This window comes from Triticum aestivum, chromosome 5B (assembly GCF_018294505.1).
Source record: "Triticum aestivum cultivar Chinese Spring chromosome 5B, IWGSC CS RefSeq v2.1, whole genome shotgun sequence".
Classification (NCBI taxonomy): Eukaryota; Viridiplantae; Streptophyta; class Magnoliopsida; order Poales; family Poaceae; genus Triticum; species Triticum aestivum.
This window is the reverse complement of record NC_057807.1, coordinates 365,866,378-365,938,466: the sequence shown is the minus strand read 5'-3', so window position 1 is coordinate 365,938,466 and position 72,089 is coordinate 365,866,378. Positions and strand designations below refer to the sequence as shown.

Sequence of the window (72,089 nt, the reverse complement as noted above, 5' to 3'; positions counted from 1 at the left end):
TGCCTGTCCCTGTAAGTTAGTGCCACTTTGGGTTTACGACTAGCCATGTCAGCCCGGGCTCCTTATCATATGGATGCTAGCGACACTATCATATACGTGTGCCAAAAGGCGCAAACGGTCCCGGGCAAAGGTAAGGCGACACCCGTGGGAATACCGTGCGTGAGGCCGCAAAGTGATATGAGGTGTTACATGCTAGATCGATGTGGCATTGAGTCGGGGTCCTGACAGGACGTCCCCCTTCCGGACCATATTCAGATGGGCCTTCCTGAGTTTGCTAATGCTCCACTGAAGAAATGCCACAGCTGGCACCCCCGGAGCCCCCAGGAGGAAGATAACAGAGAGGTCCTTTACCTGATGGGCAGGATAAAAACACTGGCCAAATCAGGGATGACAATAATCGAGGTTATATTAATATGCATAATGCGAGGGGTGTAGCCACTTCAGTATCGGGGGAAACCCATGTGGCACTTCAACGGAGAAGACGATGCCACCCGCTGCGGTCGTAAAGGTCCGGACTATGGCATCGCTCTGGCGAAAATAATGTCCGATTTATACAAAGGAGAAGAAGAGGAGTTCATCCATATTAAGCCACGGGATGGATTCTCCATGTACAACCCCCGTATCTGGGTGAGCTACCATCTTTTACTCTAGTCCTTCCCGCATTCTTCATCATAAATATTTACCTTGCTAATTCATAGCAGGAACTGCGAAAAGCTGTGAGGGAGATCCACAGCCCGTCTCCACAGCCAGAGGACCCTGACCAGGCCCTCGACCCTGGACTCGAAGAAGATCCGGACGTATTTGTGGAGCTCGTAGACAGGATGTTATATCAGTTAAGCTATGACGGTGCCTTGGTGGCCATCATAGCTGATTATCCTAGCCTACTCCCTGCATCACATGTAAGTAAGACCGGAGTCCCAACTTACGAGAAGGATCCCTTCTTTGCGCTTTACCCACCGCACATGTATTGCATTTTACAGGGAAGGCCATCGAGGCGCCGTGTCGAACCTGCGGTGGCTCGCCAACAAGGGGCACCGAAGCCGAGTAAGCTCAAAAGGAAGGCAGTCAAGACCGAGACGCCGTCGCAGAGGTATGATTAAAAACCTGCTCCGTGATTATCATTTTTAAAATATAACAATGTCCGTGGTCCCTGGCAGAAAAACCGCTCGCCAGACAGTGTCTGGAGAGCCTGCCGGCCATGCCTCCACCAGCCGGATTCCGGAACCGGACTCAGGGCCGGAAGCTAACGCAGGGACAACGCCGAACGGTCCTCCTACAAAAGATGCAGATAGAGTGTCCGCTACGAAGTCCAGAGTGGAGAGCACCATGAATCACAGGCGTCGGCCATACTCTGCGACCCTAATTTCTCTGAAGAGGCATTCAACGCCTTCAACTCAGGAGACGCGTACATCCGAGCTGCGCAAGGTGGGCTTGCTAGAGCCACAGGCCAGTATATAAAGGATATACGGGTAAGAAAATCTGATAATTATGTATATCAGTAGCCCCTAAGACTTGAAACAGTTGGCACAACTAATTTAAGGATCATTGTATGCATAGGTTCTTACGGAGAAGAATACCCAGTTGTCTAAAGAGCTGGAGGAGTGCAAAGCCCAGCTAAGGGCCGTAGTTGCCAAAATAGAGAAATCCAAGAAGGTCTCATCTGGTAATACTTGTCTCGAAAATGTAATTACATATACCAGTGAGTATTCGGCATGCTTGCAAATCTAACAATAGATTATGCAGAAAATCCCGGAGCAAATCCGGAGATATTACAAGAGGATGAGCAATATGCTAAACGACAGCTAGAGGCTGGCGAGCGCATGCTTACACGGGTTATTCGAGAGAAAAATGAGCTCTAGGATGCCCATACCCGGCTGGGCGTTGAACTGGGAGATGTTCGGGCCCAGCTTGCAGACTCCGTGAAGGAGAATAAGAAGCTTCGACGCGGTATTTTTAGTAAGTGCTCGAACAAACCTTTATACAGTTCGGCGAAGAAGCAGGCTAACAGAGTTATGTTTGTAGGTATGCTGATAGGTCGCCCCGAAGAGGAGATGCCCGGGTCCGCAGGTGATCTACTGCCGGAGCTCTCGCAACTACACGAACAAGTTCAGCAAGTGATGCGGGGTATTGCCCAGGCCTTGTGGCCCTCCGCCTCCCTGCCCGGAGGCATGGGGGAGCTTGTAGAGATACTCAAGGGAGCGCGGTGGCGCTTCCGATTATGGAAGATATTAGCCTGCCGACAAGGTGCAAGGGAAGCCTGGGCCATGGTGAAGACGCGGTACACCAAGGTTGACCCGAATCACATAGCCGAGGTTGGACCTGTAGGGTCAAATGGGAAAGAGATCCGCGTTAGTCTGGTATATGACCAGGTAGGATTAGCCGCAAAGTATTCCCAACAGGATTGTAGGCTAGACGGCCTGTTGGGTGGTATAGAAGAAGAATTTAGTCAGTCTAAGTGACTGTGTACTTCAGAGGACATATTTTGTCCCTAGCCGGATTGTAAATCATTTGTCATGGCGAACCTTTCCGCTTCAGCCTCCAGACCTGATAGTCCGTAGTGTTTCCGAATACCCGCTCAGTTATGTAAACCGGGGTACGCGCGGAAACCAGGCGTAGGGGTCATAAGTGCTTAAACAGACAAGTACCCAACTAGCTATGTTATATTACATGGATAGTAAGAAACATCTTCCAGGGAGAATAGTTCCGTTAGGGGTTCCTTTCCCTGGGTACGCATGCATTAATGTGCATGTCTGGGCTGCGGACAGAGACGCAAGATATAAAACATCTGGGGATTTATATTGTACTAGGTAAAAAACATCTTTTGTTCACCGACCGAATATTCCCTTAAGAATGCTAGCTTTCGGCTTCACCCAGTCTGAGGTACACATCCGGCTGACCCAGCAGTAACAATCGCAAAGGTGCTCCCCTTATGCCCTAGCCGAACTAACGGGAACGTAGGGCATAAATACAGGAGCCAGGCAACCCAGCTTCGCCAAACCTTAAGTCATATCGATGCATATAATGGCAAAAAAAGGTACATATGGAAGAATGACACATATGTGGTGGGCATAAAGCCCGGAAGATAATTATATTAAGCTTCTGTATAAGAAGCCCCCAGGTATAATGAGCGCGCATAGCGCGTCAAAATCGTGTAGTCAAGACACACTTGAAGCCTTTGGGGCCATAAAAAGAAAGAAAAAGGAAAAGAGGATATAACGTGAAAAAGGAAGGCGGAGGTAAGGAGACAAACACTTAATTCGGCACTAGGCGTAGAATCTTCGGAGTCTGGCCGCGTTCCATGGGTTTGGCTCGAGTCTATTATCAGATGCATCACGCAGATGGTACACCCCTCCGGTGAGAACTTTATCAATGATGAAGGGACCCTCCCACTTGGGCTTGAGCTTGTCCTTTTTCTTCTCCGGTAGGCTTAGAACAAGTTCGCCAACGTTATAGGTTTTGGCCCGTACTTCTCTGCTTTGATACCTGCGAGCCTGTTGCTGATAGAATGCGAAACGGGCCTTCGCAACATCGCGTTCCTCCTCTAGGGCATCTAAACGGTCCTGCCGATCAAGCTCGGCTTCTTTCTCTTCGTACATGCGCACTCAAGGTGAGTCATGAATGATATCGCAGGGCAATACCGCCTCTGCGCCGTACACCATAAAAAACGATGTGTATCCGGTAGTGCGATTCGGCGTGGTCTGCAGCCCCCATAGTACGGAGTTGAGCTCCTCGACCCAGTGCGTATCTGATTCCTTCAGGGATCGCACTGTTCTAGGTTTGATGCCGCTCATAATAAGACCGTTCGCTCGTTCGACTTGACCATTCGTTTGGGGGTGATAGACGGAGGCGTAATCAAGCTTAATGCCCATGTTGCCGCACCAAGTTTTCACTTTGTCGGCTGTGAAGTTGGAGCCGTTATCAGTGATGATGCTGTGGGGGACACCGTAACGGTGTACAACCCCTGATATGAAGTCTATCATTGGTCCGAATTTGGCCGTTTTAACTGGTTTGGCTTCTATCCATTTGGTGAATTTATCCACCATGACCAACAAGTGTTTTTTTTCTTATGGCTTCCTCCTTTAAGGGGTCCAACCATATCGAGCCCCCAGACCGCAAAGGGCCAAGTTATGGGGATTGTTTGAAGAGCGGTAGGTGGCATATGGCTTTGATTTGCAAAAAGCTGGCAACCGACGCAATGTTGGACTAGGTCTTGTGCGTCTGCTCGGGTTGTCGGCTAGTAGAAACCTGTACGGAAGGCCTTGCTTACAAGAGCCCGAGCTGCGGCGTGGTGGCCGCCAAGTCCAGCATGAATTTCTGCCAAGAGCTGCCGCCCTTCCTCTTCGGAGATGCATCTTTGGAGCACTCCGGTCGCGCTTTTCTTATAGAGCTCTCCCTCGTGGACCTTGTAGGCTTTAGAGCGCCGCACAATGCAACGTGCCTCGTTTTGGTCCTCAGGGAGTTCTTGCCTATTTAGGTAGGCTAAGAAGGATTCTGTCCACGGGGCGATGACAGCCATCATCACGTGGGCCGAAGGTGTTATTTCGGTGGCGAAGCCTCCGATTACGTTAGAGTGTTCGGGATCGGGGGTTGTGTTCGGACCCGGACTGGTATTGCCGGTCTCCCCGTCCCACACCATGGATGGCTTGAACAGCCTTTCCAATAAGATATTAGGTGGGACAGGGTCACGCTTAGCGCCGATGCGGGCGAGGATATCCGCCGCTTGGTTGTTTTCTTGAACCACATGGTGGAATTAGAGCCCCTCGAACCGGGCTGACATTTTGAGGACGACATTACGGTAAGCTGCCATTTTTGCGTCCTTGGCGTCAAAGTCTCCATTTATTTGAGATATTGCGAGGTTTGAATCCCCCCGCACTTCTAGGCGTTGAATGCCCATGGAGACTGCCATCCAAAGACCGTGCAACAGAGCCTCATATTCGGCTGCATTGTTGGAGTCTGTATATAATATTTGGAGTACATATTGGACTGTATCTCCAGTGGGGGATGTCAGGACAATGCCTGCCCCTAGACCAGCCAGCATCTTTGAGCCGTCAAAGTGCATAATCCAATTAGAGTACGCGTCGTACTCTTTAGGAAGATCGGCTTTGGTCCATTCAGCGAAGAAATCAGCCAGTACATGCGACTTAATGGCTCGCCGTGGTTTGTATATTATGTCGAACGGGAGGAGCTCGATAGCCCATTTAGCAATCCGGCCCGTGGCATCGCAGTTATTTATTATGTCATTGAGTGGTACTTCAGAGGCCACCGTGATTGAACACTCTTGAAAGTAGTGTCGTAGTTTTCGGGATGCCATGACGACTGCGTATGCTATATTTTGATAATGTGGGTACCATGACTAGCATGGAGTGAGGACGGTGGATATGTAGTATACCGGCTTTTCAAGCGGAAACTTATGTCCGTTTGTCTCTCATTCGACGACGAGCATTGCGCTTACAACCTGGTGTGTTGCAGCTATATATAACAGCATGGGTTCGCTGATATTTGGTGCGGCCAGGATTGGGTTACTGGCCAAGAGGGCCTTTATTTCTTACAATCCGACCGTGGCCGTATCCGTCCACTTGAAGTGTTCGGTGCGTCGAAGAAGGCGATAAAGAGGTAGTGCCTTTTCTCCAAATCGGGAGATAAAGCGGCTTAGGGCAGCCACGCATCCAGTTAATTTCTGGATTTGCTTGAGGTCTGTTGGGGTAGCCAACTATGACAGAGCTCGGATTTTAGCCGGATTTGCTTCAATTCCTCTATTGGAAACGATGAAGCCCAGCAGCTTTCCGGCAGGCGCGCCAAAAACGCATTTTTCTGGATTGAGCCTGATGTCATATGTTCGGAGATTGTCGAACGTAAGCCTCAAGTCATCTATTAAAGTTTCGACGTGTCCGATTCTGATGACCACGTCGTCTACGTACGCCTCCACTGTTTTGCCGATTTGTTTTTCCAGGCATGTTTGAATCATGCGTTGATAGGTTGCATCGGCATTTTTGAGCCTGAAAGGCATGGTGTTAAAACAGAAGGGGCCGTATGGTGTGATGAATGCCGTTGCGGCTTGATCGGACTCCGCCATCTTGATTTGATGGTATCCAGAGTATGCGTCGAGGAAGCACAATGAGTCGTGTCATGCGGTAGCATTGATGATTTGAACAATGCGGGGGATAGGGAAGGGATCCTTGGGGCAAGCCTTATTGAGGTCCTTGAAATCGACGCATAGGCGCCAGGATTTGTCCTTCTTTGGTACCATCACCAGGTTTGCTAGCCAGTCCGGATGTTTTATTTCTCTGATGAATCCGGCCTCGAGTAACTTGGCTAGCTCCTCTCCCATGGCTTGTCGCTTAGGTTCTGAAAAGCGCCGAAGAGTCTGCTTGACCAGCTTGTATCCCTTCAGTATGCTTAGGCTATGTTCGGCCAGCCTGCGTGGGATACCTGGCATGTCTGAAGGATGCCAGGCGAAGATGTCCCAGTTCTCACGCAAAAACTCTCGCAGTGCAGCGTCTATTGTGGGTTTCAGCTGTGCCCTGATGGATGTTGTTTTTGTGGGGTCCGTTGGATGGACCTGGAATTTGATTATTCTGTCCGCTGGTTTGAAAGAGGTGGACTTGGATCGTTTGTCGAGTATCACGTCGTCCCTGTCCACTGTGGAGCGCAGCGCAGTTAGTTCTTCGGCCGCCAAGGCTTCGGATAATGCATCAAGTGGCCAGTGCGGCGGTTTTATTTTCAGCGCGGAGTGCTACGTCCGGATCACTAGCTAGAGTGATGATTCCATTGGGCCCGGGCATCTTGAGCTTCATGTACCCATAATGGGGTATAGCTTGGAAGCTCGTGAATGCGTCTCGCCCTAAAAGAGCGTGGTAGCCGCTACTGAACGGGGCCACTTGGAATGTGATTTCTTCGGACCTATAATTCTCCAGCATGCCGAATACCACGTCTAGTGTGATTTTTCCCGCACATCGTGCCTCCCGACTAGGGATGATTCCTCTGAAGGTCGTGCTGCTTTGCTCAATGCGGCTCTTGTCTATTTCCATTTTGTGAAGAGTTTCCTCGTAGATGAGGTTTAATCCGCTGCCGCCGTCCATGAGCACTTTAGTAAGCCGGAAGCCATCCACAATTGGACTAAGGACCAAAGCGGCTGGTGCTCGGACTGTTCGGAATTGAGGTTCGTCACTGGCATTGAAGGTTATGGCCGTGTCGTTCCATGGATTTATTTCTGCAATGTGGCAGACTTCGGCGAGGCTGCGGAGTGCTCGCTTGCGCCTATTATTTGAGGTGAAAGTCTCGAAGACTATCAATATTGTATTGTTATTTTCGGTGAGATGATGCTCTACAGTATTGTTGATGAGGAGATCCTCGCCGCTCTTGGCCACCTGCCGGAGTATCGAACATGCTCGGGAATCTGGACATAGTTCGTCCTCAAAATAGAGGGAGAATTGTTGCATTGCTCCTCCACCACCGCTATCTGATGGGTGACCGACGGAGAGTTAATCTCCCTTTGGTTGGGTTTAAGCCCGATCCGATCATAGTCCGTAGTGACTCCCAGGGTAGCGATGCAATCCAAGAGCTCGTTCAGGGAGGAGAGCTCCATTGGATCCATCTACTCGGTGAATTCCGACCTGACATGGAGGGTGTTTTTTATGACCTGAGAAGTCATCATCGGCGCGGCGGCCGAACAGGAGGTCATGACGAAGCCGCCTAGTCGGAGAGTTTGTCCTACAGCCAGGGCTCCCCCGGAGGTGACGTTGTCCTTGACAACAAGGCGAGCCATCAAGCCTTACCGCGATGGCACAGTGGAACTCTCAACGAGAGCACCAATGTCGGTGTCAAAACCAGCGGATCTCGAGTAGGGGGTCCCGAACTGTGCGTCTAAGGCTAATGGTAACAGGAGGCGGGGGGCACAATGTTTACCCAGGTTCGGGCCCCCTCGATGGAGGTAATACCCTACTTCCTGCTTGATTGATCTTGATGATATGAGTATTACAAGAGTTGATCTACCACGAGATCGTAGAGGCTAAACCCTAGAAGCTAGCCTATGATTATGATTGTTCTTTTTTTGTCCTACGGACTAAACCCTTCGGTTTATATAGACACCAGAGGGGTCTAGGGTTACACAGAGTCGGTTACAGAGAAGGAGATCTACACATCCGAATTGCCAAGCTTGCCTTCCATGCAAAGGAGAGTCTCACCCGGACACGGGACGAAGTCTTCAATCTTGTATCTTCATAGTCCAACAGTCCGGCCAAAGTATATAGTCCGGCTGTCCGAGGACCCCCTAATCCAGGACTCCCTCACTCACTCTGTCGTACTGTCCTTTGCTCAGATGGCCACATATGATATTCTTCTCTTGAGAGTCGAGTTTCTTGAATCTCTTCACATCAGCAGCATTCACGAAAGGAGTGACGAAGGGAACACCATTTTCCACAATGTACCAGAGATCGTTGTCAATTGCCTCAAGATGCATGCGCATCTTATTCTTCCGATAGGGGTAGGTCGTCCCATCGAATGTAGGACACCCAGCCAAGACCTTGATCATGCATGCAGTCGACATAACTAAAACTCCAGGTGGTTAAACCAAAATCACAGAGAACAAGGGAGTACCTTGCTCTGATACCAATTGAAAGTGTGTTATATCGACTAGAGGGGGGTTAATAGGTGATTTTCACAAATTTGTCACTTAGGAAATACAACTTGATGAATTTGCTAAGTGATGAACTACAAGCAGCGGAATAAGTACTCAAGTGCATGCATAACAAGACAGTAGCATAGTCATCATGATGAAATGAAACATACACAAAGCACATGTATCGTGTAAATAGGATAAGCAGGCAGAAGACAAAGTGACTGAAGAAATAGGGTTGAGGAAATTGAGAAAGTCTTCAGTCAAAGTCTTCAAATAGTAACGATCAATTTCACCAACACATGAGCGAGGAAATGAAAGGGTTGAGGAAATAGAACCAGTAGCTCGGTGAAGACAGTGATTTGGTAGACCAGTTCCAACTGTTGTGACGGTTGTATGTCTGGTTGGAGTGGCTAGGTATTTAAACCTAAGGAGACACAGTCCTCACTGTATTCTCCTTGAGCTAAGGTCACACAGACCTCGCCCAATTACTCGTGGTAAGTCTTCACGGGTGACTTCCAAACCTTCATAGACTTGGTCACTCAGCGATCCACAATTCCTCTTGGATGCTCTAGACCATGACGCCTAACCGTCTGGAAGATGCATAGTCTTCAAAGGTAACAACATCGGTTCCACACAGGAATAATCTCTTCAGTGATGCTCAATCACTTTGGGTTTTAAGTGTTTGGGTTTGGGTTTTTCCTCACTTGATGATTTTCGCTCAAAGTCCTTGGAGGATGGGATGCTCTCAATGACAAGTGTCAGTTTCTCTCGGAGCAGCCAACCAACTAGTTGTAGGGGGCGGCTATTTATAGACGGGGAGCAGCTCGACATGATAAGACATAAATGCCCTTCAATGATATGACCGTAGGTGGATAAAATATTTTGGGAAAGTTTGCGCGTAGCACAGCAACGGTCAGAAATTTGAGCTCTCAAATTCCTTAGGGCTATCATGTTCCTCACTTGTAGGAAATCCACACTGGCAAATTCCTAACTCCTCAGTCAGTACAAATTCCTCAGAGAACAGAAGATCTCCATCTCTGTTCACTAAAGAAATTGACTGAACTTTATGAGATTTCCAATGGCTTCACTTGAAAGGATTGGGTATGTGTAGGCTTTGAGATGAGCATCACTTGGAAACTTTTTCTTAGTTTTACCTCGACCCCCTTTAACAGTACGGTGTTTCGTATGGCACAAGAAAGAGAAAATGAAACTACAAAAACAAAAGTCTTCGCGCTTCATAATCCTCGCATTAATATCAAAGTCTTCAGGTCACACCAATTTCCTCATTTTCAAAGTCTTCAAGAAAACCAAAGTCTTCAACTGAAGACATTCATTTTTAGGGGTTGACTTTCTTCGTAAATATCTAACTCCTCATAGACTTATAGAGCATGTGTACACTCACAAACACATTAGTCCCTTAACCTATAAGTCTTCAATACACCAAAATGGCTAAGGGGCACTAGATGCACTTGCACAACGTTCTATACTAGTTTCCCCACTAACAGGTTTCGCCCATTCTCTTGCTACTAGGGCGATGAAGTTCTCTTTTTTGAACCAGCTTAGTTCGAAAGAGAAAGCATTTTTGTTGCCAATATGTGTTGCGTCTCCCAAGTCTACCAATAGCGGGGTGTGGTCTGAGATGGCCCTCTGCATCGCATGCACCAAAACTAATGGATATTTCTATTCCCACTCCACACTAGAGAGTACTCTATCCAACTTCTCATAAGTTGGAGTAGGCAACGTGTTAGACCATGTGAACTGTCTACCCACGAGTTCAATCTCTCTTAGACTAAGACTCTCAATAATCATGTTGAACATCATGGACCGATGCCCATCAAAATTTTCATTGTTTTTCTCGTCTCTCCTCCTGATTATATTAAAATCTCCTCCAACTAGGATTGGCAGTCTTTCATCCCCGCAGATGCTAACCAGATCTACTAGGAAGTCAGGCTTAAGCTCGGGTTGGGATGCTCCATATACAACCACGAGAGACCAGCGGAATCCATCCACTTTTTACCTCACTTGAAATTTAAACGCAAAATCACCTCTAACCGCATTGATCACCTATAGAGTTTCACACTTAACCCCCAACAAAATCCCGCCGGATCTTCCTCTAGGAGGTAAGCGGTGCCAATCAAAATCAATTCCACCAGACAAAGTTCCCAGGAACTATGAGGTGAAATTATCTCTCCCTATTTCGAGAAGTGCTATAAAATCTAGTTTCTGATCTATCGATGTTTCTGCAAGGAACCTTCTTTTAGCCAAGTCTGTTGGACCTCTACTATTCCAAAAAATTCCTTTCATAAATCATCATGATTTTTTTTCTTAAGCTTAACTCTAGCACTTCTCCTAATTGCCTATGTAGGGTAAACCTTCCGTTTCCATGGACGCTTCGGTTTATCCACCTGTGCCACTACATCCTCAAAACCAGATTGCCCCTGGCTATTACCTTCTATCGGTAAAGACTTTGTATTTCCCTCAGGCTCCGACCCTTCTACCTCAATTTCAGCTTCTAAAGTAGGCATGAGGTCATTACAAAAACTCTCCATAGCCGAAATCCCTAAGTTGTTAATGTCAGGCTCATTCATAGGTTTTACGGCCGCAATGTTATGTATAATCTCAGCTGCCCGCTCAGCTTCTAAGTCTAATAAATCATTAACCAATTTAGCATTTTCTTTCCTATTAGAACCAAGTGAAACTCCTAAGTCATTTCCCTTACCAATAATCTCATGTTCAGGAAAATGCTAAATGGAACAACTCTTATTAAACGACATACCTGTAGTTGCCTCCACATCTCGAAGCTTGGCTGCCCTCATGGCACGCCCTAACTGCAAGTAGTCCGGATCTGGTTGCTCCTGGATCCGGCTGGTGACCCGGCTGCCAGCCGATACCGAGTCCATGATACCGCCAAATGCAATAACCTCCTATGTAGTCCTCTCCCATGGCTGCTGGTCTAGGAGAACACACTCGCCCGCCCGGGCGGAAGCAGGCGCGACTGACGTGGCGCCTCGAGTCGGTGTGATCGTCGCCTCCGTTGCCGGCGCAACCATGCGCCCAGCAGGTAGCGTAGTCATATCTTGTCTAGGCACTGAATGGTGCAAATGCGCCGGCAGAACACGGGCCTTCCGCCCGCCACTCCCCCTCAATGCCCCTACCACGGGATGGTGTCGTGAAGACCTCCGGGATCCGGCCGTCTGCCGGGGCGGTGACCATCTCCAAGACCTCCTGCCTCATTGCGGTGTCCATCCTTGTAGTGTCGGGCGACACCACAGTAGCGGCTGCCCCCAGCGACTGTTGCTCCATAGCAACAACCGTCGAAGAAGGACACTCGGCCGTCGAAAGCATAGGCAACATCATCTTGGACGGATCCTCTGACTCAACCCTGCGGCTCCATAAGCGGCTAGGGGCGGAAGATGCTCCAAAAGACCCAAATAGTAGTGTGTTCATAGGCATCGATGCTTTGCCACCCTTAGCCGACTCATCTGCCTTCCCGGACTGTGGTGCAGCCCCTTAGGCGCCTCCCGAGAACCATGCTTTGTATCTTTGTCCTTACCACCAGTTGTATCATCCCCCTCCGTTGTGTCCATGTCCTGATGACCATCTTCCTCCTGGAACAGAGGTGTGTCCTCAAACTCCACATCAAGGTCGTAAGTGACCCCCGCATGAGTGCACTTGACCACGTCTGGGACAAACTCAATGTTAACCACACCAACAAGAAGTCTCGCCACACCATTAGCGCGAGTGGAAGGCATATCAACCTTCTCTGTCTTGCCAATGAGAGACCCCCAGACTCCAAGTCACAAGGAATTGCAATGCATGCATGTTTGGCCAATAAATAACAAAGAAGCTTTGCATGCATTGGTGTGTTTATCATTGCATGCAAAGAGTTAATGCACATTGAATGAACATGTGATGGGAAGTAGTAGATATGAGACTTATAAAACGAAAAAACTGAAATTTTGAGACGAGCCCTATAAACTGGAAGGGAGGTAGTATAACCTTATGATCCATGATCTTTAACTAAATTTTGTTGGTACCGAAATGGTTCCTTGACAAGCGGCTTTCTTCATATTTAATGATATTTGCATAACAGCACTCGCCTCTGTGTGCGCGCCCATATATATATATGAGAGAAGAGGGAGAGAGAGAGAGGTGATGAACATTTATAAGATTATGAGTTTCCAACACGAGTGTACTATTTCTTTTATCATATTTGGATAAATCTTCATTGTTTTACATATTGTGTGGCATGGCATTCTTCAGAACTCGCAAGAATATTGATGCAAAATAAAAACATATAAATTGTAGATGAGAATTTAGGCACAATGGCACTCATTTTGCGGATAAGTCTGCTAGTTATTTTTATTTGAAATGACATATCCGCGTACAAAATAATGATCATAGTTTCGCCTTGAAAACATGTCGAGCCCTAAAACGGCATACATCTATATGAAGCATTTCTTTGGTTCACTTCATCCATACGGTTGAGGCAGTTGGCCGGGATGTGGAGTTCTGCTCCCGGGCTCAAATGCCCCCTAATGAACAGTAAAATTTAAAAGTAGTAAACAAGTTTAAAAAATCTGAATTTTTTATGGTAAACTTTGACAAATTTTTTGTATGTTTGTAAAATTTCAGCACAACATGACATTCGTGGAAGTGGTGGCAAAAAAACAAAATTGATGCTCCAAAGATGCTAGTTTTGAAAACATTTTGGAGTGCCCTTTTTTTTGCCACAATTTCCATGAATGTCATTTCGTGCTGAAATTTGGTATGCATATAGACATTTGTCAAAGTTTACCACACACAAAAAACAGATTTTTTTTTAATTTGTTTTTTCTTTTTTTTTACTGTTTACAGGGTGCATTTAAGCTCGGTACGGTAGCAGAATAGAGCTTTCGAATTATATTCAGGCACTCCTGCAACCTCTGAGAATGGACCCTTTGTTATTTATTAGAACCTGCTGCAACTTAAACCTCTGAGGATGTACCTTTGCTATTTATCAAAATCAATTTCGTATATGCTTATTGCTGTAGAGTTAAAAATATTATTCACGGTACAAATCATGAACACAATAGGAAATAAAGATTTTGGCCATGCTCTTAATGATCTCCGGACGCATAACCTCGAAAAGAAAGCCCTAGCCTCTGAGTGTATGTTTTTTGGTCAGAGAACAAATGGAAGATAATGCACGCCATGCAACATTTGAGAATACATGGAGGATTTTATTTCAGGGGCATACATTTCATGAAGCCAAGATCATCATCAACAACTTTTCAAGCTATGGTTTGAAAGTTCTATCTATGCGAGCAAATCCTCTATCCAGGTTCACATTGGAAGCCTGGGTTCAGAAACTGCTACGCTAACTGGCAGAAAACTATGCACTGCCTTTTTGCTAACCCGTGGATACTGCTATCTGTACCAAACATCTATATACAGCGTAGTTTGTTTATACTGTACATAATTTAAGCACCGGAAACATAGGCAGTCTGCCAATGTACGCCGTCTCATGTCAGCAGCGAGATGGTCGCTTGTACGTCGGGGGTAAGGATGGGCAGTTCTCATTCATTTTTGCGTACGGCTCTATCGTGTTGTACTCTGGTAGCTCCATTCTGTACTCCCCAAGTATCTGGCAGAAGGGAGGCTTGTCTGCCTCGGTATGACACCAGTTTGGGAGCCTGGTCCGGTCGTCTTCAAATATCTTGAGCATATATGCGTCCCGTATCTGAGGCAGAGGGTAATTTAGTAACACACTCGACACAGGATCAATCAACCGAAAGAAAGCCCTTTCAGAAATTAACATACGCTACTTTTCAAGCCCTTTTATCCTTTCACATAATATATCTTATGTTCAGTTTGTAAGTTCGAAATCGTCTCAGATGTAGAAATGCATGAACAGAGAAGAATAACACTTTCAGTTGCAATTATGACAGGCAAGGGACTTGGGCACTTACAGTGAACTCGGTGACCTGAATTGATTCTGTGAAAGGAGCAAACACCCCAGCTTCCTTGTACATCGCAAGAATGAAAGAAACACAAGTAGTTGATTTACCATCACTGTATACCCATTCATCTTGTTCAGGGATGGTGAGCAACTGATCGAAAGACATGCCACGCTTTTCAGTCTCAAGAATGACACCCTGAAGGTCCAAACCCTACATAAAATAGACACCATGAAATTGATAAAAAGGGCAACCTGGTGCATGTAGCTCCCGCTTGCGCAGGGTCCAGGGAAGGGTCCGACCACTTTGGGTCTATAGTACGCAGCCTTTCCCTACATTTCTTAAAGAGGCTGTTTCCAGGACTTGAACCCATGACCTCATGGTCACAAGGCAGCAGCTTTACCACTGCGCCAAGGCTCCCCTTCACACCATGAAATGATAACCGGGTATAATTTTTGGGTAGATAGACGCAGGAGCACTATTTTACCTATCTTGTAGAAAATAATAATAATAAAAGCTTATTTGAGCAAAACAATATTTCAAGGCCAACTAAGCCTCATAGAACTCCCTACCAGAGCACCAACAAAGGGCCCCACATTAGTGCATCTAAAGGTTAGCTGCAGTAGAGGGCCAGAGGCATGCGTACAGCCAGAGAACCCAACTCGGGTGTGAGAAATGAAATTTAACAGAAACCATCACATTGCTTAACCTTGCGTCAGCTGTAATCACTACAAACTTATAGGACCCTACACACCCCGGCACTACCCATCAAAGGAAGCCACAATACAGACTAGTTTACAAACCTCAGTCCCAAGCCGTTTGTTAAGGGCTTCATTCCACATGTTCGCAGCATAAAGTGGTTGTAATCTAGTCCACATTGACATAACAGCCATTACCTGAAAACAATAAATAACAGAAGTTGGTAATTCAAACATTACTGATGATAAACTTTTCAATGCATGGAATAAATTTAAATCAGCTATACAACCAATTTACAGGTATCTTGAGTTTGAAAGACTAAAAGTGCTTAATAGTTTCAGGACATCAACATTACCAATTCAGTATCTTTTTTCCACCTAACTTCAGGCGAACTTCAGGAGATCAAGTGCTTTCTTCTACATTGATACAGATTTCCCAGTATGTTTGCTAAGATTTTAACAAGATAATATTATCTAGCTTTTCCACTTTTAACTAGGAACGTACGTTCACTACATGAAACCACGTGGTTTATCAAGGTTTCAAGAAAGAGTGGTATGGGTGTATGGAGTAGGTAAGTTCATGGGATGAGTCCCGTGCATAGGCCATAGTTTGGTTAGCATTACCACAAAATTTATTTCCGATCTGCACAATAAACTTACATAGGCACCAAAAAAATCAAAGAGAATGTGTATGAACACTGAGAATGCCAAAACTAAATATGGAACTTGATTCAGGTCCAAACAATTGAAATCAAAACTTTGCAAAGGCCAGAGAGATTACCAGATTAGCATCAAGAGGAGGTGGATAATTATCTCCTATTGTATCAATCCAGCTAAATATCATATTATGATAGCCATACGGCTTTCCGACCATGCTCCGTGCAAAGTCCCATGCGGCACTTTCATTGAATCTAGAGCGTATATCAGGGTGTAATGGCAGAAGGGCTATCTGAGGATTTGATCCATCCTTCAGTGCCATTTCCCACCATTCATCCCAAGGAACTATAGCAATAATTTCCTCTCCCTGTTATTGAAATTCAGTATAGTCAAGATAAAACAAAACTGCACTTTTTTGTACAGGAGTAAACATACATGAAACACTGTATGCCAGTTTTTGGCAGCGAAAAGTTCTGCTGGCTTTAGTGTTGCAGATACTAAGACGATCAGGTGGCTAAAGCCCAAAAGGACATAAAATTATCCTTGTAATAAGAGCAAAGTAAGTGTAAGGCTAATCTAGCAACTAAAGGTTGGCCACCAAAATCATAATTTCACACACTAAAGTTGGTCCAGCACGTATTTAAATCAAAAGGATAAGTTTATTGGTGAGAAAACACAAGAAGTACATCACCTACATTAACCTTTACCCTTTTGAGTATATATTCAGAAGGTGAGAAGGATCATAAGCATCAGTAATTATGTAGATACTGGGCATGATTAGGGTCAGCATATTATCAAGTATAACCAAGCAGTATAAATAATGTTGATACTAGACCTGATTAGGGTGAATATAAGAAATTAAATGACAGCAGCCACAACATGTTATCAACTGATAGCATATATTACATGGAGAAAATGAAATGAACAACAAAGATTCCATTCATACTATATAGAAAGCTATATTACCTTTTCATTTTCAAAGCCTGATTCTGCAACCCAGAGATCACCCTTCTCATCTTTCAAACACACAGCAGTATGCCCAGCAAATGCACCAGTTACCCATTTCTCTAATGTCTCAAACCCGCCCCATCGTCCTCGAATCTTTGATAGAGCCAAAAAGTCACCAGATTGTATGTCCTCCTTCATAATATTAGCAACCCAAGGTTGAGAACGTTTCTCAAATGTAGCTCCCATGTGCTTCTCTAAAAAGGCCAAGTTGGAATTTTGACCCCATCCAGTATTCGAAAACAAGGGCAGGACATCAATCAAAGATAACAAAGTTCCAAGCATCCCAGAAGGCATGAGAAAAACAGACACACCATGCTGCTTAACCTGATTAAGAACATGGTAATTGAACAGTTTAGAACTTGAAATTTGTTTCATGGGCTACTGAATTGTTTAAGATATCTTGTAGAAAGAGAACACACATATTCGAGCTCTGCTTCTTCCTCCCATGACGTTATCTCCAAAGTGTGTTCTCGAGCCGCAAAATAGTAATCCCATGTTATCCTATATGGTGTTGCAAACACATAAAGATCCATGCACGTCCAGCTTTGAGCAGAACCAGTCTGCATAACAAGATATGCTATTGTTAAAGTCAGGACCCATAATTAGTGAGACAGTCAGACCATTAAAAACAGCCAATGTTTACAATCACAAGCTGTCCAGTCAATGCAAATATTATGGCTCAAAAATTACAACTGCAGGAAGGTTAAAGTAAAGTATTGCATTGATACACGAAAGTTGGTATACAATACTATTCAGCACCTCCTGCATGATAGTTGTGCATTACAACAATCAGCAAGTCGGGGTGAGACAATGGAGTAAAACAAAGTTGTGAATTTGAATAGAGTAGAAAGTAAGATCTCTATATATCACCAAACAACATTACCATCAGGAACCATCTTCTTCAAATGCATTTCAGTTCAAATTACAAAAGTAAATTCTACAATAATGTTCACAGCCTCACAGGCGACATGCATGAGGTAGAGTCTGTCAACAGCAAAGCCTTTCAGTCCCAAACAAGTTGGGGTAGGCTAGAGTTGAAACACATAAGATCTCCAAAACAAGAGTCTATCAGAAATAAAAATAAAAATCAGAAATGTGTATGATGTTGTGATTCTATTTTGGAACAGACCTCCTACCATACATGACGATGTTACCATTTCAAGTCGGTTGATTTACAGTCGGCGCCTGAGCAAATTTTAGCTCAAATAAATAAAGCCTACTCTGGGAAGTTCAGCGGTAGCTGAGAGATCTTGATCTCAACAAGAAAAGTAAAGCATCGAAGCTAATGCGCATCCATGGAAACAAATGCGCGCATCCATGGAAACAAATGCGCGCATCCATGGAAACAAATGCTAGTTCGGTCAACAAATTAATCAATACTTTTCAGAAAGGTTCACCACGAGGAACCCATTATCCCCTACACAATTAGCAAGCTATCATCAGTCATCGGTTCACGTTCATCACTCCCCGTTCTTAATTATAACTAAGCAGCAAGGATGCACTAGAGCAACTCTTCCTAATTTGCACCGAAGCTTGAATGATCACCTATATATGGATATACGGATATACCCCTCAAACGAGTAGTTCCCAGAGGTAACTACTCCTATACGGAATGAATTAGCAACTACACACCCAAGCAGCCGGGTCGGGCGACATAATTTAAGAAGATTTTCAGGTCTGAGGTGAGGACCTTGAGGCGGAGGACGGCGCCGCCGATCTCGGTCCCGTTGCGGTCGCCGGGGGTGAGCTCAAGGGCCGCCTCATTCACGGCGAAGCAGGAGCCGTTCCACACGGCGGGGGAGGGTGCGGCTGGGGCCACGGCGGCGACGAAGGAGGGCAGGAGGTCGACGGCGCTGTGGAGGGTGTTCATCACGGGCCACGCCACCTGCCGCGGCAGGATCGGGAGGACGTCCCCGGGGCTGAACGGCAGCTTCAGCCCCACCGCCCCGCCCCGGGGCAGCCCCGTGGCCAGCACGAGCAGGAGGAGGAGCCAGAGGCGAGGTAGGGGGCGGGCGCCCCTACGGGCACGGGATGCCATCGCCACCGGCCGGCCGGGGAGACGTGTGAGCCGGCAGTTGGTTCCCTCCCTCCCTTCCCCGCCGATTTTGCGATTTTTTCTTTTGTCTGACCTCGTCGAGGAGGCTTGCGCGGTCGGGGAAGGTGCCGTGGAGTGGAGGAGTCGTTGGTCGCGGCGAGGGCTTCCAACTTCCAAGTTCCAAGACGTCTTCGGAGTTCGGTCTTCCCGTCGCTTTTGGATTTTGAGTTCTTTTTCTTTTTCTTTTTTTGAGCTTAGGTGGATCTAGTTGGGCACGAGTCCGGGTCCCACTCGGGGACGATATTGTTTTCCGTTGGATTGCTTTTTCTTGGTTAAAAAAAGGACGGCCCAGATCAGGTGTTTGTTTTTTCGAATTTATTAATTCTCATCTGCTACCTCCTTCTAACATATCCCTCTGTAAAGAAATTAGTGATCTATAAACGCTTTTATATTTCTTTACGAAGAGAGTACAAGACATTTTGATAGGCTAGTTTAGCCAAAGTATCTTATATTCTAGAATGAAGATAGCACATGTGAACTAATAAAGTCTCGTCTAACTTTCTTATGTTATTGATTTTATCTGGAGATTCATGCTGATGTTTTCTTCTTTTTCTGTTTGATTCAGTCAGTTAGATATAACTTAATTAATTCTCATATAGATGAGAGCTAACCATACTTTTATCCAAATGATAAGTGTCACACGTGTGGCACGATGCACTCCGGTCTGACTTTTTTTATAACTAAAGTTGTCATCCGAAAAGAAAAAGTAAATAAAAAGACTGAAACTTGCCATCTAAAATGAAAATTATCATGCTCGACAACTAAAGTTCTCATCCTCACGTCACTAAATTTGCTATAAAAAATGTTTGGAGTTGTTATGTGTTCATGTAACGCGTGTAGCATTTATTAGGTCTTACTTTTACTTTTAACTGGACACATGCTTTCAGTGAGATCACTAGCCACTAGGACAAAAACATCATTTGATACGTTCTCCAACCACATATTAGGCGTTTGCTCTCCCATGTTATGACTTCGTTTTGGATCCCGATGTTCTTTAGGAAACAAGCCCCGGCCTCTGCATCGAGCAATGCACACAACATATTATTAATTATTCAATAAAGGTTTGACAAAAACATACAACAACCCGAAGTCATCATCCACACCTACAAACTTGACAATGGGGAATGCCCTCACGCATCACCATCTACATTCGGGGTCACCGTCGATCCGCCCGCATGACATACCAGCAGCAAACACCACGTGGAGCAGAGCTAAAGCATACACCGTATGCACACGCTTAAAAACCGCCATCACCATCATATTGCTGACCCATCTTTAGGAAAAATATCTGCATCATCCTTGCCAGGCCGGTCAGCCATCGATGCTGCCACGGTGCCAAATAGCACCACTGCCATGCACTCGTCCATCAAAACGCATCCATGATAACCCACAAGTATAGGAGATCGCAACAGTTTTCGAGGGTAGAGTATTCAACCCAAATTTATTTATTCGATACAAGGGGAGCCAAAGAATATTCTCAAGTATTAACAGCTGAGTTGTCAATTCAATTCCACCTGAAAAACTTAATATCTGTAGCAAAATATTCAGTAGCAAAGTAGGATGGAAGTAACGATAACAGTGGCAATAGTAATAGTAGCAGTTTTATAGTAATTGTAACAGTGGTAACGAAGCAAAGATCAATATGAAATGAGCTCGTAGGCAATGGATCAATGATGAATAATTATGTCGGATGGCATTCATCATGCAACGGTTATAACACAGGGTGACACAGAACTAGCTCCAGTTCATCAATATAATGTAGACATGTATTCCGAATATAGTCATACGTGCTTATGGAAAAGAACTTGCATGACATCTTTTGTCCTACCCTCCCGTGGCAACGGGGTCCTATTGGAAACTAAGGGATACTAAGGCCTCCTTTTAATAGAGTACCAGACCAAAGCATTAGCACTTAGTGAATGCATGAACTCCTCGAACTACGGTCATCACTGGGAGTGGTCCCGACTATTGTCACTCCGGGGTTGCCGGATCATAACACGTAGTAGGTGACTATAACTTGCAAGATAGGATCAAGAACACGAATATACTCATGAAAACATAATAGGTTCAGATCTGGAATCATGGCACTCGGGTCCTAGTGACAAGCATTAAGCATAGCAAAGTCATAGCAACATCAGTCTTAGAACATAGTGGATACTAGGGACCAAACCCCAACAAAACTAACTCGATTACATGGTAAATCTCATCCAACCCATCACCGTCCAACAAGCCTACGATGGGATTACTCACGCACGGTGGTGAGCATCATGAAATTGGTGATGGAGGATGGTTGATGACGACGATGGTGACGGATTCCCCTCTCCGGAGCCCCGAACGGCCTCCAGGTCTGCCCTCCCGGGGAAGAACTGGGCTTGGCGGCGACTCTGTATCGTAAAACGCGATGAATCCTTCTCTCTGATTTCCCCCGAACATGAATATATGGAGTTGGAGTTGAGGTCGGTGGAGGTCCAGGGGGCCCACAAGGAAGGAGGGCGCCCCTCACCCTTGTGACCATGGTGTGGCCCCCCTTCACTTGATTCTTTTGCTGATATTTTTTATTAATTCCAAAAATCATCTTCGTGAAGTTTCAGGTCATTCCGAGAACTTTTATTTCTACACAAAAATAACACCATGGCAATTCTGCTAAAACAGCGTCAGTCCGGGTCAGTTCCTATTCAAATCATGCAAGTTAGAGTCCAAAACAAGGGCAGAAGAGTTTGGAAAAGTAGATACGATGGAGACGTATCAACTCCCCCAAGCTTAACCCATTGCTTGTCCTCAATCAATTCAATTGACAAACTGAAAGTGATAAAGAAAAACTTTTACAAACTATGTTTGATCTTGTTGTTGCAAATATGTAAAGCCATTCAAGTTTTCAGCAAAGATTGTGAACTAACCATATTCACAATAACATTTAGGTCTCATATTCGATCATATCAATGGCATAATCAACTAGCGAGCAATAATATTAAATCTCGAATGACAACACTTTTTCAAAACAATCATGATATGATATAACAAGATGGTATCTCGCTAGCCCTTTCTGAGACCGCAAAACATAAATACAGAGAACCCCTGAAGATCAAGGACTGACTAGACATTGTAATTCATGGAAAAATAGATCTAGTCATAGTCATACTCAATATAAATTAATAACAACGCATACAAATGACAGTGGTGCTCTCTAACTGGTGCTTTTTATAAGAGGATGATGACTCAGCAATGAAAGTAAATAGATAGGCCCTTCGCAGAGGGAAGCAGGGATTTGCAGAGGTGCCAGAGCTCGAGTTTTGAAAACAAAGGTAAATAATATTTTGAGCGGTATGCTTTCATTGTCAACATACAACTAAGAGATTTTGGTATCTTCCATGCTACATACATTATAGGTGGTTCCCAAACAGAATGGTAAAGTTTATACTCCCCCACCACCAACAAGCACACTCCGCGGCTGATCCAAAACAATGGGTACCGTCCAACTAACAACAATGCCTGGGGAGTTTTGTTTGCATTATTTTGATTTGATTTGAGCATGGGGCTGGGCATCTCGGTTACTAGGCATTTTCTCCTGAATGATGAGCGGAGTCCACTCATCATGAGAATAACCCACCTAGCATGGAAGATACTGACAGCCCCCAGTCACCACATGAGTGATTCGGACATACAAAACAGAATTTCATTTGAAGGTTTAGAGTTTGCCACATGCAAAATTACTTGGAACGGTAGGTAAATACCGCATATAGGTAGGTATAGTGGACTTACATGGAACAACTTTGGGTTTATGGAAGTGAATGCACAAGCAGTATTCCCGCTTAGTATAAGTGAAGGCTAAAAAAGGAATGTGAAGCGACCAACAAGAGAGCGACAACAGTCATAAACATGCATTAAGATTAACCAACATTGAGTGCAGTCATGGGTAGGATATAAATCACCATGAAAATAAATATCGTAGAGGCTGAAACGTCTCCAACGTATCTACTTTTCCAAACACTTTTTCCCTTGTTTTGGACTCTAGCTTGCATGATTTGAATGAAACTAAACCGGACTGACGCTGTTTTCAGCAGAACTGCCATGGTGTTATTTATTGTGCAGAAAACAAAAGTTCTCGGAGTGACCTGAAAATCCATGGAGATAACTTTTGGAAAATATAAAAAAATACTGGCGAAAGAATCAAGGCCAGGGGGCCCACACCCTGTCCACGGGGGTGGGGGCGCGCCCTCTCCCCCTGGGCGCGCCCCCTGTCTCATGGGCCCCCTGATGCTCCATCGACCTCAACTCCAACTCCATATATTCCGTTTCACGGAGAAAAAAATCAGAGAGAAAGTTTCATCACCTTTTACGATACGGAGCCGCCGCCAAGCCCTAATCTCTCTCGGGAGGGCTGATCTGGAGTCCGTTCGGGGCTCCGAAGAGGGGGATTCATCGTCGTCGTCATCATAAACCATCCTCCATCACCAATTTTATGATGCTCACCGCCGTGCGTGAGTAGTTCCATCGTAGGCTTGCTGGACGGTGATGGGTTAGATGAGATTTATCATGTAATCAAGTTAGTTTTGTTAGGGTTTGATCCCTAGTATCCACTATGTTCTGAGATTGATGTTGCTATGACTTTTCTATGCTTAATGCTTGTCACTAGGGCCCGAGTGCCATGATTTCAGATCTGAACCTATTATGTTTTCATGAATATATGTGAGTTCTTGATCCTATCTTGCAAGTCTATAGTCACCTATTATGTGTTATGATCCGACAACCCCGAAGTGACAATAATCGGGATACTTCTCGGTGATGACCGTAGTTTGAGGAGTTCATGTATTCACTATGTGTTAATGCTTTGGTCCGATACTCTATTAAAAGGAGGCCTTAATATCCCTTAGTTTCCACTAGGACCCCGCTGCCATAGGAGGGTAGGACAAAAGATGTCATGCAAGTTCTTTTCCATAAGCACGTATGACTATATTCGGAATACATGCCTACATTACATTGATGAACTGGAGCTAGCTCTGTGTCACCCTATGTTATAGCTATTACATGAGGAATCGCATCCGACATAATTATCCATCACTGATCCAATGCCTACGAGCTTTTCACATATTGTGCTTCGCTTATTTACTTTTCCGTTGCTACTGTTACAATTACCACAAAACTGCTATCTTTACTTTTGCCACTGTTACCATTACTATCATACTACTTTGCTACTAAATACTTTGCTGCAGATACTAAGTTATCCAGGTGTGGTTGAATTGACAACTCAACTGCTAGTGCTTAAGAATATTCTTTGGCTCCCCTTGTGTCGAATCAATAAATTTGGGTTGAATACTCTACCCTCGAAAGCTGTTGTGATCCCCTACACTTGTAGGTTATCAGAGGCTATGTTGATTTTGTTTCAACTACATGCGTGAACATGTGCCAAGTCAAGCCACTCGAATCATTCAAAGGAGGATACCATCCTATCATACTACATCACAACCATTTTAATTTTCATGTTGGCATGCAAGATAAACCATTATAAACTCCTAGCTAGTTAAGCATGGCATGAGTAACTATAATCTCTAATTGTCATTACAAACATGTTTAATTCTTAATAGGCTGAATCAGGAACGAGGAACTAATCATATTTACAAAAACAAGATAGGTCGAGTTCATACCATCTTTTCCTCATCTCAATCATTTCATAAAATATCGTCATTATTGCCTTTCAGTTGCACGACCGAACTGTGTGGATAATAATAATAGTGCACATGCATTGGACTAAGCTAGAATCTGCAAACATTTATTCAAAGGAGAAGACAAGGTAATATGGGCTCTTTGTTAGATCAACAATAATGCATATGAGAGTCACTCAACATTTTCATCGAGGTCCTCTCCTCTCGACCCCCAAAGAAAGAATTTCAAAGAAACACACTGAAATGTTTTTGGAGTTTTTGTTTTTCTGAAAAAAGGTAAAACAAGAACGAGAAAAACTATTTACACGGGAAAGCTCCCAACAAGCAAAAGAAGAACGAGAAATCTTCTTGGGTTCTCTTTTAATACTACAGCTAAACATGCATAGAAAGTAAACTAACTACAACTTTTTTTGTTTTTCTTAAGGTTTATCAAACACCCAAGAAGAAAGCGAGAAAAAGAAATAAACTAGCATGGATAATACAATGAAAAAGTATGAACACTGACAACTAAAATGAGTGTGTGAACATGAATGTAATGACGGTGAGAAATACGTACTCCCCCAAGCTTAGGCTTTTGGCCTAAGTTGGTCTAAGCCCATGGATCAAAGTAGCCTTCTCAGGTGTACTAAGGAGGATCCTGGGGGTTCCACTGGTTAGCGGGCTCCTATGGATCCCATTGATAAATAGACTCCTGATATGGATCAGCTGATGGTTCTGGCTCAGGAGGCGGGGATCGTGTCCCCTCCCAGTATGCATGAATGTCCGCGGGCAAAATAAAGTACCTGCCTGAATGAATATCGAACAAAGTAGGTGCAGGCAAGGTAATAATCTGAATAGAATCCTCGCTATATCAAGTTATAAATGAGTCTCTTTTCCTCATCATGGCTAATAAACTTATGTGCTACCATGCTGTCATAATCTAAATATATAGTGGGTAGCAATTTCTCCTCTTTCTCATAATGTCTAATGGGTATCTCAAAGCATCTAGCAAGGCTGGAGGCGAAGATACCTCCAAAAATAGGCCCCTTTGTACGGTTTAAACTCAATCGTTTAGCAACCATAGCGCCTAAACTGAAAGTTTTATCATGAAGTAAAGCATGGCGCAAAATGGCAAGGTCAGGAGCACTAAGGCCTCCACTCTCCCCGCGACCAATTAAACATCTCCCGGCAAATAATGAGTAGTAGCGTAAAATAGGAAAATTTAAACTAGCCACCCTCGCTTCAGACACCCTTCTCCTTTCCCCTAAGGTGACTTCATAAATAAAATCTTCCACATCACTAGGACGTGGTTCCTCGACGCTACCCTCATAAGGTAATTTACAAACCTCACAAGTCATAAAGCGTCATTTCCTTGTACTCATCATATAAGTAAAAGTCTACCTTGGGTGGTGATCTCCTAGCATGAAAATGAACATTTTGCACGAAAGTATTAGTGAGTAGGAGATACTGATCACACTGGTCGAGGAGGAAGTCGGTGATGCCTGCATTCTCAGCCAAATAATAGAAATCATCATAAATTTCGGTCGCTTGTAAGAATGCATCACATGGCCATTCACACGGTCGAATCTCCACGGCGCGGGGAAGATTATACTTGGGCTTCTCCTTCTCCTCATTTCCTTTTTCCTTCGAACCCCGGCTTGAGGAGCCTCTCAACAATCTCCTCATCCTTTTCTTCCTCCGAAAATTTCTGGAATTTTTAGTGACTCAAAACAAAAGTGAAACAAACTTAAAAAAATTGATAGCAACTACTCCTACAAGTGCCTAGAGGCAAAATCATGCATCAAAACCACTTTGGCCCATATAAATTTGACATGCAAGCTCAAGAGCAAGGTCACCACAACAGCTAAAATTTGCAATAAATAAAGCACTAGAACAAAAACTAATTGGACCATTGGAGGAGTCACATACCGAAGATCAATCCCCCAAAGCAGTTTTGTGAATGGAGCTTTGAGCAAGGAGATAAAAATGGCAGCAAAATGAGCAAGAACACGAGTTTGAGCTATATAGTGATTTTTTCTGGAGGAAGGAGAGGATGGGTGCTGGAATAAGTGGAGGGGCCACATGGGGCCCACAAGGACAGGGGGCGCGCCCTCCACCCTTGTGGCCAGCTGGTGCGGCCCCCTAGTGTGTTCTAAGTGCCAGAAATTCTAAAATATTATATAAAAAATCATACTGGATTTTCAGGGCATTTGGAGAACTTCTATTTTCGGGACATTTTTTATTGCACGGATAATTTAGAAAACAGACAGAAAATACTAATTTTGCTTTATTTAATCTAATTAACAGAAAGTCAAAAGTGGGTAGAGAGAGTTGTGCTTTCTAAATTCATCCATCTCATGCTCATCAAAAGGAACCCATTAACAAGGTTGATCAAGTCTTATTAACAAACTTCTTCTGAATGAAATGAAACCGGAGAATTTTCGAATAATACTAGGTTACCTCAACGGGGATATGCATGTACCCAACAATAAGAATATCATATTTCTTTTTGATAGTAGGAAGAGGAAATTCAAAACCTCCAATAGTAATAGTTGATTTTTTTTCCAATAGAGTTGATACTATGAACTTGAGGTTATTTCTTCAGAAAGTGCACCGTATGCTCATTACCATTAACATGAAAAGTGACATTGCCTTTGTTGCAATCAATAACAGCTCCTGCAGTATTCAAAAAGGGTCTACCAAGGATGATCGACATACTGCCGTCCTCGGGAATATCAAGGATAACAAAGTCCGTTAAGATAGTAATGTTTGCAACCACCACAGGCACATCCTCATAAATACCAATGGATATAGCAGTTGATTTATCAGCCATTTGCAAAGAGATTTCAGTAGGTGTCAACTTATTCAATTCAAGTCTACGATACAAAGAGGAAGGCATAACACTAACACCAGCTCCAAGATCACATAAAGCAGTTTAACATAGTTTCTTTTAGTGGAGCATGGTATAGTTGGTACCCCTGGATCTCCAAGTTTCATTGGTATTCCACCCCTAAAGGTATAATTAGCAAGCATGGTGGAAATTTCAGCTTCCGTTATATTTCTTTTATTTGTAACAATATCTTTCATATACTTAGCATAGGGAGGCATTTTAAGCATGTCAGTCAAACGCATATGCAAAAAGATAGGTCTAATCATTTCAGCAAAGCGCTCAAAATCCTCATCATCCTTTTTCTTGGATGGTTTAGGAGGAAAGGGCATGGGTTTATGAACCCATGGTTCTCTTTCTTTACCATGCTTCCTAGCAACAAAGTCTCTCTTATCATAATGTTGATTCTTTGATTGTGGGTTATCAAGATCAACAATAGATTCAATCTCTACATCATTATCATTACTAGGTTGAGCATAAACATGAACATCATTATTTACATTATAACTAGGTTTATGTTCATCACCTGATTGTGTCTCAACATCAGAAATAGAAATATCATTGGGATTCTCAGGCGTGTCTATATCAGGTTCACTAGCATGCAAAGTCCTATCAGTTTTATTTTTCTTTTTATTACTAGGACTAGGTGCATCAGCATTAATTATCTGAGAATCTTGCTCAACTCTCTTAGGATGGCCCTCGGGATACAAAGGTTCCCGAGTCATCTTACCACCTCTAGTCATAACCCTAACAGCATTATCATTATTCTTACTATTCAACTCATTAAGCAAATCATCTTGGGCTTTAAGTACTTGTTCTACTTGAGTTGTAACCATGGAAGCATGTTTACTAATAAGTTTAAGATGACTAATCATTACATTTATAATCACCCAAGTGGTCAAGCATGTAAGCATTACATTTCAGTTGTCTACTAACATAAGCATTGAAGTTTTCTTGTTTAACAATAAAATTATCAAACTCATCCAAGCATTGACTAGCAGACTTATTATGAGGAATATCACCTTCATCAAATATATGGAGAGAGTTTACCTCTACTACCTGTGTTGGGTTATCAAGACCATGTATTTCTTCAATAGGTGGTAGATTCTTAACATCTTCAGCTTTAATACATTTTTCTTTCATAGATTTCTTTGCCTCTTGCATATCTTCAGGGCTGAGAAATAGAATACCCCTTTTTTTTGGAGTTGGCTTAGGAGTTGGTTCAGGAAGTGTCCAATCATTATCATTACTCAATATATTATTCAATAGCAATTCAGCTTGCTCAACAGTTCTTTCCCTAATAACACAACCAGCACAACTATCCAGGAAGTCTCTGGAAGCACCGATTAGTCCATTGTAAAAGATACCGAGTATTTCATTTTTCTTGAGAGGATGATCAGGCAAAGCATTAAGTAATTGGAGAAACCTCCCCAAGCTTGTGGGAGACTCTCTTCTTCAATTTGCACAAAATTAAGTATTTCCCTTAGGGCAGCTTGCTTTTATGAGCAGGAAAATATTTTGCAGAGAAGTAGTAAATCATATCCTGGGGACAACGCACACAACCAGGAGCAAGAGAATTAAACCATAACTTAGCATCACCCTTTAATGAGAAAGGAAATAATTTTAGAATACAGTAATAGCAAATTGTTTCCTCATTAGCAAATAGGGTGGCTGAAGGATATATGCCCTAGAGGCAATAATAAAGTTATTATTTATTTCCTCATATCATGATAAATGTTTATTATTCATGCTAGAATTGTATTAACCGGAAACATGATACATGTGTGAATACATAGACAAACATATAGTCACTAGTATGCCTCTACTTGACTAGCTCATTAATCAAAGATGGTTATGTTTCCTAACCATGGACATGTGTTGTCATTTGATTAATGGGATCACATCATTAGGAGAATGATGTGATTGACATGACCCATTCCGTTAGCCTAGCACTTGATTGTTTAGTATATTGCTATTGCTTTCTTCATGACTTATACATGTTCCTGTAACTATGAGAATTATGAAACTCCCGTTTACCGGAGGAACACTTTGGGTACTACCAAACGTCACAACGTAACTGGGTGATTATAAAGGAGTACTACAGGTGTCTCCGAAGGTACATGTTGAGTTGGCGTATTTTGAGATTAGGTTTTGTCACTCCGATTGTCGGAGAGGTATCTCTGGGCCCTCTCGGTAATGCACATCATTATAAGCCTTGCAAGCAATGTGACCAAATGAGTTGGTTATGGTATGATGCATTACGGAACGAGTAAAGAGACTTGCCGATAACGAGATTGAACTAGGTATTGGATACCGACGATCAAATCTTGGGCAAGTAACATACCGATAACAAAGGGAACAACGTATGTTGTTATGCGGTTTGACCGATAAAGATCTTCGTAGAATATGTAGGAACCAATATGGGCATCTAGGTTCCGCTATTGGTTATTGACCGAGAATAGTTCTAGGTCATGTCTACATAGTTCTCGAACCTGTAGGGTCCGCACGCTTAACGTTACGATGACAGTTTTATTATGAGTTTATAAGTTTTGATGTACCGAAGTTTGTTCGGAGTCCCGGATGTGATCACGGACGTAACGAGGAGTCTCGAAATGGTCGAGACATAAAGATAGATATATTGGAAGCCTATATTTGGACATCGGAATCGTTCCGGGTGAAATCGGCATTTTACCGGAGTACCGGGAGGTTACCGGAACCCCCCCGGGGGGTTATTGGGCCTACATGGGCCTCGAGGGAGAAGAGGGAAGGAGGCAGGAGGGGGCCGCGCGCCCCTCCCTTTCCTAGTCCGAATAGGACAAGGGAAGGGGGGCGGCGCCCCCCCTTTCCTTCCCCTCTTCCTCCTCTTTCCCCCCTTCTCCTATTCCAACTAGGAAAGAAGGGAGTCCTACTCCCGGTGGGAGTAGGACTCCCCCCTTGGTGCGCCCTCCTTGGCCGGCCGCCTCCTCCCCCTGGCTCCTTTATATACGGGGGCGGGGGGCACCCCATAGATACACAAGTTGATCTACGGATCATTCCTTAGCCGTGTGCGGTGCCCCCTTCCACCATATTCCACCTCGGTCATATCGTCGCGGAGTTTAGGCGAAGCCCTGCGCCGGTAGAGCATCATCATCGTCACCACGCCGTCGTGCTGGCGGAACTCATCCCCGAAGCTTTGCTGGATCGGAGCCCGGGGATCGTCATCGAGCTGAACGTGTGCTGAACTCGGAGGTGCCGTACGTTCGGTGCTTGGATCGGTCGGATCGTGAAGATGTACGGCAACATCAACCGCGTTGTGCTAATGCTTCCGCTTACGGTCTACGAGGGTACGTGGACAACACTCTCCCCTCTCGTTGCTATGCCATCACCATGATCTTGCGTGTACGTAGGAAATTTTTTGAAATTACTACGTTCCCCAACAGTGGCATCCGAGCCTAGGTTTTATGCGTTGATGTTATATGCACGAGTAGAATACAAGTGAGTTCTGGGCGATACAAGTCATACTGCTTACCAGCATGTCATACTTTGGTTCGGCGGTATTGTGAGATGAAGCGGCCCAGACGGACATTACGCGTACGCTTACGCGAGACTGGTTTCACTGTTGCGAGCACTCGTGCTTAAAGGTGGCTGGAGGGTGTCTGTCTCTCTCACTTTAGCTGAATCGAGTGTGGCTACGCCCGGTCCTTGCGAAGGTTAAAACAACACTAACTTGACAAACTATCGTTGTGGTTTTGATGCGTAGGTAAGAACGGTTCTTGCTAAGCCCGTAGCAGCCACGTAAAATTTGCAACAACAAAGTAGAGGACGTCTACCTTGTTTTTGCAGGGCATGTTGTGATGTGATATGGTCAAGTTGTGATGCTATATTTTATTGTATGAGATGATCATGTTTTGTAACCGAAGTTATCGGCAACTGGCTGGAGCCATATGGTTGTCGCTTTATTGTATGAAATGCAAACGCCCTGTAATTGCTTTACTTTATCTCTAAGCGGTAGCGATAGTCGTAGAAGCAATAGATGGCGTAACGACAACGATGCTACGATGGAGATCAAGGTGTCGCGCCGGTGACGATGGTGATCACGACGGTGCTTCGAAGATGGAGATCACAAGCACAAGATGATGATGGCCATATCATATCACTTATATTGATTGCATGCGATGTTTATCCTTTATGCATCTTATCTTGCTTTGATTGACGGTATCATTTTAAGATGATCTCTCACTAATAATCAAGAAGTGTTCTCCCTGAGTATGCACCGTTGCGAAAGTTCTTCGTGCTGAGACACCACGTGATGATCGGGTGTGATAGGCTCTACGTTCAAATACAACGGGTGCAAAACAGTTGCACACGCGGAATACTCAGGTCATACTTGACGAGCCTAGCATATGCAGGTATGGCCTCGGAACACGGAGACCGAAAGGTCGAACATGAATCATATAGTAGATATGATCAACATAGTGATGTTCACCATTGAAACTACTCCATCTCACGTGATGATCGGACATGGTTTAGTTGATTTGGATCGCGTGATCACTTAGATGAATAGAGAGATGTCTGTCTGAGTGAGAGTTCTTAAGTAATATGATTAATTGAACTTAAATTTATCATGAACTTAGTACCTGATAGTATCTTGCTTGTCTATGTTTGTTTGTAGATAGATGGCTCGTGATGTTGTTCCATTGAATTTTGCGTTCCTTGAGAAAGCAAAGTTGAAAGATGATGGTAGCAATTACACGGACTGGGTCCGTAACCTGAGGATTATCCTCATTGCTGCACAGAAAAGTTACGTCCTGGAAGCACCGCTGGGTGCCAGGCCTGCTGCTGATGCAACTGACGACGTTAAGAACGTCTGGCAGAGCAAAGCTGATGACTACTCGATAGTTCAGTGTGCCATGCTTTACGGCTTAGAACCGGGTCTTCAACGACGTTTTGAACGTCATGGAGCATATGAGATGTTCCAGGAGTTGAAGTTAATATTTCAAGCAAATGCCCAGATTGAGAGATATGAAGTCTCCAATAAGTTCTATAGCTGCAAGATGGAGGAGAATAGTTCTGTCAGTGAACATATACTCAAAATGTCTGGGTATAATAATCACTTGATTCAACTAGGAGTTAATCTTCCTGATGATAGTGTCATTGACAGAATTCTTCAATCACTGCCACCAAGCTACAAGAGCTTCGTGATGAACTATAATATGCAAGGGATGAACAAGACTATTCCCGAGCTCTTCGCGATGCTAAAAGCCGCGGAGGTAGAAATCAAAAAGGAGCATCAAGTGTTCATGGTTAACAAGACCACCAGTTTCAAGAAAAAGGGCAAAGGGAAGAAGAAGGGGAACTTCACAAAGAACAGCAAGCAAGTTGCTGCTCAAGAGAAGAAACCCAAGTCTGGACCTAAACCTGAAACTGAGTGCTTCTACTGCAAGCAGACTGGACACTGGAAGCGGAACTGCCCCAAGTATTTGGCGGATAAGAAGGATGGCAAAGTGAACAAAGGTATATGTGATATACATGTTATTGATGTGTACCTTACTAATGCTTGCAGTAGCACCTGGGTATTTGATACTGGTTCTGTTGCTAATATTTGCAACTCGAAACAGGGACTACGAATTAAGCGAACATTGGCTAAGGACGAGGTGACGATGCGCGTGGGAAATGGTTCCAAAGTCGATGTGATCGCAGTCGGCACGCTACCTCTACATCTACCGTTGGGATTAGTTTTAGACCTAAATAATTGTTATTTGGTGCCAGCGTTGAGCATGAACATTATATCTGGATCTTGTTTGATGCGAGACGGTTATTCATTTAAATCAGAGAATAATGGTTGTTCTATTTATATGAGTAATATCTTTTATGGTCATGCACCCTTGAAAAGTGGTCTATTTTTATTGAATCTCGATAGTAGTGATACATATATTCATAGTGTTGAAACCAAAAGATACAGAGTTGATAACGATAGTGCAACTTATTTGTGGCACTGCCGTTTAGGTCATATCGGTGTAAAGCGCATGAAGAAACTCCATACTGATGGGCTTTTGGAATCACTTGATTATGAATCACTTGGTACTTGCGAACCGTGCCTCATGGGCAAGATGACTAAAACGTTGTTCTCCGGAACTATGGAGCGAGCAACTGATTTGTTGGAAATCATACATACTGATGTTTGTGGTCCAATGAATGTTGAGGCTCGCGGCGGGTATCGTTATTTTCTCACCTTCACAGATGATTTGAGCAGATATGGGTATATCTACTTGATGAAACACAAGTCTGAAACATTTGAAAAGTTCAAAGAATTTCAGAGTGAAGTGGAAAATCATCGTAACAAGAAAATAAAATTTCTACGATCTGATCGTGGAGGAGAATATTTGAGTTACGAGTTTGGTCTACACTTGAAACAATGCGGAATAGTTTCGCAACTCACGCCACCCGGAACACCACAACTAAATGGTGTGTCCGAACGTCCTAATTGTACTTTACTAGATATGGTGCGATCTATGATGTCTCTTACTGATTTACCGCTATCGTTTTGGGGTTATGCTTTAGAGACGGCCGCATTCACGTTAAATAGGGCACCATCAAAATCCGTTAAGACGACGCCTTATGAACTGTGGTTTGGCAAGAAACCAAAGTTGTCGTTTCTTAAAGTTTGGGCCTGCGATGCTTATGTGAAGAAACTTCAACCAGATAAGCTCGAACCCAAATCGGAGAAATGTGTCTTCATAGGATACCCAAAAGAGACTATTGGGTATACCTTCTATCACAGATCTGAGGGCAAGATTTTCGTTGCTAAAATCGGATCCTTTCTAGAGAAGGAGTTTCTCTCGAAAGAAGTGAGTGGGAGGAAAGTAGAACTTGATGAGATAACTGTATCTACTCCCTTATTGGAAAGTAGTTCATCACAAGAACCGGTTCCTGTGACAACTACACCAATTAGTGAGTAAGCTAATGAAATTGATCATGAAACTTCAGATCAAGTTTCTACTGAACCTCGTAGGTCTACCAGAATAAGATCTGCACCAGAGTGGTACGGTAATCCAATTTTGGAAGTCATGTTGCTTGACCATGATGAACCTACGAACTATGAGGAAGCGATGATGAGCCCAGATTCCACAAAATGGTAGAGGCCATGAAATCTGAGATGGGATCCATGTATGAAAACAAAGTATGGACTTTGGTTGACTTGCCCGATGATCGGCAAGCAATTGAGAATAAATGGATCTTTAAGAAGAAGACTGACGCTGATGGTAATGTAACTGTCTATAAAGCTCGACTTGTTGCGAAAGGTTTTCGACAAGTTCAAGGAGTTGACTACGATGGGACTTTCTCACCCGTAGCGATGCTTAAGTCTGTCCGAATCATGTTAGCTATTGCTGCATTTCATGATTATGAAATTTGGCAAATGGATGTCAAAACTGCATTCTTGAATGGATTTCTGGAAGAAGAGTTGTATATGATGCAGCCAGAAGGTTTTGTTGATCCAAAAGGTGCTAACAAAGTGTGCAAGCTCCAGCGTTCCATTTATGGACTGGTGCAAGCATCTCGGAGTTGGAATAAACGCTTTGATAGTGTGATCAAAGCATATGGTTTTATACAGACTTTTGGAGAAGCCTGTATTTACAAGAAAGTGAGTGGGAGCTCTGTAGCATTTCTGATATTATATGTAGATGACATATTATTAATTGGAAATGATATAGAATTTCTGGATAGCGTAAAGGGATACTTGAATAAAAGTTTTTCAATGAAAGACCTCGGTGAAGCTGCTTACATATTGGGCATCAAGATCTATAGAGATAGATCAAGACGCTTGATAGGACTTTCACAAAGCACATACCTTGATAAAATTTTGAAAAAGTTCAAAATGGATCAGGCAAAGAAAGGTTTCTTGCCCGTACTACAAGGTGTGAAGTTGAGTCAAACTCAATGCCCGACCACAGCAGAAGATAGAGAGAAAATGAAAGATGTTCCCTATGCTTCAGCCATAGGCTCTATCATGTATGCAATGCTGTGTACCAAACCTGACGTATGCTTAGCAATAAGCTTGGCAGGAAGGTACCAAAGTAATCCAGGAGTGGATCACTGGACAGCGGTCAAGAACATCCTGAAATACCTGAAAAGGACTAAGGATATGTTTCTCGTATATGGAGGTGACAAAGAGCTAGTCGTAAATGGTTACGTCGATGCAAGCTTTGACACTGATCCGGACGATTCTAAATCGCAAACCGGATACGTGTTTTTATTAAACGGTGGAGCTGTAAGTTGGTGCAGTTCTAAACAAAGCGTCGTGGCGGGATCTACATGTGAAGCGGAGTATGTAGCTGCTTCGGAAGCAGCAAATGAAGGAGTCTAGATGAAGGAGTTCATTTCCGATCTAGGTGTCATACCTAGTGCATCGGGACCAATGAAAATCTTCTGTGACAATACTGGTGCAATTGCCTTGGCAAAGGAATCCAGATTTCACAAGAGGACCAAGCACATCAAGAGACGCTTCAATTCCATTCAGGACCAAGTCCAAGTGGGAGACATAGAGATTTGCAAGATACATACGGATCTAAATGTTGCAGACCCGTTGACTAAGCCACTCTCACGAGCAAAACATGATCAGCACCAAGACTCCATGGGTGTTAGAATCATTACTATGTAATCTAGATTATTGACTCTAGTGCAAGTGGGAGACTGAAGGATATATGCCCTAGAGGCAATAATAAAGTTATTATTTATTTCCTCATATCATGATAAATGTTTATTATTCATGCTAGAATTGTATTAACCGGAAACATGATACATGTGTGAATACATAGACAAACATATAGTCACTAGTATGCCTCTACTTGACTAGCTCATTAATCAAAGATGGTTATGTTTCCTAACCATAGACATGTGTTGTCATTTGATTAATGGGATCACATCATTAGGAGAATGATGTGATTGACATGACCCATTCCGTTAGCCTAGCACTTGATCGTTTATTATATTGCTATTGCTTTCTTCATGACTTATACATGTTCCTGTAACTATGAGAATTATGCAACTCCCGTTTACCGGAGGAACACTTTGGGTACTACCAAACGTCACAACATAACTGGGTGATTATAAAGGAGTACTATAGGTGTCTCCGAAGGTACATGTTGAGTTGGCGTATTTCGAGATTAGGTTTTGTCACTCCGATTGTCGGAGAGGTATCTCTGGGCCCTCTCGGTAATGCACATCATTATAAGCCTTGCAAGCAATGTGACCAAATGAGTTGGTTACGGGATGATGCATTGTGGAACGAGTAAATAGACTTTCCGGTAATGAGATTGAACTAGGTATTGGATACCGACGATCAAATCTCGGACAAGTAACATACCGATGACAAAGGGAACAACGTATGTTGTTATGCGGTTTGACCGATAAAGATCTTCGTAGAATATGTAGGAACCAATATGGGCATCCAGGTTCCGCTATTGGTTATTGATCGAGAATAGTTCTAGGTCATGTCTACATAGTTCTCGAACCCGTAGGGTCCGCACGCTTAACGTTACGATGACAGTTTTATTATGATTTTATAAGTTTTGATGTACCGAAGTTTGTTCGGAGTCCCGGATGTGATCACGGACGTAACGAGGAGTCTCGAAATGGTGGAGACATAAAGATCGATATATTGGAAGCCTATATTTGGACATCGGAATCGTTCCGGGTGAAATCGGCATTTTACCGGAGTACCGGGAGGTTACCGGAACCCCCCCGGGGGGTTATTGGGCCTACATGGGCCTCGAGGGAGAAGAGGGAAGGAGGCAGGAGGGGGCCGCGCGCCCCTCCCCTTCCTAGTCCGAATATGACAAGGGAAGGGGGGCGGCGCCCCCCTTTTCCTTCCCCTCTTCCTCCTCTTTCCCCCCTTCTCCTATTCCAACTAGGAAAGAAGGGAGTCCTACTCCCAGTGGGAGTAGGACTCCCCCCTTGGCGCGCCCTCCTTGGCCGGCCGCCTCCTCCCCCCTGGCTCCTTTATATACGGGGGCGGGGGGCACCCCATAGATACACAAGTTGATCTATGGATCGTTCCTTAGCCGTGTGTGGTGCCCCCTTCCACCATATTCCACCTCGGTCATATCGTCACGGAGTTTAGGCGAAGCCCTGCGCCGGTAGAGCATCATCATCGTCACCACGCCGTCGTGCTGACGGAACTCATCCCTGAAGCTTTGCTGGATCGGAGCCCGGGGATCGTCATCGAGCTGAACGTGTGCTGAACTCGGAGGTGCCGTACGTTCAGTGCTTGGATCGGTCGAATCGTGAAGACGTACGACTACATCAACCGCGTTGTGCTAATGCTTCCGCTTACGGTCTACGAGGGTACGTGGACAACACTCTCCCCTCTCGTTGCTATGCCATCACCATGATCTTGCGTGTACGTAGGAATTTTTTTGAAATTACTATGTTCCCCAACAGTGGCTATATCATTCAATTTAGTAAGATGTGCCACAATAGTTTCAGATTCATAACCATAGAAAGGATCAGATTCAACCAAAGTAATTAACTAAGGATCGACAGAGAATTCATAATCCTTATCAGTAACAAAGATAGATGAAGTGGAAAAGGTAGGATCATATTTCATTCCAGCATTCAAAGACTTTTCTTTCAGCTTAACCAACAGTTTCTTAAGATCATCTCTATCATTACAAGCAAGAAAGTCTAGCAGTTTCCTCATCCATAATATAACCCTCGGGTACAACAGGCAATTCATATCTAGGGGTAGAATCATAATCTTCAGTTTCAATAATATCATCAGTTTCAGTAATTTCATTCTCTCTAACCCTAGCAAGTTGTTCATCAAGAAATTCACCAAGTGGCACAGTATTATCAAGCAGAGAAGTAGTATCATCATAAGCATCATGCATAGAAGAAGTGGCATCATCAATAACATGCAACATATCGAAATTAATAGCAGGTGTAGGTGTCACAAGTTTACTCAAAACAGAAGGAGAATCAAGTGCGGAGCTAGATGACAGTTCCTTACCTCCCCTCGTAGTTGAGGGAAAAATCTTGGTTCTTTGATCTTTAAAACTCCTCGTAGTGATCAATAGATACAAATCCCAAGTGACTCAGAGAATAGAGCTATGCTCCCCGGCAACGGCGCCAGAAAAAGGTCTTGATAACCCACAAGTATAGGGGATCGCAACAGTTTCCGAGGGTAGAGTATTCAACACAAATTTATTGATTCGACACAAAGGGAGCCAAAGAGTATTCTCAAGTCTTAGCAGCTGAGTTGTCAATTCAACACACCTGAAAGACTCAATATCTACAGCAAGGTATTTAGTAGCGAAGTAGTATGAAAGTAACGGTAACAGTGACAATAGTAACAGTAGCAGTTTTATAGTAATTGTAACAGTGGCAACGGAAAAGTAACGAAGCAAAGATCAATAACAAACGAGATCATAGGAAATGGATCAATGATGGATAATTATGTCGGATCAATGATCGTAGGCAATGGATCAAGTATTCATCATGCAACGGTTGTAACATAGGGTGACACAGAACTAGCTCCAGTTCATTAATATAATGCATGCATGTATTCCGAATATAACCATACATGCTTATGGAAAAGAACTTGCATGCCACCTTTTGTCCTACCCTCCGGTGGCAGCGGGGTCATATTGGAAACTAAGGGATATTAAGGCCTCCTTTTGATAGAGTACCGGATCAAAGCATTAACACTTAGTGAATACATGAAATCCTCAAACTACGTTCATCACCGGGAGTGGTCTCGACTATTGTCACTCCGGGGTTACCGGATCATAACACATAGTAGGTGACTATAACTTGCAAGATAGGATCAAGAACACAAATATATTCATGAAAACATAATAGGTCCAGATCTGAAATCATGGCACTCGGGCCCTAGTGACAAGCATTAAGCATAGCAAAGTCATATCAACATCAATCTTAGAACATAGTGGATACTAGGCATCAAACCCTAACAAAACTAACTCGATTACATGGTAAATCTCATCCAACCCATCACCGTCCAGCAAGCCTACTATGGGATTACTCACGCACGGTGGTGAGCATCATGAAATTGGTGATGGAGGATGGTTGATAATGATGATGGCGACGGATTCCCCTCTCCGGAGCCCCGAACGGACTCCAGATCTGCCCTCCTAAGGAAGAACAGGGCTTGGCGGCGACTTAGTATCATAAAACGCGATGAATCCTTCTCTCTGATTTTCCCCGAGCATGAATATATGGAGTTGGAGTTGAGGTCGGTGGAGGTCCAGGGGGGCACAAGGACGGAGGGCGCGCCCCCACCCTTGTGGCCAGGGTGTGGGGCTCCTTCACTTGATTCTTTCGCCAATATTTTTTATTAATTCCAAAAATCATCTTCGTGAAGTTTCAGGTCATTCCGAGAACTTTTATTTCTACAGAAAAATAACACCATGGCAATTCTGCTGAAAACATCGTCAGTCCAGGTCAGTTCCTATTCAAATCGTGCAAGTTAGAGTCCAAAACAAGGGCAAAAGAGTTTGGAAAAGTAGATACGATGGAGATGTATCAATCCGCCACCGAGACTCCGCTGCACCATGTCGTCGAGACCCGCTGGGGTTGCCACTGTAGATATGATGTTGCTCCACCTCTGGACCCCTCTAGCCAGCACTTGCTCCAAGAATGATGCCCCCTAGAGGGGGTGTGATGCTAGATGCTACCATTATCCGATCTGGGAGACCCAGGTCCAGGGCTTCCCCCAGAGTAAAGCCCCTTCCATGTGAGTCTATGTGGTGATCCAATGCCGCTACACTTTCGCAATCTCTCCGACAGATATGAGGTCCAAAACAATGCCTCCAAGAAGGTAGATGATGCCACATGCCGCCACTGTTTGGTCTCGCAAGCCAAACCTGAGGTTTCCCTTGGAGCTCGAGGGACCGCCACGGTTACAATGCCCTCCAAGGAGGTTAGCGGCGTCCGTAGACGTCGCTGCACCATCTGCGCATGCAGATCTAGGCAAAGAATTTCTCCTTGGTGGTAGTCCCTCGAACAAGGAGAGCAGGATGCAGAAGCGCTCATCGGAGATGCCCACCAAGGTTGAAGGAACAGTCGCGCCAGGCGAAACGTATCCGAGCACATGGCCCGAACCTATCCAACCCAACTCGACTAGAGGAGGCGGCGGGAAGAGGATCCGGGCGCACCAGCCCTGGATCTGCCGCCATCGCCTGCGCCCATCACCGCGCCATCCGTTGTGTGTCGGAGAACCAACACGCCATGACGCCCGGCCTGCGCCACGCCCTAGTCGAACACACCGGCCCACGCGCGGTCTCCCCGCATGAGAGGACTAGGGAGCCCTCCCGCCGCCACTGCCGACCAAGCTTCACCCGGCCACGCTCTCCAGCGATGGCGAGGGAGGAGGAAGGAGGGGAGGGAACCGACGGCGACCGGGGCTGGGCGCCCCGGTGCAGCTCGAGGAACCGCACGGGAGGGATCCCTTTTTTTAGGACCGGGAGCTTAGGTGCCTTTGGATCCCTACGTAATGTATAGATATTTCGAGGCATTATAACGAGTGAGGCGTTTTGGCTCTCGGCCTCCTTGAAGACCAAATTGTCTCAAAAATTCGAAATTTGAACTTTCTGAAGAAAAAAATGTACAAGTCAACAAGGATGTTTGTGTATGTGCGTAAAATTCTAGTATAAAATACCTTGAAATGTGGTCTATACAAAAAAGATAAATTCATGGCCTAGAAGGATGAATAGTATCGTGTGTTAAAAACCTCGGATTTGTTTTTGCATAACCTTTCACCGTATTTCGCCCTGAAAATTTACACGCTTGTGTATTATGCCTCCATGTATATCTATATTTTTCAGTATTTTTTTAAAATGTAAAAAATATGAACTTAGAATTTTTCAAAAAATGACCTCCATGGAGCTCAGCCTTCAAAAGGGATTTTGGCCGTTATAACCTCAAAAGAAAATAAAAAGAATGGGCTTGTGGATTATGAAAGTGGTTGGATGAATCATGGCACGACCTATCAAACTTTGGAATGCCACATGCCGTGTTAACTGATGCCATGCAGTGGCGGAGCGTAGTGGGGACAATTCCGGGCCCTGGCCCCCCCTTCCAAGAGGAAAATTTACTAAATACACTTACTTATCTGCTAATTGCTCTACTAATCATCCGGCGTCTCTGATCATCCTATCCTTTTCTATGTCATATACACTCATTTGGCCCCTCCTAATATTTGATTCACGCTCCGCCACTGATTCCATGTAAGTTATATGTTACAATAACGAAAACTTTAAGTTATCTATTCTAATATGATAGCCACCTTCGTGCATGCGGACGAGAGGCGATCGTGTTGTTGTCGTCTCACGTCATGTTTGCAAACTACTCTTTTATACATGTAAAGTTCCTACAAACTAAGAGACTCGTGAGTTCTAACTATACCATGCACCAGCACCATTATCAAGTATGCTTTATGTGATTTAGATGCATGCGTTGGTGTTACAACTTTTTTCTTTTTATGCGAAGCTTGACTTTGAGAAATTAACCTCAACTGAGTTATATATGCAAATGACTAAAAATACACTGTTGGACATATAGGTATTTGTGAAAATGTTAATGTTTGTGGCTGTTAATGTTTTAGTCCTAGCTGACTTTGTTGTGCTTGACATGCCCAAGGACGATAATTTATCTATTATTATTTGGAAAACTTTTATGAACACTGCATGGATTCTTATTGATTGCAACCAAGGCAGTGTCGCTTTAAATATCAAAGGAAATCAGCATATTGTTTATTTCCAAAAAAGTCGTTGATGAAAATAAATATTGCCATCCACTTAAAAAGGGGGTGGCTATTGGGAAATGAGAATTCTTAGTGTCTTCTCGTAAAAATAAATATCAATCATTATGGTTGGGTCTATTCCTACCCAAGTTGAGGTAACTTGAATAATATTCGATGTGGAATGATTTGCATTTCATGAAAGATTCATTAATAGGCTTTATCACTCTTATTAGTAAATTATTTCCATGATTACAAAGTCATCTATATTAAATACTCCCTTTTGTATGACTTTTATTTTAAATTTTCTAAACTATTTTAAATTGCTCAAAATGAATGATTTTTTCTTCATAAAACCATTTTACTCAGTATTTTTAAATCATAATAATTCTCATTTCTTATAAAAATCCATATGTTCTTTTATCGAAAATGAGGAGCATCGAGCATGTGGGCCACCATTCTCATTTGAGAAAAGTGTCTTAACTATAGCACTAACGATCCTAGACAACAGTGAAAGCTTGATTGGAGCTAAGAACTATTTCCAAAAGGATCCCTTTCACTCTTTTGTCGAAACATCTTTCTTTGTCTAGTCCAGTCTGACTTAAAATGAGTGGCCCATGGCCAGCCACGCGCCCTAGCTCTAGGCCACTTTCCAAGAGCATGTGGGGCCCACCTGGTACCCCTCGTGTGGTGCTTGGGCTAGGAGGTCTTCTTCCTCTCCGAAAACACTCTCCATATTTTTCAAAAAAAATCCTGAGCTTCCAAGCTGCCATTTTCGATCCTTTTGCTCATTGCATCATTTTTTGTTTCTTTGTGAAATTGTTCCTTGGTATGTGACTCCTCTTCTCATCCAAATAGAATTTGTGTAATGCTCTATATCATGTTATCATTGCTACTGTTGTTGCTTCTAAAAATGAGCTTGCATGATGATTTAGATTATTTTGGAGTAGTTTTGATGCTTGATATAGTTACTACGTATAAGCTTAGAGGCGTTGTCTCCCGCGTTTTTGTGAAAACAATCTTACCTTTTATTTGCATGTTAAATAATTTGAGAATTTGAGTTCATAGATGTCCAATGTTGGAAAGGTTGTTGATGCCTCTTCCTCAAGGTTAAACTCCAATTATGTAGCCGGATTATTTCTTATCGGCTGAGTTGGGCATTCGAGACAACTTCTACGAGCTCATTACCAACTAAGGTTTTGCGCGAATTTGCATCAACGAGACTCCTACAGTCCTACTTATGTCAACTTGACTGAAGAACTCGTTTCTACTTTTAAATTATATATACATTTTAACATACGGGCAAGAACAATTCTCGCAAAAAAGAAAAAAAAAACACAGCAAGAACAAGCTTGGATAAGGGGTGCAGGGCGGCGCCCGATCCGCTCCGCTTAGTAGACAAAACAGATTTTGGTTAGTTATAAATATCCCTCTCAGATTTATTTAAAATTTAGTTCAATTTGAACTAATTCTCTATTTATGCGGGACTTTGCAGGACGCCCGCTTGCATCCCTAAGCTTGGTACATGTTCTGCATTGCTGAACGACCAAGATCTGAATGCCGATTTTTCTAACCAAACTACGGTGGACAACGGGGAATTACATCATAAGTGCATAGCAATAGACTCCAACCAAAGTGCAATGCCCAGGGACACAAAAATTTGGTCCAACTGGTATGACGTTCTGTCTGGTCTCTCTTTTATATATACACATATACAGCTTAACGGTTAATGCTAAAAGTCAGACGTATATGCAACAGATCAACTAATTCTGAGTTTCCGAGGAACAACTTCAACTCCCACTTCTGAACGCCCGTAGCCACCTTTGTAGCCTCTTCAAGCTCCAGCACTCTGATCCTCTGCCGACCGACTGGTTACGTTGTCAGCGCGTTGGGCAGCGAGGAGTGAGAGCCAAGCACCTTGCCACCGACGTCCGGGAAGCTCTCATGCCCAGGCAGAGGCACCACCCTCCCGTCCTTCTCGACCTTGATGGGGTACCTCATGAGGTGCCCCTTCATGTCCACCATCTGCGGTGACACAAAGCACGCCCAGTTATCCTCCGCCATCTGGTTCACCAACTGGACACACTCCATGGACTGCGGCTGACGGAAGCACTCCTCCACCGTGCCCAGATGCTCCGCCCACAGCGACATCCGGTACCCATACACCTGCAGACAGAAAGAAATGGTTGGAAGGCAACAGCTCTAGCCACTTCTGCAGAGGTGAGTAAAGAGAGGAGGGCGTGCCTGTCCTCGCGGAGGACCTTGGCTTCCTGCCCAGCTGTAGTGTGGCTGATAGGCGCCCATGGCGATCTCGGTGTCCCGCAAACCGTCCAAGGACCTCTGGTTTATATTGGCTGAGCCGATGAGAACAAACTCGTCATCGATGATCATCCCTTTCGAGTGCACGTAGATCATGAACCTCCTGAACTTCTGAGCCAGACGCTGGAGGAGAAAAGGAAAACAACTTTTTTATGTGATGTGCATATTGCATATATTTAGCAAATTATAGGAGAAGAGAATGAAATTGAGTTACCATCGGGGAATTCTCATTAGAATGGCTTGTCGGTGCAGGAACCACGGCTGTGACTTCACGCTTACCGAGGCAGTAGAAGTTCAGGTAATCCTGTGGATGGGCATCGTCCAACCCTTCCTTTCGGAGAGCGTCTGCGATAATCTTGTACATCATGGACATGGTTTGCCCCTTGAAGAGATAAAACAACTAACATCAGCTCACATCAGTATCTCTAGCTCAATGAATGCTCTTGTCACAAGAGTTAGGTTCATGACAAAACTGTAATCTGATCATGCGGCACAAACCTGCCAATAGAGGATCTCCTGCATAGGAGCAGTTGTCGGATTACCTTCAGGCCACATTGGTATGATAATATAAGCTGCAAATGGCTCCCTTGCTGCGATCTTTCTTGCAATCTTTATGGCCAGTTCAATTGGTATTAGGTTCTCTGCACCTGTTCCCACATGAGTATTCAAAGATAAGCTGGATGCCTCGATTGGCCTTATCCTTGACAGGAATCTGTACATCAGATATAGCACATAAAAAGTGCTAGTTTTCGTAAAAAGAAACCAATGATGTACTTCTCTTTTTCGTCATAAAAAGCTGTGAAAAGTCCAACCATTCCTCAGTCAAGGTTCATAAATGCTAAAATATGCTTATTAATTTGTTGCTATAAAATATAGTGGGCATGGAAATTAAATAATGCTTCTAGTATTCGAAAGTGTGAAGCATGGAATACTACAAACTCATGCAATAATGCAGAAGGGATGGTGTGGCGCAAGTATCTAACTTGCGAAATGGAAGGGCAAAGCACAAAACAAAAACGAAACAGAAGAGATTACTGTAACTGAGAAACAACTTCATTACCTGCACCTCTATGTGAAGACCAGTAGTACGAAGATCCAATAAAATACTGGTTTTCAATATAGACAAAGTGTTGTGCAGATCTGATGGCTTTTACATATGCATTGTGTATGCTCTTGTCTATCTGCAGATTCTTTGCACAGACAAGATTCTGCACAACAAAAGATAAATGAGCATCTCACTGCTATGAGAAAGCTTGAAGTTCTGATAAAGTTAAAACTCCATCTTTTTAAATCAACTTAAATAATCATGTTGCATTTTTGCATAGCTATTTCAACTGGTGAAATGAACACTACCTGTGACTCGGCTTCTTGAACATCTTTAGGAAATCCCTTTACCGATCCTGAATCAATGGATCGGAAAATCTAGCCAAAATAAACAAGGTGGTGATATTTATCTAATAGACGAAAAAAGAGGAGAAATTGCACCAAGGTGATGCATCCATGATTTGTATGTATGCATAAAATATAATACCTGTACATGCCAGTTTTCTGGGTCATTTTCTTCACAAACATGTGCATTTAGCTCATCTGCAGAGGGCGAAACAATCCATGACATCCGGTTTATTTTAACCAAAGTATCATGATGCCAACTTACAGCTCTTCTGACACTGACTTTCCATTTTGCGGATTTTTTCCATCTCTGTTCAAAGTTTGTAAGCATGTCATATGCAGCTGGACCCTCAATCTTGCAATGTAAATCATGCCATGGCTGTCTCGGTCCATCAGACTTATTCACCTGAAGTTGCAGAAAGAAGGATGTTCTAAATTTTAGCATGTCGGAAAGTTGTTTTCTCAGCTATAGCTGTTAAAAATATAGAAGAATCAGTAATATAGTTAGGGAACAAACATAGAGTTAACTGTTAGAGAATTACAGGGAACGTGGGATTATGGAAATCATCCTTGAAGACAGTAGTAAGATCCTTGAAAAGCCTGTGTTCAGGTGTATCATATCTGCCGTCACACAAGTCGAGACCGCCAAGAAAAGCTGTTATTTTTCGATTGTTTCCAGTGGCTTGAGTGTCTACAATTACACATTTCTGATGGTGTGTAAACAAAGTTCCTACAACCTGGAGAAGGGATTTTGCTTCAGAAACACCCGAATACATAAACATTGCTGAAATAAGTAGTAATAGTGAATTATAGGCATCTGTTTGTTGGGCAAAAATTCATTATGCTTGTCATGCATGACAACATGCATATTCTTGGTATGTACGTTGTTTAACTTCTCGAAAGGATAGCATGCAAGATGTTAGGTCTTGAAAAGTGAAAACTGACAACATATAGGGAGGAAACAAATATGGGAAATATATGCAAGATGTTAAGCTTAGTGCATACAGGATAACTACCACCATGAGGTTAGCAGGACGGCAGAATGTAAGGGAATGGAGTAGAACATAGGTTATGGGTGATGAATGAGAGAGGAGGGTTAGGTAAAATATTCTTGTTGACTAACCTGATAGATAGAGAGATAGATACTCATACACGCTGGTTCCCCTTATATAATGAGAAATCACTTGACCCTTCAATAATTTACTTTTTATTTATTCGACTATTGTCTAATATGGCCACAGCCACACGCATGACAGCAAATAAAAATGACTGGTTGATATGCAGAATATGCAGAAGTATAGGTACACTGTATGTATGTGACAAAAAAAGGAAAGAACACACAACATCCACACCTGCTGCTTGAAAATGCTCATTTTGTTGCTAGCATAACGAGGAGCTAACACACAGTGGACACCTGAATGCCTGAAAAACTTTCGAGCTTCCTCATCATGTGTATGCATCAGTCCATCCTGCATGCAGCCTACATCATTTCTATCAGACTACTCTTTTGTGAACAAAACAGGCAAACAAGCTCACGTCTTCAGGAAAACATCGATAAAAATTGGAACATACGGGTTTGGTTCTCTTGAATATGATATTTATCTAGTTATATATCATATTTAAGTAAGATACAATGAAACATGAAACTTGCAGGTTTCTTGAGCCCTTGGGTATTTTTATTGACAACAATAATATCTAGATTCAAGTGATGAGACTGACACCAGAAACATTGAACAAGAAGGGAGATAGCTCCATCACAAAACTGTCTACCCTTTTAACTTATTCACATCATTCACCCAAAATTTCAGAATTCTCAAAAAGCAGTAACAAGATATTAGACAAGAGCATTATTCAATTCATGCTTGTTATTTCTGTCTACGTTTTGGAGGAAAACTACACGGTAGCATCATAACTAATAATGTGATGCCAAACTTTGATGTACAGCCATGTCAGTGAAGGATTAAATGAAGAGGTTCAAGGGTGAGCCAATGGACGATGTGGAATAAAGCCTACCGTTTTCAAAAGAAATTTGTCGTGTGATGTTTTGTCATCCCAAAGCAACACGATAACACGAACTCCCTCTTGAACCTTGCTTTTCAAAATCTCTCCAATGGTTCGTGGGACTCCATTGGGCAAAGGTTTTGTCGATTCCCGTAGAAGATTGATAGGGTGATATAATGACCAGCCAATAAGGTAAATAAGGTGATGAGCCTCGACAATTGCATGGCAAATGTCTTCCCAGCATTTATTTTGTTCATATGTCCTCCCACCTTCAATTTCAATGTTAGGACGAAAATCATCAGGAACATGGGCATCTTGATATAGACTGACCCTACCACCCTTGCGAAGAGGAAAATAAGCATTTGGTACACCAATATTCTCAGTACCACCGGCACCAACTCCGTCCTTGTACAGCGGATTCTGATCAAATGGCTTATACTGGATAGACAAATTGAGTTCAGGAGATATCTTCGGGCTATTGTAGTGACCAGAGATTGGAAACCAGCCACTGACAACATCCCCTTCTGTGATCTGTTCAACTGGTACTGAAGCAACACCTATAAGCTCAGCCCCAAAGACATCATCGTCCTTTACATGAAACTCGAGTCTGCTAACTGAGTGGGCAACCTGAACATAGAAGTGTTCATCCCATTTAGGATTCTCCGAGTTGTTAATGACTCGAGTTTGTGCCACCGTTGCACCTGAGAGGCAAACCGAAACATATGGATCACTAGTAATGATCTTCCTCACGTCTGGTTTTGGATTAGAATTCCCGCAGTTGGACCTGCAAGCACCATAGCCAGTGAAGCATTTCCGGATCCTTTCGGTCATGAGATCCATATTGGGAAGACATTTTGCTTCCACTATCTGTATGTCCAAGTCTCCATGTAGGAGCATACTAGTCCCGGTTTCAGCAGAATGTTTCCCCATTGTATGAGGGATGAGAAAAAACAGACCACAATAAGGTGCATAAGCTAAGCTTTCATTTATCCTGGAGAACCATCCTTTGCAATTCAAATCACATTAATGGATTATCCAAATGGTACCTGGAGAGTGAAATGTAGTTTTGATAAAGGTACTTCACTTCATACGAAAGCATGAAAAAATGATCACATGAGATTCTATAATGTTTACAGTAATGTTTCGGAATCCCTTGTTTGGGCAACGGTACTCCATTTCATCTAGTAATATTCTAGATCTAGCCTGGGCCTTGTATTGAATGTGGCTACAGGACAATGGGATTGCTCCAATTACAAAATTTACACGGCATAAAAGGCATGGTTACACATGGACAAGATGAGTAAGATGGAGCGATTCATTTAAAAGAAGGAATCGATTCTTTTACGCGCCTGTAATAAATTATTGCAATTCACATGCCCCTCAACAAGAACAAGCAGAAGAGACAGAGACATTACCTCACCGGAGAGGCAGAAGACGCGCCCGATAGAGAGAGGGAGAGGCGCGCGCGTGTGGTCCGCGCGCGGGAAGAGAAGAGGATGAGACGGCCATGCCGGGGGCTGAAGTTGCTAATTAATGTGTCGTCGGCCATTTTGCGTGGGAGAGAGATCAGACGAGAACAGGTCCAACCCCCGTCAAGTTAGGGACGCCCTATTTAGGATAGGAAACGGGGAAAATTAAGAAACCAAGGTTACTTTTTTCGGATGTCGATCGCGCGGTCGCGGACATCGAGCCGGGCGTCCGTGATTGCCCGCATCACTGGTAAAGCCGTGCCCGGCAGAGAGGCAGGCGTGAGCTCGGGTGTCGTGGTTCTCGAGGATGGAGGCCGCCCCATCGGGGCCAATGCAAGCGGCGACAACTCTCTACTGTTTGGCGGCGGCGGAGGTGGACGCAGCGAGTGAGCGGAAATGGGGGAATAGGTAGAGGGAGACCAGGGTTTTTCTTGCAGGTGCGGCAGATGGTGCTGGAGATGGCCGGAAGCGGCAGATCGTGGCGGCGGCGTGGTAAGGACCAAGGAGAGAGAGGTGGGAGGAGATTTTTTTTTTTTTGAGATAGAGAGAGGTGGGAGGAGATGGAGAGGCCAAGGAGGTGTTTGGTTCCAAGGACTTTTTTATGTTGGGACTAGAAAAAGTCCCTAGCAAACCAAGCAGGGTGGAACTTTTTGAGACCTTTTGCTAAAAGTCTTTAAAATCATCTTCTTGAGAGTCTTTTTCAAAAAGTTATAGGGACTAGAAAAAGTCCTAGGACTAGAAAACCAAACACCACCCAAGTGTTTTGCTGGCATGAATGGGCTCGACGACTTAGCATCTCCAAGGGCCGCGCAGGGCCAAAAAAGGGGTTTAGAGCATGTCTAGTAGTACCTCTAAACCCTCAAACCCTCAAAAATAACCGCTTTTTTCTGGGTTGAAAAAAATGCAAAGACTAGAACCCCTAAACCCTCACCCTAAAAAAAGTAAGGGTCCAACCCTCAAACCCAATTTCAACTTCTAGAAGCAAGGGTTGGAGAGGGGCACTCGACCCCAACCCGCACTCCCTTCCCCCGTCGCGCGGGAGGGAAAAATCCGTCCCCAACCTCCCGCCTCCTCCCTCCCAAGCCGCCGGCCGCCGCCGGCCGCCAATCCGGCCGGCCCTCGCCTCCCCTCGACGCACGCCGCCCGTCGCCGGCTGCGCCACACTCCCCGCCGCCGGATCCGCGGTTCCCCGCCGCCTCCCGCCCCGCGCAGCACCCACCCGTGCCGCGCGACCGCCGTCGCAGTCCCGAGCTTTCTCCTCGCTGACCGGCCGCCCACCCGGCCTCCTCAACCTCTCGTCCACCTCCTCGACCCTCCCCAGCCGTCGCGCCCCACCCCCGGCCGCCTCCCCCCCGCCCCCCAGCCGCCTCCCGCAGCCAGAGGCAGACCAGCCTCAGGCCTCCTCGAGCTCTCCTCGCCGCCGCGCCAGAGGCCAGGCGGGCCAGAGGCAGCCGCGCCGCCCCGAGCTCCCCGCGGGTATGCCTCCTTTTCTTTCTTTTTGTTTCATTTTTTACTTTCTGATTCATTGTTGGTACTCACAATTTATTATTTGTTGTATTGTGTAGATGGAGGTGAACAACGACGACATGGACTCGTTGTCCGATTCGTCGGGTTGGTCGTCATCCGGCGATTCGGACATCGACGAGTTGTTGCAAGACGATGACGTCTCGATGATGAGCCTCCTCGTCGACGTGCAAGCGTTTGAAGACAGCGTGAAGCTTATGGATCAGAGGAGAGCGTCGAAGATGGGGCGACTCACCATCTACCGGAACCGCGCTCTCGGACACGAGCATTTGATGCAAGACTACTTCGCGGAGGTACCTACATACCCTCCTCGTCTCTTCCGCAGAAGGTACTGAATGCGTCGTAGTTTGTTTGTGAAGATTGTCATCGATTGTGAGGCCGCCTCCTATTACTTTAAACGTCGCAGAAACGCCGCCGGTATCATGGGGTTTAGTGCATATCAAAAGATATCGGCGGCAATGCGGGTACTCGCTTATGGCATACCCGTGGATTATACCAACCAGTATCTTCGCATTGGGCAAGATACAACCACGGAGTCCGTCTGTAGGTTTGCCAAGTTGGTCATCCGATTGTATGGTGAGCAGTATCTTCGGGCACCAAACGAGGAAGATACAAAGAGATTAATGGAAATGAATGAAAAAAGGGGATGGCCGGGGATGCTTGGTAGTCTTGATTGCATGCATTGGAGGTGAAATTTTTTCCCAAAGGCATGGCACGGAATGTATTGCGGTAAAAGCCGTGATGCTACCATTGTGCTTGAGGCCGTAGCATCAGAGGACACATGGATTTGGCATGCATTCTTTGGGTTGCCGGGAACACTCAATGATATCGATGTCCTCAATAGATCTCATTTGTTCAAAAGATTAATTTCTGGGGATGCTCTAGCTTGCAACTACAAAATCATGGACAATGAGTACTCAATGGGATACTATCTCACCGATGGCATCTATCCCGAATGGGCAACTCTTGTGAAGTCCATCAAGGAGAAAAATGGGGTGCCCTTAACAAGAAAAGAGGCTCATTTCACCAAGGCATAAGAGGCAGCCCGCAAGGATATTGAGAGAGCTTTCGGTGTTTTGCAAGCAAGGTTTGCCATAGTTCGGGGTCCAGCTCGGTTTTGGGACAAAAAAAACTTGGTGAACATCATGAAATGTTTTGTGATTCTACACAACATGATCCTAGAGGATGAGAGAGGGTTAAACCTCCCTTGTTTCTATGACAATGTTGGTACCCATGTGCAACCGGAAAGAAACCCTTCTCGCATACACGCTTTTCTTCAAGCACATCGTGAGATTGAGGATGCAACCACTCATGGTCAGCTCCGGGATGATCTAGTAGAGCACCACTGGCAGTTGGATGGGCGGCGCATTGGGCCATGATGTATCTTTGTTTTAATTTTATATGTCCTATTTGATTCAAACAATTATTGTAATTTTCTCAAACATTGTTGTAATAATTTGAATGATTATTGTTTTATTCGGTGGTGTAATAATAACTAGAATGATTATTGTTTTATGTTAAATGTGATGGAATTTGTGATATGTCATATGATGAAATGTGATGGAATTTGTGATATATGAAATGACAGTTTTAAAGGTTGGGGTTGAGGCAAAGACTAGAACCCTCAAATCCAACCCTTAAAGCAGTTTAAGGGTTGGGTTTGAGGTTTCTAGTCTTTGCCCCTGTTTTTCAATCCTTAAATGTGCCAAAAACTGGCACTTCTCAACCCTTAAAACTACTTTAAGGGTTTGAGGGTTTGAGGGTTCTACTAGACATGCTCTTAGAGCATCTCCAACAGTCGTCGAACGCTAAAAACTACTTTGCCGCATGCCCATCGTCTGGTTTGGCGCGGCACGCAGCGCTGGCTCCAGCGGCCGCGCTAAAACGCAGCGCGTGCGCAGCTCCAGCAGGCACGCTAAAATGCAGCGCGCGTGGTCATGCTACAACATTTTTTTATGAAAACTTTGCATAGATAAAATACGATACATAGTTCTAGCATAGATAAAATACGATACATAGTTCATAGCATAGATAAAAAAAGCATACACAAGTATTTTACATCGTTCGAAAGCATAGATAGATAGAACTACGGTGCAACTAGATAGAAACTACGGTGCAATGAGACAAACTACGGTGACTCCCAGCCGCCATCATCATCCTCGGTGGTGTTGTCTGAGGTATTGAGCCATATGTCTTCCCAATGCAGATCGTTGGGGGAGAAGATCGACTACCCGTCGTTCTCAACAATATCACACTGCGATATCTCCAGTGCCTTGCGCCGATGCCTGTCGGCACGCTCCGCGAGGCGCCTTGCCGTCCTCTCTGCCCAGAACTCGTTCTCGGCGACGACGTCCTCCGGGTGGCGATGGCGCCACTCTGCCATGGCTCCCTCGTCCTCCTCGGTGATGAGGAGGCGGCGCTGCTGCCGCACGTGGTCCGTACGGTCCTGGTCGGTGATGAGACGCGGCGGAGGGGCGAAGCACTGCGCCTGCTCGCGTGTGAAGATGTCGCGGAAGTTCATCTGCGACCGGGGCCTGTCCAAGCGCCACGCCGCCGCGTCGTACGCGCGGGTCGCCTCGTGCATGCTCCGGAACAAGCCGAGGCCGAGCCGGACATCGCCGGATCGGATCTCAATGGACTACCGGCTGTTGGGGCGCTCGCGGACACCGCGGTAGCCCGAAGAACCCCGGCGGCGCGGCGGCATGGTGGCGCGGTGCTGGCGGGGAAAGCGGCAAAGCGGCGAGAAAAAGCGGCGAGGTGGCAAGGAGGAGGGCACGTGGCAGTGTGCAGCGCGCGGGATTTTATAGGCGCGCGCGAAGCGGCGTGCCAACTGCCGCTTTCTCCCCCGCGCGGTAGTTTCCCGCCACCGCTGGAGCGCACGAAATCGGGCGGCGCGCGCTAAAACGCAATTTTTTAGGCGCTAGAATACGTTTGCTCCAACAAGCGCTCTAAAATATGCTGCGCACGAGTCCAGCAGTCCCAATCAAGAGATCCCATCTGCAGCAGCCCAGAGTTTGCAACGTGCACGACCGAACACACTAAATATGCTGCGCGCAATGCCTTTTTAATACGCACGCTGCATTAGTCATAACGCGCGCTTTTTGTGCGGCTGCTGGAGACTCCAAATCGGGTGCGCGCGTGCTAAAAGCAATTTTTGTACCGCGCGTCGCTTATATAGCACTTCTATTGGAGATGCTCTTGGTAAGATTTTTTTTAAAAAAAGACCGTGTCCCTTGTGGCTTCGGTTCATTAAAAAGGTATAGGAGTTTCATTAAAAAAGGTAGGAGTAGAAGAGAGCTCATAAGACAGGGCATTTCGATCAACCTGATTATCCACATCACGAACAAGCGACTCCGGTTTCACCACGAACAACCTATCTAGACCCCTTCGAACAAACGATAGACGAGAACCTTATGGCTTGACAGCTAGCTGGCCAAACACGTCGAGGACCAGAGAGCTTCGGCTTCGGCCACGAGCCTAGCAGGAGAAAGGGAAGCATTCCTTGCACCAACATGGCTTAACTTGTTCATCACATGGCATCATTGTCGCCACATCGCCCCTTAATGCCACAGCTCCAATTTCAAGCTTAGGGCGTGTCGAATGGCCAACGACGAATGACATGTCACAACCTTGCTTTGCTTGTCACCGCCATCAATTACCACACGAGTGATAACAACACCGAATGCAAGACAACAGTTCCGACATTCCCACCCGCACCACAGTCCAGCAACCCGTGAACTGTGATGTTGTGTGCGTCCATACTCGAGAGGGCGCAAAAGGGATTGATGACCTTCAAGACAAGCCCACAAGGGGGAAGTGACGTGGAAAAAATGACGTCATCCGAGCCATACGGAGTCTTAGTTTTTTGCCCGAAGGTCATGATTCGAGGGTGGATGGCAAGCAGGAGCTCCACAGCAACCCCTCCAAGGGGGGAAGTGAAGCCCACGAGCAGCATGCTCCTTTCCTCCACACAACACATGTGTCCATACACTTACTGATTTTTATCTTACAATATGACTTGCTCCTCCACAGGTGGAAAACAACCCAGTGAAACATGTATCCAGCTTCCAAGATTCTAGCTCTTGAGGTAGAGAATTTTCAAAGAATGACAAGCCAGCAACTTCCATCCCTGCAGGAAGATCAAGGGCGTAGAACCAAGCCTTCTGCCACGCCTTGATCACCTTAGGCATGGGAAAGTCAAAGTAGTCCGAATTTGGGCGAGTCCGGATGATAACACCTCTGCAGTCTGACACAATGTTGCCATCTCTCCAAAGCTCCACCCCAAAGGAGTAGCGTCAAAGCCCGAAATGCATGGGGGTTCCTAGGAAGCATCCGCATATGGTGATAAAGCAATCTATATGTAACTGATAGCCGTAGACGCAGAAGAGCCTGCGGACAAAGTTGTGCAGAGGTAACGAGAGGCCTCAACAAAGAAACAAAGTATGAATAACTCTATACGAGGGATTTGGAGCTAGAACAACTTCCCCCTTCCTTGCGGTTGCCCACATAAGCTTGTTTCTGGGAGGAAGAAATCTTTGTCTCAAAAAATCTTTGAGGTGGAGATGTGTTGTTGTCGAGGAGGACCACTTCCCCGCGTCCTTACTGACGACTAGTACTCCCGTGACCGCATTGGGAGCATCGCCTACGGTGCTCCTCCTTGCCGCGTCGTTGTGCTCTATGGGTCCAGCATTCGGGGTGACGCTCCCCATCGTATCAGTTGAGCAAAGTGCTACTTGTGAGTTGTGTCGGGATTTTCCCCGAAGATGAGGGGAGATGCAGACAGTAGATATAAGTATTTCCCTCCACTACAAAAAAATACACTTCCGTGATGATACGTGTTTGTCACAGTAGGTCGCATTTTTTGTCATGCATGTACATCCATGACAAATTTATGACAGAATCAAGATAGTCATACCTGTGCTGTCGTAGAAGTGTTCCATGACATTAACCAAATTATCATCACGGACGTGTCCACTTCCATGATGATAAATCGCGCATCACAGAAGTGCTCTCGTCAAGGGTGACCGACACGTGGCATCCACCATAACGGAACGCCGTTAAGCTATTGGGTCGGGTTTTGGATCCGACAACCCGTTAACAGCTCCGACCAATGGGAATTTTCCACGTGTAAAATCATCATTGGCTGGAGGAGACACGTGTCAGGTCCGCGCTAGCACAGGTGTCACTCATCCAATGGGCGAGACGGGCCTATGATATGTTGACACATGGACCGGCCCATCAAGTTTAAATGGGCCGACCCAACTAAAGGCCCACAAGATTTTGCGGACCATAATGGGCCGGCCCAGCTAAAGGCCCATGAGATTTTGCAAGCCATAATGGGCTAGCCCAGCTAACGGCCCACAAGATTTCGCGGGCCATAATGGGCCGGCCCAGGTAAAGGCCCACAAGATTTTTGTTTGCCATAATGGGCCGGCCCAGGTAAAGGCCCACAAGATTCTTGCGGATCATAATGGGCCGGCCCGGCTAAAGGCCCACGAGATTTCGCCGACATTAACGGGCCGGCCCAGCTGTAGGCCCACAAGAATTTGAGGGCCCTAGTAGGCCGGCCCATTAACTGGCTGCCATGTTTTGGGCCAAATGCCGGCCCATATTTGATCCGGTCCATTAATGGCCTGCCACGTTCCGGGCCTAATAGTGGCCCATATGAGATCCGGCCCGTTAAAAGCCTACCACGTTCTGGGCCAAATTACGGCCCAGATCAGGTACGGCCCTTTAAGAGGCTATGGGCTCAATTATGGCCCATATCAGATTCGGCCCGTCAACTGGACACTATGCTTTTGGGCCCACTTGCTAGAGGCCCACTTAGTAATTCGGCCTGACATTAGTTTTGGCCTCTTAAGGACCCGTTTAACATTTCGGCCCTATATTAATTTCGGCCTGTTAAATGCCCGTCATATAGTTGGGCCTAACTACGGCCCGGTTTGCATCCGGCCTGCTCGCAGCCGATATCTGATTGGGCCAAACAAGGACCGAGACAATTTTGGCCTGTTAAAAGCCCGTGATTTGATTCGCACAATCATGGGCCGGGGTTCATTTCGGGCTGCTGCCGGCCCGTTAGCTGTTCGGCACGTTTCAGGCCCAACCTACATCGTGATTGCATGACGGCCCGATTATGTACCGTAATTTTACGGTTTGGCCGGTTTACTGCGAAGACAGTAAAATAACTGCAGCATCGTGAATAAGAAAAAACCTAGACTATACAATAAAGAAATTACAGCATATTACATCCACTGGGCATCAAAGTTCGCCACTATGATAATAAAGCACAAGCAGACAGCAGATTACATACACTGGGCATCAAAGATCGCCACCAGTGCAAATAAACACGCCGACAAAATAATATACAAAACCGACAGCACTTCAATAGAGTTCAAGAAAGGTTAGCCCTGCTGGGGAGCTGCAGCGCAAGCAGCTGAGCAAGATGATGAGACTGCGCTTGTTCAACACTTAAATCTTCCTCACTCTGAAAGATAAACAAGCAGACAGATGACAGGTTTTGCACATAAAAGTATCAGTGCTGACAATTCATCACATTTCTTACTGACGAATAAAGTGACACAGTTTAAAATTGCATTAACACAATATGGTATTGTTCAGGTCAAGACATGGCAGGAAATGACATTGTGAAGGAGTTGGCAGCTTCACGACACCACTGGATTACAGATCAAGAACTCATAAGTATCAATGGTTAGTGTGCTGTCAATTTATCCCATTTCAGATTGGCAAATAAAGAGACGGTTTAAATAATACTCCCTCCGTCCGGAATTACTTGTCATCAAAATGGATGTGTCTAGAACTAAAATACATCTAGATACATCCATTTCAATGACAAGTATTTTCGGACGGAGGGAGTAGTAGAATGATATGACATTGTTCATAGTTAAGACATTGCAGAATATGACATTGTGCTGTAGTGGGTAGGTTCACCACACCACTGGATTACGGATGAAGAACAGAAGCATACATGCAGTGCAAAAGAAGATCACTTGCTCTGTATACTTTAATTTACATGGTATGAATAAGGAACTTGGTTGTACAACTGAAAACTTAAATTGAGAAAGGACAAACTTTTGTTTATGAACTACTCCCTCCGTTCTAAAATAGATGACCCAACTTTATACTAACTTCAGTACAAAATTGGGTCATCTATTTTGGAACGGAGGGAGTACATAATAAACTTTAAACATGCAATTTGATGCAAACACCAAAAATAAACAGCTGTTGCAGTCATGCCTAACCAAATATATACAACAAAGTTTGAAGGCTTGAGATGGACAAACTTACATTATTGGTGAAGACAGGCTCTATAAAGGCCTTGTCCATGCTGATGGGGGGGGGGCAATTCAAGAAGTTTACCACAGAATCTTCTTCATAAGCATTGCCTTTATTCTACATTTTGTTAAGAGTAAATATAGATGTGATAATATACAAAAAATGGAGAATATTTAAGATAAGATGAAGAGTGATGCTACATAACCAAGTAGCTATAAATGTAAGTGCAGCGATACAGGCAAAAGGTACAGCCAAGAGCAATGCACAGCTAAACTTCTTCAGTACCAACCTTATGGTAAGAGTAAATATAGATCTGATGTGTAGAAAATGGAGGGCAAAGGAAAATAAGCTGCAGAGTGATGGTACATGAACAACTACCTGTCATTATAAGTACACTGATAAAGGACAGCATGTACTTACAAGAACAATGCAGAGCTAAAAAAACATTGGCATTGGATACTGAAGAATTTGGAGCGAACAATTGATAAGCAAGCTATCATGCATACTGCTGTCACATAATGAACCAGGTATGTATGCAAGTACAGTGATACAGGACAACAGGTACTAACAAGAGCAAAGCAGCGGGCAGCATATTTGCGATATCCTGTCGTTCTTTTCAAACCGGAATTCTTCTTCGAGCAGATTTCCTGCAAACAAGATCCGTAAGGCACATGCGGAAAAGTAGAAGTTCAAATTGTCATGTGATTTCATAGACAGTACCTCATCCTGGAAACGAGACCAGTGCATAACAATGTTTTTCCATTCAATGTCTTCTAAATTTAGCACAGTAGACTTCACCGGAATTTCGTTTATAGATTCGCCACCAAAGTGTGATTTCCTCAGGTAACACCGATACTGCTGCAATGCTTCCTTGAAAAGCACAAGCAAGCTTTCCTCGTCATGTCTATCCAGATTGACCCTCGCCTAGTTACAACAATGTAATGTAAATCATTGATGTGTTCAATCAGCAGAAAACAGGAAAATAATAACCATGAATAATAGCACTTACACGTAAGTTAGACAGGAAGATGTGAAAATGGTGTTTGTCTTCGCAATAATCTTCCCATGATGGGAATATATGCACGTAGTCCCTAACAACATTGAAAGCATTGTCTTTTAAACTGGGAATAAATGGAATGGGGTTCCAATCTGCAGGAATTGGCCGTCTCTGCAGTTGGGATAGGTCTTCGGCCGGTGGACTTGCTGTACTTTTTGCTGGAGTGGGATTTTTCTGTGGTACAGCTGGTGCTATGGCAAATGAAATCGGTATACCTTTTGCTGGAGTGCAGGTCCTGTGTGGTGGGGCTAGTGGTGTGGCCAGTGAAGTATGGGTACAGTCTGCTGGAGTCGGTCCTACGTTTTGTGTCACAGCTCTATCGAACATGGTAAAGAAGAGCAAGCAGATTTTGGATAATAAAATGTTGGTTGCGCAGTGCCCACACATGATGAACCAGAGCGCATTAAGAATGCAACTCCCAGCTGTCTCTCGACCATTTCAGGCGGTTGGATGAAGATCCTACGTCTCCTAACCCTTCTTCTTCCTCGTCTGTGATTCTTCCCATACAGAACACCGCACGGGCCGCCGGCCGGACCACCGGCCCCCACCGCCTGTGTTCCTCCGCCACCCCCACCCCCCACCCGCGTCGAGTTTTCTTCGTTCGGCGAGGCCCCACAACCACCCGAGCCCCTTGGATCGCACCGGCGAACTCCGGCGAGCTCTGAAAAATCGACTGACCCAATTTTGAAATTTAGTCTACTGTGATTTAACTAGTGTGGAATATAAAAGGGGAAAACCATAAGCATTGGGAGTATAGTGTTGAGCGTGCCATGGCGGATCTGAAGGTGCAAACCGGACAAAGGCAACTTCGCAACCAAGACAAGAAATCAGAGTAAAGCAGTGGCGATCTATTTTCTTGCTGCGATAAATAAGTTGAGCAGATACGAAAGAGTACCGCCTCTGGTGCGGCGCCGTGTACGCATCTGGTGAGAATTTGACGGTGCTGCGGTAGCGATGGCTGTCGGCGGCGTGGAAGCAGATCTAGGAGGGTAGACGGTGGCGGCGGGGCGCGGTGGACGAGACGGTCGTAGGAGCGGCGCCGGCAAGGTGGACGACGGCGGGGATGAAGCGAGAGGACGGGATGCAAGGATCCCGGTCCGAAGGCGTGGATGAGAGAGGTCGATCTCTTGTAATGGACGGCGGCGTCGGGGTATCAGCTCCGGCATGGTGGAGGAGGACGGCGGTGGATGGGGTGGCGGACGGCGGCGGACGGAGGAGGGTGGGGTGGAGAGGGTGTTTTGGCGCCCACGGAGTACGAATGGGGAAAAGGGAGGTAGAGAGGAAGGGGGGAACCATGTAGTCAGGGCGCGCTTGTCTCAAATGCGAGGAAATTTACAAACTTAGCCCCCGTTTCAAATTTCTACTACATCACAACAACATTAGTCGGTTGGGGATAGGACGGTAATCTCGCATACACCGAATATTTGCCGACGAGAGTTTGTTTTTGGCGCCCACCGTGTATGAATATGAATCGGGGAGGGAGTCGATTTCGGCCGAGGGCACACTGTGTTTTGGCGCCCACCGTGTATGAATCCGGGTGAGAGGCGGTTACGTCACGTTTGGGTGAAATTACAAACCTACCCCTATCGAAACCTATAGAAATCCAGCAGATAGGCTTTGCGCGGCAGGGATAGGCAGTAGTGATTTCCATCTCGCAGATTTTGGTTTCGGGCGGTTACTGCGACTTTCCCCGCTTCGTTCAAATTTTGCACAGTGCACGTTTACCGTGCCAACTCAATTCGAATCCCGTTTGTATTCTACTATTTTTTTCGGGCGGGATCCATTTTCAATTGGAATTACATTCTATATACATCATTTTTTTACATATCTACTTTCAAAAGCACAACAAAGAATTCTGCTCCTTTATATGTATAATATGATTTACAAATACAACGATCTCGAAATCTTAAGGTTGAATTCGATTTTTTTAACCAAATTATGTTCTACTAAAATGTATGGATCAGTAATATCTACATATTAAATAACATAGATGTGCGTGAATTCATATGAGTATGCATGTTTGATAGATCAATTTTGGTTCGAGTATGGATTACATGTATCATCATCTCGAATTCAAATATTTGAATCCCTTTTTGTTCACTCCTTTCACGCCCATCTCTCTCGCATGCATGCTCCTTCAGGTAGCCATCACTCTCTTTTCTCCAGCTCACCCGCACGCTCACTTCATGTTTCTCCTATCCTCGCAAACATGGTCTCTCGACGTCTCCCTTGAGAAGTGTCACACTCTCCCTATCATTATACATTACACGGTTTTCATTATCTCTCACGTCTCTACTGTTCTCTGGTATCACTCGGTACCTAAGCTTTCTTTTTCACCGCCACACACACAGTCTCCACTCGTCTTTCACTTTGTCTTTCTCTCTATGGGATTCTCTCACACACCCTATATGTCTCTACATATGACTCATACCACTAAAATTACTCTCTCTCTCTCTCCTGTAGACACAACATTTGTTGCGGTCTCCTTTTCGTCTCCATCCCAGACTGACACCGATCAGACAACCCCGACTACCGTCTCCTCTCTCTCTCACACACACAGACACACACACACAACTCCTGCTTCCACCCCCCTTCCCGACTACCGTCTCTCTCTCACACACAAAACTCTCACTTTTGCACCCCGACTCGTATTTCTCTCACAAGCATTTATCGACTAGCTAGCCTCTAGATAGGTTTATACACCCGCACACTCATGCTTCCACCATCGCATACATGTCTCTCTCTCGCTCCTTGCATCTATGTAGCTTTTTCTTCCCTTCTTGAGACACGCCCTCTCGATCGTGCACACACACACTATCGCCTCATTTTAAGCTGATACCTATCGCACACACACTACTTGTGTCTTTGTCACACATGCACTCCGTCCTCCTCCACTCTCCCTCTATCTCACACACACATGGGCTTTTTGCAACAACTAGCAAGATGCCATGCGTTGCACGGAACATCAAGATGCATTTGTATGAGTAGTTTATCTTGTGGGGGAAAAGGATGAACGAGGGAAGACCTTATTTGCAAATATGGAGAGGGGTGTGGGTATCTTTTTGCAAAATTGCCATAGTTTCCTTCCTATCCGTCAGATATAGATCGGCGGCCTATATTGCAGGATGGCAGGCACATGATCATCACCGACAATGCTTTTTATAAGAGTAGGGATAAAAAATAGAGTTGGTGATGATGGTGGGCCTGCCATCCTGCAATGTAGGTCGTCCGATTTATATCTGACGGATAGGAAGGAAAATATGGCAATTTACCCACACTCTTCACCACATTTGCAGATAAGGCCTTCCCTCGTTCATCCTTTTCTCCCACGAGATTTTGATGTTCCGTGCAACGCACGGGCATCTTGCTAGTAAGAGTAGAAATTAGACATATACCACTTCTCGAATCTTGAAACCAACAACATGCCTCCCTTATCTCATCAAAACCGCCAAAGGTATTATTTTGAGTGAAACATAACATATTTTTAGTGATATACGTATTTCAAAACTAGACTTTTTTTCTATCAAATCGATGAATATGTATTAATCTACTTTGATCGTGTGGCAACGCATTGGCACATTGCTAGTAGTTATTATAATTTTTTGGACACCAGACAAACGGTGGAGTACATATACGAAGAGAAGAGGCGCACGCACGCAGTCGGCCTCTCGCTGTCTCGCACACATGAGTGTTACGTAAAGGCGACGTTAACAAATAAACCCTAAAACCCTAGGTGCATGATTGCTGCATTCGCGGGTACCGGGTACGTGGTGGAGCACCTTTGTAGGAGTTGATGGTCGGGACCACAGGTGAACGACTTGGAGCGCGGTGGCTCGCCAGTTGCCACAGACCGAGTAGCCACGTTTAAAATATCGTTTTTTAGCGGGGTTAAGAGTTCCGATTATAAATGGCACGTTATAAGTAGTAAGTAGTTTTAGAACGATTGGTATGGAGCGAAAATGGAATTCATAGTACTACGTACCTCCTTGGCGTATGGTTGTATGGGTTTATGTTACGAGATGTTGAACCTGGTAGTTCTAGGGAAAATACTATGGTTTAGATTTAGATGCTGGTTTTCAGTAATCGGAAGGGGAAACCCTTCTTTGATTAAAAAAACTACTACCTCCATTCTGGTTTACTAGTCCCCATCATACTTTGGGTCAAAGTTTGTCCACGAATTTTACTTGTAAAATGTGAATGGAAAATGAGATTTTGTTATACCCAAACAAAAAAGGACTGGAGGGAGTGATTGCTCTGACATGGACACGACCTCTCATAGCGCAGGCATTGAACTAACGCGCCGACCAAGAGGGCCGCACTCGCTGCAGGCCCGGCTGAACACGCCTCCTCGCCGCGTGCAACCAGCTTAAGACTGCCCCGCCTGCCTTCATTGAATCCGCGCGTGTGCCGGCAACACGTCCTTCCGCGAGCCGGCAGGCATTTTAGAACACAAAAATGACTAAAATATAATTAATTTACGCATGGTCTTGACTTGTTGTGCTCGCACTGGTAGCAGGAACTAGTAGAGGTTTTTCTTTATTTATAACTCTCCTCACATTTTTTTGGCTTTGAAGTGAATCATGGTTGTGGACATTATGTATGAATGTGCAGATATCTGTGAACATGAGTTTGATGTGGAAGTTGGACTTGGAATGTCGGGCTTGCGCGTGAACTATACCATGTCCAATGCTTCGTCTGTTATTGTTTGGAAAGTAATTGCTGTTATTACATGACCCAAAAAAACATTTTGTGCCACATCAGTAGATGCACAGACATCACAACAGGCATGCTGACTGGATAAACATTTGAACCTAGCTATTATGAAGGAAATTTTGTATTGACAACAGTTTTAGATAGCAGGAGACGCTTAGCCTACTCTGCCTCTGCTAGCTTATTTCTGGCTTCTTCCATCTCTTCTTTGGCTTGGGTGAAGAGAGCATCTGATTGCTCTTTTCGCTTCTTCAGGAAGTCAGCTACATTCTCAAGGGCTGCTGCACGCTTTCTTTCAGCCTTTACTAATGCCACAAGGACACGAACAGCTGACGACTCCACCTGGCTTGTGTGTAATCCAGCATCATCTGGGAATTTGCACCTTGTGTCTAATCCAACATCATTAGGGAACTGGCACCTTGTGTGTAATCCAGCCTCATTTTGGAAACATGATCTCGAGGTTGACCATACTTCCCTCCTCACAGGAACTGCATCCTGACATGAAGTTACTTCTTTTTTAGATCAATACTCAGAGAAACCTAGATCCATTTAGTAGAAGCCAGATAAATAGAACTCGGAGAAGTGAATTCAAAAGGAAAAGAAATATAAAAACAGACTACATGGTGAGAACATCCACTTCCTACATCAAGTTAAAAACGAACGCATTAGGATGATTAAGACTCTTCTTATTACACATCGAAGAACACCACGCTTAAGAGAAACAAAAACTACAACATATACACATCGAAGAACACGAGGCTAAACAAAAGTAATTGAAAGGGTGTTACTTACCAAAGCTCGTTTTACAGGTTCGGTGCAGCTCCTCTTTAACTTGCCACGCTCCTTGAAGATTTCCCGAATATCCCGTGTTTGGTCTTCATTGCTCCTCTGCATGTTCACACTCGTGGTTTCAAAATCTCAACATGGCAAGAAAAATACTACTAGTAATACTCGCGCATCTTGTGGGCAACATTAAAGCACTCGTTTGCCATGTTAGAGCATCTCCAACAGAATCGCAACGCGCGGCGCTTTAAAAAAGCGTTTACAGTGCTGAGATCGAGAAGTAGATACTAGAGAGTAGAGGATAGTTCTCAGCATAGATAGATACAAAAAAGATAATTCAACTACTCCTCGTCGTCCGACTGCTCCTCGGTGATGTCCTCCTCCGACGTCTGACTGTAGGCGTGAAGATACCGATCGTCGTCGGATTCCCAGGGCGACGCTGCTCCTAGCCTCATGTTGAATTGAGCGTCCGCTTTTCGCCTACGCTTGTCCTCGCGATAGGCGGCTCGCTCCGCCCTCCTCTTATCCCTCTCCGCCCTCCTTTGCACGTAGAACTCGCACTCGTTGATGATGTCCTACGGGAAGTGTTGGCGCCACAGCGCAACGGCTTCCTCGTCCATCTCGGCGATGCCGACACGGTGCTCCCGCCTCCGGTTGTCGCGACGATCCTCATCGGTGCTAAGCGCAGCAGAGGTGCGAGCTCCTGCGCCCGCTCCCGCGTCGGCATGTTGGGGAAGTTCAATGTTCTATGAGACCACCGAAGGCGCCACGCTGCCGTGTCGTACGCGCGGGCGGCCTCGGTGGTAGTGTCAAAATTGCCGAGGCCGAGGCGCATCCCGCGGAACCGGATCTCGGCGGAGAAGCCACTGGAGGGGCGCGCACGGACGCCGCGGTATCCCCAAGTTTCCCGGCGACGCGGCGGCATGATGGCGCGGCGGCGGCGAGGTGAAAAAGAGCGGGGAGGGAGCGGTGGCGAGGCACAGAGCGGTGGGAGGGCGTTGGATTTTATAAAGCGCGTCGGACGCCGCGCGCCAAAACTAGCATACGCCCAATCGCTTTTTCCCCCGCGCGCGCGATCCTTTCCCGACGTCTCTGCTATCTCTACTCCCTTCTCTACGATTATATTTATTTTATATTTTATATTTAATATTTATCTCTACTTCCTTTACTGTCTACTTTTTTTTCTCTATACTTTTTTTCTTGCAATATAGGCCGTCCGATTTATATCTGACAGATAGGAAGGAAACAAATGGGAATTTTGCAAAAAGATACCCATACCCCTCTCTAGATTTGCAAATAAGGCCTTCCTTCGTTCATCCTTTTCTCCCACAAGATAAACTACTCATACAAATGCATCTTGATGCGTGCAATGCATGGGCATCTTGCTAGTTCTAAAAACCTTTCCATCATTTGCCACACTGCTGGTTGCAGATGAAAAACCTACCCAAGCACAGCGCGATACAGGAGCGACGGACAATTACAAACTGACATTCTGTTGGACAATGGAGGCTATAACCAATTACTTTTACGGGAACAATAGCACCCAGGAAAATTGAAGGCTAGGTATGAACAAAATTGGAACTGCACATGTACTGCTAAGTGTTTCAATACACACATTACCAATCGAGGAGGAGAACGATAGTCGCGGCGGCCTCTGTGAGTCATGGTCGGCAACGGGAGTCAGTTCATTGTCCACGACGGTGGTAGTTCTGCGCTTGGCGTCGGCTTCTGAGAAGTAGATCCGAGACCGTGGAAGACAATGCCGGGGAAGAGGCTCCGTCTACAACGACGACGGTGGACCGGCTCCAGTGCGGCGTACGAGGTCGTCGATGAAGCAGATGCGCTGCGGTGGACGAGTGCACCGATGTAAAGGGGAGGAGCACGAAGGCTGCGGTGCCGTGGAGAAGTCTATTTTGTAGTGGGGATAAAAAATGGGGAGTATTCAGGTGTACTACTCTGGGTGCCGGGGTGGGGCTGGCTGGGTAGGGTGAACCTGAAGTTACGAAAACAGCCCCCTACCAAGCGTCGTACGTAGGCCTGTTCCGAAGGCTATGATGGTAACTTCCCACAGCTCGAATCAGGGTCGCGGGAGATTTTCCCGCTGACCTCAAAATTTTGTGACACTGGACTCCCCGTGTGGCGTGTTGAGTGATTCGGCTAAGCAACTAGCGAGTAGTAGTAGTAAACTCTGCATATTAGGTTTGACCGAAGTCAGACTTCCTAAAGTTTGACCAAGTTTATATAAAAATATAAACATTTACCATAACAAATATGTATGATGTGGAAATACATTCAATAATGAATCTAATGGTATTTATTTGTTATTGTATATGTTAATATTTTTTGTTATAAGCTTTCTGAGAGTTTACAAAACTTGACTTTGACCAATGCTAATACGCGGACTTAAATAAAAATGGAGGGAGTACACATTTGTTTTCTTAGTTTGTAGTGAACTAATCATTTGTTGAAATTGTGAAATAAATATATTAGGCTATTTACTTCGAATGTAATGGTCTATACAATTCAATAGTTACAATCATTGTCGAATCCCAAGATGTATACAAGGTCTATAGTACTTCACAACATGCTCAAACTCACATAATCCCAGTCAAATGAGAATCTAAATGCATTTCATAGTTATTACTTTGTAGGATGCAACAAAAACAACCAAAACTCTACATCAGCCATTATAGAAGCAACATTTTGACATATCCCATTGTGTGAATGAAACGTGCAGAGAGAGCTTTTGAAGATGGAGCAGATAGGGCGGGAAAGATTGTATGTATGTGGACGAGAGAGTAGGAGACAAACCTAACGACACACACACACACACACAAGAGAGAGAGAGAGAGAGAGAGAGAAAGAGAGAGGAAGAAGTTAGGTCTGTGAGAAAGATGGAGACATGTAATATACGTGATTCTGTATACGTGGAAGGAGCAGAGACAACATGTTTGATGAGAGAGCTGGAAAAACATGGACGAGAGGGGAAGGATCTCATGGGTTGAGGGATTGACAATTTTGTGCGGGGGAGAGAGGGATTGGTAATTTTGTGCAAGAGAGAGAGAGGGTGGGGGGGAGGAGTCAGTCAGCCGTCGTCACATCACCCTGCTTCTAAATGGCCCCGCATTCTCTAGCGCGGTGTGGTCGCCGCCTTCGATCTGCTCGATGCCCTCTTTGAAGATTGAGGTGTTGTGCATGTTGGGGTGCAAAGAAGCACAAGCGAGAGTGGTCGCCGTATAACCTTGGATGGGGATGAATTGTGTGCTCGGGGGAGTGTGTGTGTGTGTGTTGTGCTGCGTGCATGTGTGTGTGTGTGTGCGTGCATGTGTGTGTGTGTGTCAGATATTGAGCGAAAACAAACCTAAGGAGAGAAATGGGTATTCACGAAGAGATTGCGCGGGCCTTGAGGTGGGCAGGGGCCGAGTGAGGGTGTCAAAATGTGCGCATTGATGCATATGTTGCATGCGATCGTGCGAGGGACGGACGAATCGAGAGAGATGGTTGTTGTGTTACGGATGCTCCTCTCTCTCTCTCCCTCTCTCTCTCACACACACACACAAGTAAACTAGAAGACCGTTCTCTCATGTATACACAACGTATCGGCATCTGTCTATGTCTCACTCATGCATGATCGTTTGCACATTCACACCTCTCTATGTCTGTATCACACGCACACCGTCTCCACATTGCCCTTCCGCCACAACACACATATGGACACATACACACGTTCTCTCTCAGTCACACACACAAAATAAGTATTAAAAAAAACTAGGGTGCACCTAAAACGTCCAAATCCAAATAAACACAAACTGGAGCTAAATTCAAATATATGGAAATATTGCAGCGTCAAGAACTTTCCCAGGAAAAAAAGTTGAGTAATATTCGAGGATTGTTTTCACACACACAAAAGGTTCGGTGGATGTCCTTCGAGCGTGACACGGTGACGCACCGTTCGATCGACCGCGCGGCCGCGGTTCACGCGCTTGCACAGGATTCCGTATCGTGGCTGTGGTACTAACTTCAAAAAAAAAAAAGCGCTGCCTAAGTCTAATGTTTACGTGTACTAGTACGGTTTTCTTTTAAGTTTGACCAACCTCATATAAAACTAAAGTAAGCTCCCATACACGCACTCATCAATATGCCGCCGCCGCTGTTGCACATGCCGGCGCCCGCCTGCTCCGGCCAACAATTTCTCGCCCATCACCGCCGTGTCGCCGCCATCCCTGTGCCATGAAGCCGAAGGCTCGCCCGCTCACATCGTCTGCAGTCCCTCCTCGCCATGCCGCCGCGCTGCCAAGCACGCGAGCAGCTGGTGGAGCCGCGTCTATGCACGCAGCGTACGAAGAGGAGGACGAGCGCGTGCTCCAGCACGCCGGCGAGGAGGAACTAGCGTGTCATTGTCGTCTCCGCCCGCGCGGAGGAGGCGCGCATGGTGGCTGTCGCGGCGGAAGCCGGTCGCGCGCGCGTCGAGCCCGCAAACCGGGTGCGGACGCGGAATCTACCTTCGAGACCTTGAATGCCACGTGGATCCTGCAATCTGAAGGAGCAATTTGGGTCAGTCAACTCATGTGAGCCGTTTGATGCAACATGGATGGCTAGAAGGGCTTCTTCCACCTCTTCTGCCGTCTTCTTCCTTCGCTCCGTCGAACTTCTTTCACAAATCGACTGACCCAAATTATACTACTAGTACGAACGTATTAAGTACAGTGGGAACACGAAGGTACGAGCAGTAGTACCAACTGCAAGAAGAACAGTAGTAAGACATAGTACTAGTACTACTCTACGTACTAAACAGTTCAAATAACGAGAAAGAACATAAACATAGTTCTGCTGGGGCCTCAGCACAACACACCCTTGAAAATAAACTAAGCAACTAGTCAGCTTGACACTGCAGTAGAACCAGCATGAGCGACGGCACTGCCACCTACTCGGAGTCCGAGTCCACGTCCTCGACTTCGTCCTCGTCCCTCTTCCTCTTCCTCTTCGCCGACGCTTCTTTGCTTGAACCGGACACTGGGCTCTGCTTCTTCATCCAACCCATGTAGATATTTAAACAAAGGTAGGCATCCATTGCTGCATACAGGATGTGATCTTCATCTAATGTCTTCGACTCCCATGCATGATGAAACTCGTGATGAGGTTTCTTCAGTTTAGCGTATGAAGGATCAATCATGGCTGCTGCCAGGGTCAGCATTGAAGGTTGAGAGGAGGACACCAGGCTTGCCTTCTGGAGATCGAAGGGCTGGCCTACAACGAGACCTATCCGACGCAGGACTTCTTTGTCGTTCTTAAAGCCTACAGTAACGAATTTCACTCTTTTGTCCTTGAGGAAGTTCTTAAAATCCTGGCACTCAACGTCGGCATGGCATATGTGGTAGACCAAGCAAACGTTATGTACGCAAACCTGGATCACGGCGGGCTTCTTCCTCTCTTCGTCCTTTAGATCCTTCTCTCGTCCCAGGACTGTGGTGTACTCAACATCTAGCCCAGCGACCCACTCATCCGTTGAACTGTTGAACATGCGTAGGAAGCGAGCAAGCCATGCTTTCACCGTCGCGGATCCACGTGTGTAGATGACGATGAACTGATCGCCGGTGATGGCTCTAACCTGGTACTCAGCGGCGACCATGGAGATTTGGGAGGCCATGGATTTTGGAGGAGGGTTAGGAGAAGTTGAACTGTTGTACCCCGCAAAAACTGGGAGCGAACTAATGTGAAAGGACGGGACGACTGGGAGCGAACTGTTGTGAGGTAGAAGACGGGGACGAGTAGGGTGTGCGAACGGCGTGGGGTTGCTGGCTTGCCCGGTGGATAAACGGCTGCAAGCCCCCAAAGAGTTCTCGAGAACTATGCGGGACCCACTAGATGTCATGTCTACTAGACCCATATCGTAGGCCTGACGGTATAGCTTCTGCCTGTTCGCACGCCATGCCGGCGCGTGGATGTAACTTCACTTAATTCCGTCAACCGTCGCGCCTCCCACGACCTTCGCCTCCCTCGCGCGGTCGCGCCCTTTGAGACTTCGACCGGCTAAAAATGAGCAATTTTTTTGCCTACTCCGCATGCATGATACTCCCTCTGGTCCTTTTTACTCCCGTCAACCGTTTGCAAAGTGTTTGACCAAATATATACTTTTTTTAAACACCACCTTATATTAATTAACCAGCCACACCAGTACACTCATTCGATACAATATTCACCACACAGGGCGGTACGTTATTTACAAGAATACCATCTAATCTATTGTCAAAGCTATACTTAGCGATTAAGTGTGCCACCTTATTGGCCGAACGGCTAATCTTTGACAATTGAAGATTGTTGATCAACTTCGAGATGCTCAACGCTTTCATCTTCAGGTCACGCATAGCAGACCTGTCATAGTCCCCCGATGCAAGAGACGCTACCACAAAAGCGCAATCAGTCTCTAAAATTACAGGATTATGAAGAGAAATACCTATGTAGAGACCGGCAATGCAAGCCCTAAGCTCCGCTTCCTCCACGCTTTGACAGGCATCAATGAAATCCCACGACCAAATTTATACTAAAAATATCAATATCTACAATACTGATTATAATGAGTATAAGAACTACGTTTTATAATGAGTGTAAAAATATTGATTTGACATTGTGAATGTTGATACTCCCTCCGTCTAGGTGAGTAAGTCATCTTAGGCTGTGCACCGTGACCAAGGAGGAGGGGAAAACGAGAGACATTAATGTTTATTTGCTAATTAAATAGTATTGCATGCAATGAACTAACCACTGCATGTCATGTTTGATAGTCTCAGGTCATTAAAAGCATGCACACCCTCATCTCTTATTGGTTGATATGTCAAGAAACAAGAAACGAGGTAGAAGTTAATGCACCGCGCCTACGTGTTTTGGGATTATTTGGTTTTCGTAAGATGACTTACACACCTAGCTATTAGAGTACCACTACCTCCCTTCTAGTTTAAAGGGCTCGACTCAAAAATTTCACCTACTCTTAGCAAGATAGTAGAGGCGGTGGAATAGTTTTTGAAGTCTGCAAAAGTACTCAACTAATGCTGTCGTTCTTCACAAAAAAATATGTTTACCAATGCATGCATGAACACTAGTTAGTCTAACCCCCCTCTCTTCTTTAATTCTTTGCCACATCAGCATGTTTGCTATTCCCGTGTACCAGCTAAGATACCACCATGATGGCCAGCCTTAATCATCGCATGCAATAATTTAGTGCACCTTGAAATATGAACATGTGTGGGGCGTGTATGTTTTTAATGACTTGAGA

General features: G+C 45.0%; 2 protein-coding genes across 3 annotated transcripts; both read right to left on the bottom strand.

Moving 5' to 3' along the window:
* Positions 1 to 13,818: 13,818 nt before the first annotated feature.
* On the bottom strand, positions 13,819 to 19,130 carry LOC123111888 (uncharacterized). The gene is made up of 7 exons (XM_044532763.1): positions 18,610 to 19,130; positions 17,339 to 17,479; positions 16,878 to 17,243; positions 16,036 to 16,278; positions 15,360 to 15,452; positions 14,569 to 14,769; positions 13,819 to 14,339 (listed from the first exon to the last, which is right to left on the bottom strand). The coding sequence occupies exons 1-7, from the start codon at positions 18,955 to 18,957 to the stop codon at positions 14,127 to 14,129; spliced, it is 1,605 nt and encodes a 534-aa protein (XP_044388698.1). The 5' UTR covers positions 18,958 to 19,130; the 3' UTR covers positions 13,819 to 14,126.
* Positions 19,131 to 43,872: 24,742 nt separating this feature from the next.
* On the bottom strand, positions 43,873 to 50,010 carry LOC123111887 (phospholipase D delta). 2 transcript variants are annotated; one of them, XM_044532760.1, is made up of 11 exons: positions 49,399 to 50,010; positions 47,996 to 49,029; positions 47,335 to 47,451; positions 46,525 to 46,719; positions 46,125 to 46,388; positions 45,947 to 46,015; positions 45,654 to 45,801; positions 45,092 to 45,240; positions 44,808 to 44,975; positions 44,519 to 44,716; positions 43,873 to 44,440 (listed from the first exon to the last, which is right to left on the bottom strand). In XM_044532760.1, exons 2-11 carry the CDS (start codon positions 48,911 to 48,913, stop codon positions 44,147 to 44,149), a joined length of 2,520 nt encoding a protein of 839 aa, XP_044388695.1. In that variant the 5' UTR covers positions 48,914 to 49,029; positions 49,399 to 50,010; the 3' UTR covers positions 43,873 to 44,146. The 2 variants fall into 2 exon arrangements, with proteins under 2 accessions (XP_044388695.1, XP_044388696.1); XM_044532761.1 differs by lacking the exon at positions 49,399 to 50,010 and having other exon boundaries at positions 47,335 to 47,462; positions 47,996 to 48,277.
* Positions 50,011 to 72,089: the final 22,079 nt, after the last annotated feature.

Coding starts and splice junctions, on each gene's coding strand:
- LOC123111888 (XM_044532763.1), bottom strand. CDS start 18,957: ATGGCATCCCGTGCCCGTAGGGGCGCCCGCCCCCTACCTCGCCTCTGG. Junction 16,279..16,877: donor CAGGCTTTGAAAATGAAAAG/GTAATATAGCTT, acceptor TTTCAATAACAG/GGAGAGGAAATTATTGCTAT. Junction 14,770..15,359: donor ACAAACGGCTTGGGACTGAG/GTTTGTAAACTA, acceptor TATTTTATGTAG/GGTTTGGACCTTCAGGGTGT.
- LOC123111887 (XM_044532760.1), bottom strand. CDS start 48,913: ATGGGGAAACATTCTGCTGAAACCGGGACTAGTATGCTCCTACATGGA. Junction 45,802..45,946: donor TTCAAGAAGCCGAGTCACAG/GTAGTGTTCATT, acceptor TTTGTTGTGCAG/AATCTTGTCTGTGCAAAGAA. Junction 44,976..45,091: donor AGGAGATCCTCTATTGGCAG/GTTTGTGCCGCA, acceptor TATCTCTTCAAG/GGGCAAACCATGTCCATGAT.